This window comes from Nicotiana tomentosiformis, chromosome 12 (genome assembly GCF_000390325.3).
Source record: "Nicotiana tomentosiformis chromosome 12, ASM39032v3, whole genome shotgun sequence".
Lineage (NCBI taxonomy): Eukaryota > Viridiplantae > Streptophyta > Magnoliopsida > Solanales > Solanaceae > Nicotiana > Nicotiana tomentosiformis.
In genome coordinates, this window is record NC_090823.1 from 130,074,124 (window position 1) to 130,146,212 (window position 72,089).

Sequence of the window (72,089 nt, forward strand, 5' to 3'; positions counted from 1 at the left end):
ACCCGGTGTCACAAGTGCATGAACATTTACTAGGGAATTAAAATAGAATACAACATCTGTCCAGAATATAAATTAGACACGAAAATATAATAACTCTGAAGGAGACTCTGTTAGCTGCGGATCATAATATAGAATGCAACTCACATATGTCTCACACAATTATTAACCACACCTCTACGCCCATAAGACCGCTATATATATATGTACCTGCACAATAAAATGTGCAGCAAGTGCAGTATGAGTACGAAAATAACGTGTACCCAGTAAGTATCAAGCCTAATCTCGAAGTGGTAGAGACGAGATAGCCAACTTTGACACTCACTATGGGTCAATAATAATAATTGAAATAAAACTAAAATATCTAAATCAGCATGATTTACAGAATTTACAATAATTTATTTAATCAGCAGAAATAATAAAATTCCTTCAAATGCAACAATTCACAATATATTAATTAAATTCCTTCAATTCAAATAATTTTTAATTTATCAATTAATCTCATTTACAGGAATAACAATTAATTCCTTAACAAGCAGGAATAATAATCCATTAAATTCCAAGGATTCTCTAATTCATCAATTAGTTTCGCAAGCTGAAATAAACTATTAAGGTATCGTGTAATTATTACTATTAAGCACGATTTCTGCCGAGGACGTATGGCCCGATCCAGAGTGTCGTGTACGCTGTCGAGGGACGTGCAGCACGATCCATAGATGCATCTATCCTGCCGAGGCGTTCGGCCCGCACTACAAGAAAGGAGGACATTTTTCTTATGTACCTCCGGGAATGAGAGTATGTTTATTATAAGATAAATTCGAGAGGATGAAATTATTTTTTAACAATTTATTTAATCTAAACAAAAATTAAGCATATGAAAATTTCATCTTTTACTGCCTTTCATAACAATTCACAATATACACATCAAATAATTTAATTAATAAAGAATACAATTTACACAAGTAATTCATGCTTTGAATCCTAAACTACCCGGACTTTAGCATTAATAGTAGCTACGCACGGACTCTAGTCACCTCGTGTGTACGTAGCCCCCGCAATTAGCAATAATTATTTAATTTAATCCCTATAGGGTAATTTCCTCCTCACAAGATTAGACAAGAGACTTACCTCGTCTTGCTCCAATTTAATTCACTAGAAGGCCCTTTCCACGATTATCCAACTCTGTTTGGCTCGAATCTAGCAAACATCATTCGATACAATTACTAAAAATTATAGGAATCAGTTATATAAGAAATTACTACATTTTAAATAAAAAATCTGAAATTAATTAAAAATTCGTCAGTGGGACCCACATCTCAGAAACCGGCGAAAGTTACGAAATATGAACCCTCACTCAACCACGAGTCTACCCATACCAAAATCACTAAATTTCTTTAACAATTCGGTCATCAAATCTATCCAAGAGGGTTTTCAAACTTTTCCAACTCATTTCACCAATTAAATGATAAAAACAGTGATAGATTCGGGTAATATAACCAATATTGAGTTAAGAACACTTACCCCGTTATTTTCTCTGAAAATCTCCCAAAAATGGCCTAAATCCGAGCTCCAAATCGTTAAAAATGAGAACTTAAATTCTCTGCCCAGTTATTCCTTCTACGCGATCGCGAACTTCCTCACGCGATCGGGTAGCACAAATTTTTCTGCCCAAACATTAATCCTACGCGATCACGGAAAATCCCACGCGATCGCGAAGCACAGTCTCCGCAAGCCTACGCGATCGCGAAGCATTAAGCGCGTGGTCAGCTTCTGCTTCGTTTCCTCTTCGCGAACGCGGCCTTAGCCACGCGTTCGCATAGCACAACTGAATCCAACCTACGCGATCGCGGACTTACCCACGCGATCGTATAGAACAAATTCTCAGCTGCCAACTTAAGCCTGCGCGATCGCAACTCAATCCACGCGATCGCGTATAAGGAAATCAGAAGAAAATTTCCAGCAGCTATCACCAATGTTCTAAAAACCAAAAAATGATCCGTTAGCCGTCCGAAACTCACCCGAGCCCCTCGGGACCTCAACCAATTATACCAACAAGTCCTAAAATATCATACGAACTTAGTCGAAACCTCAAATCATATCAAACAACGCTAAAACCACGAATCATCATCCAATTCAAACTTAATGAAACTTAAAATTTCCAACTTCTTCATTCGGTACCGAAACCTATCAAATCAAGTCCGATTGACCTCAAATTTTTGCACACAAGTCATAAATGACATAACGAAGCTATGTAAATTTTCGGAACTGGATTCCGACCCCGATATCAAAAAGTCAACTCCCCGGTCAACAACAACAACAACAACCCAGTATAATCCCACTAGTGGGGTCTGGGGATGGTAGTGTGTACGCAGACCTTACCCCTACCATGAGGTAGAGAGGCTGTTTCCAATAGACCCTCGGCATCCTTCCCTCCAAGAACTCCCACCTTGTTCTTGGGGTGACTCGAACTCACAACCTCTTGGTTGGAAGTGGAGGTTGCTTACCATCAGAGCAACCCCTTCCAAAATTAAATTCTTGTTTTAGCCATTTCAGACCTAATTTGACTACGGACTTTCAAATAAAATTTCGATCACACTCCTAAGTCCAAAATTACCATACGGAGCTGTTGAAATCATCAAAATTCTATTTCGGGGTCGTTTGCACATAATTCGATATCCGGTCACTATTTGAACTTAAACTTTTTAATTGTTTCATCAAAATTCCATATCTCGGGCAAGGGACCTCGGAATTTGATTCCGGGCATACGTCCAAGTCTCAAATCACGATACGGACCTACCGAAACTGTCAAAACACTAATCCGAGTCCGTTTGCTCAAAATATTGACCAAAGTCAAACTTGGCATTTTAAAGCCAACTTAAGGAACCAAGTGTTCCGATTTCAACCCAAACACTTCCAAATCCCGAACCAACCATCCCCATAAGTCATAAATCATTAAAGTACATACGAAAAATTTTATTTAGGAGAACGTGGTTCTAAAAGTCAAAACGACCGGTTGGGTCATTACACATTAGAAGAAAACATACACAAAAAAACATCATCTACAAAGAAGTATTTGGTAAGATACCATCACATCAAATACTTTTAAATTATAACACATAATTATCTAACATGACTAAATTTATCATTTGTGTAAGTTGTGATGATGTCCTTTCATTTTAAATTCACGTATTACGCTAATGTAATAATATTTTTCGGCTTTTAGATGATTTAAATGTTTAAACCATCGCGTGCTAGTATTAACGTGTTGATAGATACTAGTTAATAAAAACATGCTTACATGGCAAAAAAATCTCCATCTCGTGATTCGATCCCGAGACCGTGTAACCCTTTGCTCAATTAGTACTTACAAATAATTTACAATTTCGGAAAACAAATCGGCGTTTCTACTTTCTCCCAATCCAAAACAAATTTACCAAACCCAATTCAACCTCACATAAAAACCAAAAAATAGAAGAAACCTTTCCTCACCTAACAAGCAAAACGAAAGAAAGAAAAGAAAACCCCATTGCAGTCGAATCAGAAAAAATCAAATTAAGATATAAAGATCTCGTTTTTATCTAATTCCAATTCAGCTCAATTCAATTCAATTCAATTATCTGTGGCAATGTCAGGTGTATCACTGAAGTGTGGTGATTGTGGAACTCTCTTCAAATCTGTAGAAGAAGCACAGGAACACGCCGAAGTTTCTTCCCATGCTAACTTCAATGAGTCCATTGAAGCCGTCCTTAATCTCGTCTGCACCGCTTGTGGCAAGCCTTGTCGCTCCAAAACGGTAATAATTTTGCCCTTTTATTCCTCTTTATTGATTATTTTAAGCTATGAACAGGGTTTTAATGATTTATTTAGCTAATTGATGGATCCTATCTAGTTTGAGATTGAGGAATAGCTGTTGTATGTGCGAAGTATGACCAGAGGCAGACCCAATATTTAAACTTTATGTGTTTGGAATGCAGCTGAACTCATTGATGATTTGAGTTACTGGGTTTGAAATTTAACATCTGTACACATATATAGGGTCAGAACATGTGCTGGTCGGAGGTAGCAGGTAGCCAGTGGAATAATTGAGATACGCGAGCCTGAACACCATCGTCCTTAAAAAAAAGATATATGGTCTGCACTAAAGCTATTAGGTTGGGCCGAACCCATACTTTACTTTGCGCATCCGCTCCTGGAAGTACCACTCCGCCCATTAGTCCTTTGTGACATGGTTACAAGGTTAATATGAATATATATATATATATACACACACACACTTGACAAATTCAATTAGTTGTACACTAAAGCTATTAGGTTGGGCCAAACCCATACTTTACTTTGCGCATCCGCTCCTTGAAGTACCACTCTGCCCATTAGTCCTTTGTGACATGGTTACAAGGTTAATATGAATATATATATATATATACACACACACACTTGACAAATTCAATTAGTTGTACATGGTTTTAGTCAAAAGGGTAGTGAGTGTCAGCTGCGCTAAGATCGGATACGCCCATGGCTCAAAGGGATTTGATTCAACGGTAAAGGTAGTACCGGAGTTAGATTCGGGATTTGAATATTATGGGTTCGAGTTCTGAATTTAACCACTACTCATTTGATTTATTGGGTTCAAAATCTATTATTTGTATTTATTTAGTGAATTTATTTAACACATATAGAGGGTCTGAGCCAAAGATACTGGGTTCAGATAACCACCTAACTAAAGCACTACATCCTCCTCTGAGTGGTACAACATCGGTGAACCAAAACTGATAGTTAAGTGGAGAAGGATAGAGGAGAAAAATCATTTTCCACCAAGTTTTGAAGCTGAAAACGGTGGAATACTTGGTTATAAAAAGAAAAAACTAAAAGGTTGGATCCACCCGTGCTCTTAGTGGTATATTATATTGCTAGTCGTGTGAATTTGTGTGGAGATAATTTGCCGGAAATCGAAATACTCAGCCGAATACTCAGACTAATACACTTAAAACTTCTGATCGGAATATGAACAGTTTATTTCTGCTGTAGTGATGATTTAGCTGTTGTTGTAGCTTGACAATGTAGTTTTTTGTGAATTTTGGGGTTTTTGATTTATGAAGGAGAGTGATCTTCACACCAAAAGAACTGGGCACACTGAGTTTACGGACAAGACAGCAGAGGCAGTGAAGCCAATCAGCTTGGAGGCGCCAAAGGCAAAGGCTGATGATGATGAAGACATGGAAGAGGGTGGTCATGACAGTGGTACTGGTAAGCATGAAGATAGTAATTCATTGTGGTTGAGTTTTTTGGTCTTTTAGTTACAATCTTGTTGTTAGATAACTTTGTTTATTGCTTATGAGAATTGCTAATTGGGTGAGGCTTATGAGCAAAGTAAAAGCGTTTCTTTTCCTCTTTTATTTGTTTATGGGTAAAGCTATTTGTAGTAGAACTTAAATGATGTATGTACTTTAAGTAGTTCATGGAGGATTTAGGAGAGGGTTAATTCTTTTTCGTGAAATACATATGACGGAATTAAGATTATTTACTGAAATTACCACTTCCCTTTGGGATGGGGGGGTGTTCTCACTTGTTTAACGCTTTTATTCATCAAGCAAGCTCTTTATGTAGATCTAGAATTTGCAACTTGAAGGTGCTTAAAATCCAAATCTTTTTTTTTTTTTTTGTTTTTTAATAAGGGTGCTTATCATCTAACTCTAATTGAGAAGACTATGAACCACAAAGATTGCAGCTAAATGTTTGTTCAAATGAGGCACAAGCATCTGAGCAGTTCTTTATTTTTATTGTTTATACATGGGTACTAATATACTCCTTTTTCCTAGAAATGGTTGTTCCTGAAGTAGACCAAAATTTGCTATCAGAACTCGAGACAATGGGATTTCCCAAAGCTAGGGCTATCCGTGCACTCCACTTTTCTGGTGAGTACTTTTTAGAATCTTCATCATTATGATTGTTTCTACATCTATTCAAAGATGAGAAAAGGTCACATTTCCAAAAAAACAAATCATGCATGAATTCATGTGGGTAACTCTAGCAGAAAGAAAGAATGTATATTATGAACATGAATGTACCAGGCCTGCTCTTCCTCTCCCTCGCCTCCCTCCTTAAGATCTGAGGATAGGTCTTTCTCACTTGTTGTAAAAGTGTTTTTAATTTGTGGCATCATCTCTTGAAGTTTTATCCTTTTAGTTTGCTCCTTTTGTTTTCCTTCCACCGGTATTTGGCAGTCTGACAAAATTAAACCTTGGAATGCAAGTGATTAATTCAGCATTTCAGGGTGTGATAGAGAAGTTCTCTTGCATTTCTTGACTGGCCAGTACGTGAACCATAAAGCTTCAGTACTGAATTAAATACCAACTGCACAACTGGCATAAGATTAGTTTGCAGTCCTTATTGAAAGATTAATGTGTGGTCCATGGAGTGTCTTCCTTGAATGGAATATATATTTTCATACAGTTCTTCAATTCCTGTATCCTCTATCAATACTTCTTTAAAGATTACTTTTTCAACATTTCCTTGTTTACTTTAACCAATCTTGTATGATGTCAATCTCCCAATTCGGTGTGTATGCTGTTGACCACTTTGTTTTCTGTGCATGTTTCCTCTCTGTTTCATTTATATAAATCAAGGCATCTCTAATTGTGCATGCCTGTAAATTTCGGATACTTTTCCCAGGCAATGCCAGCTTGGAGGCTGCTGTAAATTGGGTTGTAGAGCATGAAAGTGACCCAGACATAGATGAAACACCACTGGTATGGAAATTTTGGATTCCTGCATTTATTTGCTTAATTCATGAACTAATTCTATGTTGTGATTTCTGTTTCCTTGTGAGATCCATAAAGATGTATTTATGTGGCATTTATGATCTATTAACAGGAAGTTGTACTCAGTTATGTGAATTCTGTGGCTGAGAGCATGTGGAACATGTTAAAAGAGACCTTAGTTCATAGCATTATAAGAGTATGAGGCCAGCTAGGACATTATATCTAGGAGGATGATTGGAGATGGTCCAATCCATGCTTAACCAGGCCTAGGAAAATTAAAAGAGTAGTTTGCACTTTGCTGATTATTAGGTAACACCCAGAGAAGTTTTTACACCAAAAGAGAACACTTTAGACTCTGAATCTCTTTTTTTCCCCTTTTTCTCTAGTAAGTAAGTTTCCGAGCTTTTTAAATAGTGAGTAGGATCTTTTTTGTAAATTAAGTGTCCCTTATTATGAGAAGGTCAATGCTTTTCTTGGTGTTCCAGTGAAACAAATATTTGTTGTGTCTTTGCTGCAACCTATAAGCATTTCTATAGAAGAATCTCTTAAGAATCTATTTGTATAGAAGATTGTGTGTCATTTGTGGAAAACCATGTTCTGTTGTGAGATTTTCTATTGTTTTTGGGTATACTCCTTGTGTACGAGCACGCTTTTTGCCCCTTTTAAATGAAATTTCTTACTTTATCAAGAAAAAGTCTGTCAATGAAGTCATTAGGGTTTGTTTTATTTTTTATTCTATCTTCAAACTTATCCTGCTTCGATAATGCAATGATTATTAAAATTTACCTAGGTACCTGCCAGTGCCAAGAAAGCTGAGGCTCCAAAGCCTTCTCTTACTCCAGAGGAAATAAAGAAGAAACAAGAAGAGTTGAGGTAAATTCTTGCTGGTAAATTGTTCTCTGCAATTTTTGAGTAGCTGGACATAGTTTTGGGACTAGTATGTGGTTTTATTTATGAGATATGTCTAGTTTAGTCTCGTAAATTATTTCATTTGTTTTGTTCATTCTCGGAGTAGTTTTTAATAATGCTTCTTTTATCTTACAGTATGCATGCTCATAATTTTCTAATCTTTCAATGACTTCTAGGGAGCGTGCTCGTAAAAAGAAAGAAGAGGAAGAGAGACAAAGGGAAAGAGAGAGAGAAAAGGTAACTCTTGATTTAGATTTTGACATTAATTTGCATGAGTGAAGGTCAATTGAATATTATTGCTGAATTACGTGCTGAAAGCAGTGATGCTTAGGTGGTTCCATTCTTAGTTACCTGCATTTTCTGTCTTGACTTGTAATCAATCTAGTTAAATAGGTCAGTAAGATCGTTTTGTCTTCTGCTTCAGGAAAGAATTAGAATTGGTAAGGAACTCTTGGAAGCAAAACGGATGGAAGAAGAGAATGAAAGAAAACGGTAAGCATTGAACTTTGGTACTCTTTCTGTTTTTACTCCCAGTGATGCCTGCTCATATAATTGGAATTTTTTGCTTTGATGTATTATAGTATAATAGCATTGCGCAAGGCCGAAAAAGCGGAAGAACAACGAGCTAGGGAGAAAATTCGTCAGAAACTGGAAGAAGATAAGGTCGAAACTCCAACCTGTCATGAAACTTTTTGTTCATCCCTTCAGCATCTAGCTTGCTTGATGGAACTTGTCAATTTATTAATGTATAAAACATGTCTCTGTCAATATATTTGATTACACTTAAAAACAGTATTTTTAATACCTATCTTGCCACCTACTCTTTGCTTGGCAGGTTAGAACGTTAAGTTTGAATAATTGCAGTCATATGGTTTGACAAAAATTCTTAGTGTCGGTGGTTCTAGGGGAATGGGCTTGTCTGTTCTCCTGTTGATATTTCTATATAAACATTCTTTAGTGTAGAGAGCTTTTTCTGCCAACTACTTAGTATCCCATTGATATTCTACTGGCATTCAGGGAGGTCAAGTTGTAGCTTATGTTGATAATTTGCTGTCAGCTTCTTATTGGTGTACTCTGGATGAGATGTGCATCATTTTGCATCTTTAAACACTGCTGCGACCTGTGATTGTGGTTTGACCAGGTTAAGGGCTGTTAAAATATAATGTGAAATCATAAGGTCCTGGCTATTTCTACTTCAGCCAAAACACGTCTAAGCAAATTGACAACTTTGTGCAATCCTCACAACATAATTACCTGCTCCAAATTATACCTGACCATCTGTATCACTTAAGTGCAACTCTAACTTACTTACCTGCTGCCATTTTTGTCGTGTTGAAACAATTGTGTTTACTTTCACAGGCCGAAAGAAGAAGGAAACTCGGTTTGCCAGCAGAAGATCCTGCTCCCCCCAAACCTTCTACACCTGTTGTGGAGGAAAAAAAGGTGTTTATTTATGCAATAGCAACTCTGTCTATGGTTTTGTCCCATATGGACATAACTTGTCCCACTCAAAAACTTCATTGGATGTATTTTTTGGTAGATCACATTGCCTGTCAGACCAGCTACAAAGGCAGAGCGGATGAGGGAGTGCCTGAGAACACTTAAACAGACCCACAAGGTAATCATTCAGTTGTTTTCGGGGCCCTTAGAGTACTTTCTTGCAGATTTGAGCTTTGGAATTGAGAGTGGTTAAATGTGGACCAGCCTACTTTATTTAAAGAACAAAGTGAACTTACGTGCCCTTCCACCCTCTGTTTCAAACTCAAAAGAGTAGAAAGCAAAGGACATCAGAGTCATAATTAGCCATTCAGGTTAATTTTGTTCTTTTCATCAAGACATAAGTTAAATGAATTTAAAAAACAAGGATATAATGGATGCTTCTGGTTTCTTTCCTTCTTTAGTGCATTACATTAGGAAGCTTTTTCTTTTGAAAGGTAATCAACAAACATTCCCTAGGAACGGAGTAGCCTATGATTGACATTCTACATTCCTTTGGTGTGTTTTAGATATGAATGAGATGTCATTCTAACTTCATTGTTGGTGAACTGATTCTTTGTTCATTTTCCTCTTATGGTCCAGGATGATGAGGCCAAAGTCAAGACCGCTTTCAACACACTGCTAACTTATGCAAAGAATGTCGCAACAAATCCCAATGAGGAGAAATATCGCAAAATTAGGCTTAGCAATGCTGCTTTTCAGGTGAAGTGTCATTAAGGAAATAGTTATGCCTTCATTTTTGTTCTTTAGTTACCTCTGAATTGACTCCTTTACAAGAGAAAGCTCCTTTAGTCCTTGTTTATATAGCCTTCTTAGAGGGTTTGACTTCATTCAATTCCTGAAAATAGGGGGTGGGGTGAGGTTAATGTACTTGATTATTTTTGCTTGCCAGAATGCAGGATAGTTTAGGACCCTCACCTCCAATTATTCGTCCCAAAGAGTATCAATCCCAATTACTTAACCCCATTTCTTTTTCTCCCCTACTTATCAAAAAAGATATAGAAACTATTTCTCCCTATTTTTGTCATTTTTTAATTTCTGGGTGGCAGGGGGTGTTAAGGTTGTATACCTTTTGCCACCTAGCTATTAGTCCCATGCCGAAGAAGGTTGTCTAGAGCTAATAAAACTGATGATTGTTATAGCAATATTCAGATAATGATAGTTAGATACTTAGATACAATATATTATCTCTTCCAAGTTGATTCAAACAAAACTTAAGATTCTTGTAACAATATTTAGAATTTTTTAACCTGATACGTTCGATCATCTCAGCCAAGTAGATTCATAGACAAATAGAACTAACACACACACATCTTTTGACTAACAGGATAGAATTGGCAAGCTGCAAGGAGGCATTGAGTTTCTTGAGCACTGTGGATTTGAGAAAATTGAAGGGGGTGAATTCTTGTACCTGCCAAGAGAAAAGGTGGACATGGCAGTGCTTAATACTGCTGGAACTGAGTTGAACAATGCAATTAAAAATCCCTTCTTTGGAGTCCTTTAATCTTATAATACATTAGTTTCAGGCAAATACTGAAGGATGCTTTGTCCAACTCTTCCTCCCTTAGTTTATTCAAGGTACCTTAGTTATATAAACGGAAAACTGTAAAAGCTACTATGAGGTTGATAGATGGATGTTCCTTTTTGAAGGGAAGCCTTAGTGTAACTGGTAAAGTTGCTTCCATGTGACCAGGAGATCACGGGTTCGAGCCGTAGAAACAGCCTCTTGCAGAAATGTAGGGTAAGACTGCGTACGACAGACACTTGTGGTCCGGTCCTTTCCCGGACCCCGCGCATACCGGGAGCTTAGTACACCGGGCTGCCCTTTTTTCTTAACCTATAAGTTGAAGGATTATGTTCATTTTGAAACTTGACGTCCTTTTTGCATGACTAAGATAACAATGGAATATATGTATGATAAATGTCAGGTTAATGGTTGGATGTATTTCGTTTGTTTTTGAATTCAAAACTCTCTAAAGGGGAAAGAGATAGTGGGGGTATGCGGAAAGCAGGATGAGAAGTTGAGAACTGATTGAATATTTGAATTCAATTCTTTATGTTGAATAAATTCATAAAAATGCAGCATTGAAGTAATTTATTCCAAAATTAAATCGAATTCTTTGGTCAATGGACGGTTTTTTTTATTAATTGAACGTTTATAAAGGAAAAAGCAAACATCCTTGTGATTTAATTTGAAGATTTGGTGACAAACTATACTACTACTTTGAAAATATTTTTTAAGACTTTAATTTCCTATGTCTACATTTTTCTTAAATCAACTTGCCATTTAACTAATTAAATTTATAAAAATTATACTTTTTAATTCATAATCTCTTTGATTCAAAATTTGTAAAATCAATAAGCACATTGATAGTCTTATTTTACTCAACATCAGTGTTTTAAAAGGTGTGGGCGTAAGGCGATACGTTTTACATATGCCTTAGCGAGGCGTAAGACCCAATAGGTATTTAATTTTTAATATTTTATAAAATAATATAATGAGAGTAAATATTTATAAACAAGTAAAATTGCATAAAAATTGAATGAAAACCTTTCGATGAAACATATATATATATATATATATATATATATATATATATATATATATATATATATATATATATATGTGTGTGTGTGTGTGTGTGTGTGCGCGCGCGCGCGCTCCATCCCCACAAAAAAACTAGTCAAAATAATTTATTATACGCTACTTACAACCACAAGTAACTTGAATCTAAAAGAATAAAGTTTTCTATACGGAGGAACAAAAGGGATGATTAACCTGCAATTTGAACTTTGAACTTGCTGCTATGAAGGAAAATGAAGTTCTCTTTGTATTTGTAAAAAAAATTAAATATTCGTTGCTTTTGGGAGATATTAGCAGACTAGCGGGCAAGATAAAGAATTGAAAAATACCATGAATTATGGCTTCAATCAATAAAAAATATCTTGACTTTTAAATTTAAATCCTTTGAGTTCCTTTTTATACCTTTTGAGTAATTACCAAACTAACTTTTTTGAGATTTTGGGTATTATATGAATGACTTATTCAACAAATTTTGTTTTAATTTGAAAATATCTCTAGGGCTTACTACTCACTAAAAAAACGCGTCTCAAACTCCCGGGCGTACGCCCCAAATTGCTGGGCGTACGAGACTTTCGCCCCACACCATCGCCCCAGAGCATTTTTGGTACGCCTCGCCCGGGGCTTACCCCGAAAACGCCTTTTAAAACACCGCTCAACATATCAGTAAATAGATGGCATCGATTACATATATTTGATCTCTACCTTTTTTTTGGGCCATATTTGATCTCTATATTCTCACACGACTTTGTCTTAGTAACAAATAATGCTAAAGTTTGATCATAATAAAATACAAGTACATCTCAGCTAGAATGTCGTTTTTTCTCTTGCCTCTCTTAACTTAACAAGGATAAGACGACTTAGGTAATCAATTACTTGTTATTTTCTCTACTTATTCTTCTATACCAATAATGGTCCAATTGTACCTTAACTACCTTCCAAAGTTAAACATATCTCAATAAACGCATCCATTAGTTTTAATTTATTTAACCTCCTAATCACCTTTCAAATACTTGAAGTATTAGAAAATGTGATACCACTGAGCAAACCGACCTTAGCTCAGTTGGTAGAGCGGAGGACTGTAGTCGGGTAATGAAAGCCCACAGCTAATCCTTAGGTCACTGGTTCGAATCCGGTAGGTCGGATCACTTCTTGTTTTTAAAATTTCATTTTCAACGATTATTTTTGGTTTCACTTTACTTCCTCCACGCCGGCGCATTTTAGTAGTCCTTAACTTAACATGCACACAAAGCTCAATAAAATTGGCAGTAGCATAGACTTAGCAAAACTCAGCTAAAACATCGATCGATCGGCTTATACTATATTCAATTCAAAGCGAAAATCAAGCGAAACAGTTTTTAATGGTAAGTACTTTCATTTCGAGAAAAAAGGGGGTAAAATTCGAAATATACTGTGTATTTTAGGGATTTGATCATATTAACATTCTTCAATTCAATTCTACTTTCTGGAGTAAATGTGTGTGTATTTGTAGAGAATTGAGCTGCGTTTGAATTATTTCATCTTATTTACTAGCTCAATCGATTTAGATCCAGGATTTTTCTGTGTGTGTGGTTATATTGGGCAAAATGCAGAGTGGTTATCGTTTTTTGATTTAATTTGCAGGCAAATTCGTTACGATTGTATTTAACATGCATAAGAAACACGCTCGAAGCAGCTATGTGTCTTCAGGTAATGTTGCATTTTTAACTATCATAAGAATTTTTTGCAGTTTTATAATAGAATTCTTTTTGAAAAAAAGTTTTATGTTAGAATACTAAACTCTTAGTTGAGTCTTTTTAGTTGTTGTGTTTGACTTGCATTGTTGTTGGCCTGAGATGTAATGTTTGAGGTTTTTGCACTGAGATATGAACGGAAGTGTTAGGTTGAGACGATTACAAGCATTATGCTGTGATAGTTTGGGTGATTGGGAGGCAAGTTGAATGTTTCTGCACTGCTAGGACGTTTTATTTACACTTATAAGTTTTAATTTCTCGGTGTTCATTATATATGCTTGTATTAGAGAGTTCACATGCCATGCCACTAGCAGTCCTTCCACTCCCACCCCCATCCCCGAAGAAAAATTATTCTGAACTCTGCATTCCCGTTGTATTGTTATATGTTCCGCCAACTAGCTTGGGATTGAGGGTAGTTGTAGTATGTTATTTCAGCCACATGTGTTATTTGTTCAGCCAATCAATTTGTTGAATTTGGCATATTTTGACACTTCTCAAAAAGTTTTTGATTTGCGTCATGGTTTAACATAAAAGTGCAAAGCTGTTAGTAGTTTTAAGCCCCTTAGACAATTTTCTCCGCAAATATGATGTTTTAGTTACTCTATATCTGTCTTAGATAATCTCTTTTCGACATGATGGTTGCAGAATTTCCCATGCCAAGAAGTAGAGAGGCATAACAAACCAGAGGTTGAACTAAAGTATGGCTTCATGCTACAGTTACTCAAAGTTAATGATGCTGGTTAAATTCAATATATGTCTCTTGGGTGGTTCATCAAATGGATTTGCAGTAGGAGGATTCCTATAATCCAGAATAACCCCATATATATTCTTTTCACCTATAATATGGCTAGAATCTTAAACAAAAATTTTGAATTACACGAACATTTTTGCAGCAGAATTTTGATATTCTACCAAAAAGCAGAATTTTGATATTCTACTGAACTGCTGTTTCGTTATGTAGACAATGTGATGTTTCATCTCTCTTCCAAATGTTATTCATTGCCCTGCCAACATGTGTACTAAAATAATAATGCTTTCTTATTTTGTATGTTCTCCAGGACAAGCCCAGAACTTCTTCTTAATCCTGTAAGAACTGTTTGATATTCTTAACTTTTATACGATTTTTGAAGATCTCTGATGGGTACAATAGATTTTCGTGTTCTCGTGGTTTGCGCATCTGTTCTGAGTACAATCATTGCAAGCGTAGACTATATGTCTTTATGGCTCGGTAGTAACTGCAGTTAAGGTTTTTGAAAGTATGATGGCGTTATTCAAAATTTTGAAGTGCTTAGAGAGTTATCGCTTTAAATTTTTTTATAAATTTCTCTCTCATTGTTAGCTAGTTGTTCAAAGCTTGTTCCCAAGTTGTCTTTCTTAGATGCCAACACATTGTCGATGAGTCGCTTTATAGATGTAACAAGTTGTACAATTTGGTTGGGAACTCTAGCTAGTCATAGATTTAGGGTCATCTAGTAGCACTGATGCAAGTTGCAATGCTCATATTTTGCTGCTAAGTGCCTCTCCAATGGCAAAAATGGATTGACCAACCCACCTCTTAAATATCCTGCATCGAAAAAGGTATTATTTTTTACGGAGAGTATTAATTCATTATATTTGCCATTAGAGAAAAGTTACGTTCCTTTCTGTCTTGATGGTAAACATGTTCTCCATGACAAGGTAGGAAGAAATAATCAATATTTCATGTGCAATGTTTTTTTAAATGTAACAGAACCCTTCATAATTGCATACTGATTCATCTGCTGCTATGATACTGCTAAATCTATTAAAAAACCTCTAACGTGGTCCTTTGTCTATACTTGATATTCCATGTGCCAATGAGTATTTAATAGCTGCATGTCTTATATCAATCTATTTAATTTTTCCCATGTACCAATCACAGGTTTTGATTTGTCGAAATGAGGCTGAAAGGTGCTTGATTGAAACATCTATTAATTCCTTGCGCATAAGTCTAAAGGTAGGTTTGCTTTGCTATTCATATGTATTGATTCTTATATTCCTATATAAGGAGCTACAAATGAAGGTGCACGCTGTCTAAAGCTGTGCATATGCCATATTTATGCTTTGGTTCTTATAGAGTAGAGTACATTAATGGTACCTTGAACCATATTTCTCTAGTTATACATCTGCTTGTTTATGCTAAACGCCATTTGCCAAGTATTCATTAGCAGTCCAGACCTTTCTTTCTAGTTCGATATGCTACAGACTGGAATACGTGTCTAATCATTAGTGTGTTGTATTTCAACAAGATGGTAAATCAAAATTTGAGATTTGCCTATCAATTTGTTGCAAGACCATGTTCCTCCAAGAGCTTCATATAGCCTGACATCTGCATGCAGCTTGCAATGCCTTTTTAAATGAATCCACCTAACATTTTGGAATTCTTAGCTAAACTACTGATTGTGCTGGACTGGGTAGAAACTGTATTAGTTCCGAAATTAAGTAGACTTCACAAGGAATTATAGGATTCTGGATTTTGGAAATCACTTGAAAAAAGGTTTAAGCTCCTCATGTGTGATTAATGCTGCAGGTGAAACAGTCAGATGAACTTGAAAATATACTAACAAAGAAGTTCCTTAGGTTTTTGTCTATGAGAGCAGAAGCGTTTCAGGTGTTAAGGAGAAAGCCGGTTCAGGTTTGTATCTCTCCTCCTCTCATGAAAATGGTAACAGTATCTTATATCCTCTTATATCGTGGATTAGGTTTTCTTTTAACTCCTTGTAACCGATTCCGTGCTTTGGCATGTTCTGTAATTCTGTATCCTAAATTTTGTAGTTATATTTGACGGAACTTGAACGTCTAATCTATTTCCCGTCCTTTTTTTCCGTTTGCTCTCTACTGCATTTACTCACCATTTGCTCATAGTTTGAATATATCTAGTTATTGGTACAAATTTTCCTTGTAATGTTATTATCAACCTATTCCACCTATGGTAACATGGTAGTAGCAACTTGGGGATGGATCTATTACTAAATATGGAAGGTGGTTGTGAAGTCTGAAATCATAGTTAACTTTCTGGGGTCTGGACTTGCTTCTAGTGCAATGCTTTGGGACGGATTACTTTTAGTTCTCATTTTCAGCAAGTTGACAAAGGCCTTTCTTATTTACTTTCCTTAACTTGTGTTGGGGGAGGGTTGTGAAAGCAAATGTCTAATACCCCTATTTATCCATTTTCTTATGTGGGCTGGGGTTAAACTTTACAAACTCACTTAGAAAATGTCTATTGCTCAACTGCAAAAGGATGGGAAGATATTGATTCAGTACAATACTAAGAGAAATTGGCACATTAGCTGCTTTATGGGACGCTTTCTTATTTGTTTACAATATTTATGTGATTGCTTCTCAGGCTTGGTAGAGACTAAAAATTTGTTTAGGTTTGATGTGTATTCATGTATTAGCCCTAGATGGAGAGTAGCAATCTTGAAAGAAGCATCTTTGGAGTATTCTCAAGTTTTTCTTGAATAAAATAAAGTATCTACCTAGCCTAAAAGACTCTGAGTAATTTAGCTGACAGTGAATCACATGTACCTGTTGGACATAGGTTGAGAATATTTGACATGCTTCACAAATGGTTGAAGATGAACTTTATTAGGTGTTATAAAAATGACTTGTTTTTAATCAGTAAAGGTAAATAACTTGTTTCTTGACCAAGTTTTAGTCATCTGAATTCTGTTGGGCGCATTATGTTTCAGGGCTACGACATTAGTTTTCTCATTACAAATTATCATTGTGAAGAGATGCAGAAGCAAAAGCTTATTGATTTCATAGTGCAATTCATGGAGGTAGACTTATTAATTCCCACCCTTCCAAGGATAAAGTAGCAGTACAACCTCTACATCAATCAATTACGTAACTTATTGATATTTATTCAAAGAGTTTTATGAATCTCTGCTTCTTTTATGAAATTGCAGGACATCGATAAGGAGATCAGTGAACTGAAACTATCAGTGAACACCCGAGGGAGGCTTGTTGCTACTGAGTTTCTAAAGCAATTCATTTGATATTTCTTTTTTCTTCTTATGGCAACTAGAATATGTATTCATTTTTTTTTTCTCCTCTACTTGAAGCTACATATTACAGAAATTCTCTATTGTATTGCATCAATGAGTTCCCTTTTCCTTCACTTATGTCAGGAGATGGCAGAGTGAATACTCAGTTAATATTTGCAACGAGTTGTATTAGTCATTGTAGTGCTAAGTTGCTTTGCTTGTGTTGGTTAATCAAAAGGGCTCGTTTAGTATGAAAGATAAGGGATAATTAATCTCAGGATTAAATATGAGATGCGTTTATACCATGTTTGGTTGGGATAAAATTGTGGTATATAATTTTGGGATTAGTTATTCAGGGATTGTAGAGTTTTTTTATCCCTTTGGGAGTGTGGGATAACTAATCCGGCATGGGATAACTTTTTTACCAACTAAACGATGCCCAGTTATACATCTGAATTTCTAATTACTTGTATGTCACCAAAGTTACTAACACTCTGATATTTATTTAACATTAGATTCTGACAGATGGATGTAAAAGCAAAGATTTTTCTAAGTTTCCTAAAGAAACTAGCTGCTGTTTACTGGCATTAAATAAATGATTATAAAATGTTAGATTGACTGATCCTACCTTTCTGACATTCTATAAACTACCAAGTGAAAAAAAAAGTTTTTTTTTCTATCAGCTTCTACGAGGTATTTAGATATTTCGGTTCGATATTTTCGGTATTCGGTTTTTTAAAATGCTATACCAAGATATTTCGGTTCGATATTTTCGGTATTCGATTTTTTAAAATGCTATACCAATACCGTACCTAATTAAATTCGGTATGATTCGGTTTTTCTCCTTTCGGTTTCGATTTATTCGGTTCGGTAACTTCGGTTTATTCGGTTTGAATACTAACTAGTGCATAAAGTCATAAACAATAATATTCTTAATTAAAGTACAAAACTAAAAACGTTTGTTGACAAAAATTTTATCCAAAACCAGCAAATACCAATCCAGAGAGAAAAATGTACATAAAAGAATAAATTTGATCATTAAAAATGTCTTGTTGCTTGCTTAGAGTTAATTGATGAACTTAAAAAATAAAGGAAAGTAAAATTTAGATTTCTTATATTTATGTTATTAACTAATATGTGTATTGTGTAATATAATATATATTTCGGTACGGTATCGATGTTTCGGTATTTTATTTTAAAATATCAAATACCATACCTAATGTCAATTTTTTTTAAAACTTAAACCAAATACCATATCGAACACCAAAATTTTCGGTTTCAGTACGATTTATCAAATTACACACAACCCTAGCTATATTCTTCTGGTTCTAGATTCTATTTTCTAGTCTTATGGCACTTTTGAAACGTCTCACAATAAAATAGCTTGAAATATTTAGGAATGACTTAAAACGTAATATAGAACGTTATATAAATTGAAACATAGAAAATAACAACTTTTAGATATCTAGTCTAAGAAATAATCAGTTGAATGTGATATAATATAACTCTAAAACTAGTCAAATTAACACCCATAAAGTAAAAGTGTCAAGAGATATGAAACGGGTCATTATTTTCTTCTAGAGAAAACATTAGGAAAAATGATAACCCATAATTTATTAGTCCTTCAACATATATTAGTATTACTATAAATATAAATATAAATTAAAGGAGGACAGATGAGGATGTGACGGTTGTGCATTGTAGCATGTTGGTTACACTGTCCAGTGCCGACAAATTCACGACTGGCTACACCATGTGCTTGAAAATATGTGTCATTTTTTTTTTCCATTAAATTAAATAGTGAGTTAAACATTCGTAGTGTAACACAATGTCAAAAGTATTATATAATTTTTTTTTTGTATATTAGCAATATATATATATATGTTAATTTTTTTAAAATTGCTTTATATATAACATAATGTCATGAAATGATTTGTGTATGTCGCGACTATTAATTAATGATTTTAAGTTTCATGTACCGGTAGCAATAGTCATTTTAGATATGACAAGACAGCTCTGCTATGACATATGTTTCAAAAAAATATGTAATATATTCTTATTTAGAAATAATTTAATTTTAATAAGATGATTTATAGCCACACGAATGATTAAATCATATAATCATTTATTTTTAAAACTCATCATCGAGTCAAACTCCGCCCATATTAATTGGGACGGAGGGAGTAATTGATAATCAGATTAAAAAAAAAATATTCGTTTTATGTGAACCTATTTCTATTTTGATCCGTTTCAAAAAGAATGATCCATTTCTAAATTTAAAAATAATTTAGCTTAAACTTACAATTCTACCCTTAATGAGAAATTTTTATAACCGCACAAATACTCTGAGCTCATTTTTAACTTATTTAGGACCATAAATTCGATTTTTTTTTTTTTTCTTAAAGCCCGTGATCGTCAAATCAAACAGGATTACATAAATAGTAACGGAGCGACTAATACTTTTCCATTTCTAATTAGAAAATATCCTTTTGATCTGACAAGAGTATGTGGGATGTCAAACGTCATTGGTGGCGCCAGTCACCTAGTCATCCAACCCCTCAGCTGAAAGAAGAAAGAAAAATAAAATCTTGGAAACAACAGTGAAAGCTTTCATCTTAACATCTCAGCTGAATTTTTCTAAGCTGCTGCTGTTTAACTGTACTTACCCTTTATAATGGCTGTGAGTTCTTGATCTATTTCTCTCTTGTATTTTGATAAATGTTAAGCTGAAATGATTGTGTATTCTGTGGAATGTTTGTTATGCTAAAAATGGTTTCCTTGGAAGTTCTGAGAGTTGAAAAAGACAATATTGATTTAATAGCTTAATGGGTTTCTGTTTATGGGACTGAGCCATAGTTGATTGATTGAACTTTTTTGATTCTTGGTGTTGAAATTAACTTGATTTTGTGAATGAGTGGATAAACTTAGGTGCTTATGTGTATTTTGTGGGGTTTTAGTGAATCCACATAAAAAATACAGGTTTTGCTGGAAGTGTTAAGCTGCAAAGGCGGATCCACTATTTAGATTCTATGAATTCAAACTTTTAAGGTTTTAGCATTGAACCCATTTTATTTTCAAAGTTATGGGTTCAGACCTGCTATTTGTTGCAATTTTAATGAATTTTTACACATAAATTTATGTTTTGCGTCGAAAGTGCTGGTTCAAATGAACCCGGCAACCAAACTCTACATCCGCCCCTGTTAAGCTGGATCCATATATTATTACAAGCTGCAATTAAGAAACATATAATTACGGATCTTCCCTAAAAAAATGTGATTGTAGAAGGGCATTTCAGTTTTGAATTTTCGCGGAATAGTACTTTTGAAGCTAGAGAGTTGAGCACTTGAGCTAGTTTTTTGGGACTAGGTAAAGATCTGTTAATCTTGTAAAGAGACCAAAGTTAATGATAATGGATAGAGAAATGTGAAAGAGTGCAAACCCGTCTTTTAGCTTTTTCACTGTGCTGCAATTATTGGAATTTCATAAGATGTAGAACTAAGTGCAATTTATGCACTTTCTTCGAGTCTGAGAAGTAATGCTGTTTTTAAGCAGATTGTCACTTGGTAATACCACGAAGCTATTGTTAAACATTGTAGAATCGATTAGAGTGTAGTATGCATCTTAGAAACACAATGCGGTGACTCTTATCCACTCAACTGATTTCTGTCAGCTGGAGCGTGGAGTCTATATAGGCTAGGTTGACCCATAAACATTAGCCTTCCTTATTTTGCTTCGATTCTCTGGCAAATGGAAATAGAGTACAGACTGAAGTAAAACCAGATTTATGTGTTGCACGATACTGACCTTTTCTCAAGCTCTTATCCATCTTTTATTAGATGATTGATAGTATTAGTGATACTGAAAGTTGACATGCATTGTGGTGTTAAAACGAGCAGTCTTGCTTATCTCTGAATGCAAACATCTCAACCCTGCCTGTTTTATTTGGTTGTTTCTGCTTTGTCTCTCCAGTTTACCATTCAGTATTAAGATTAGTTAGTAGGCAATAGGCAAAAGGCAGCATACAAATTATAGCTGTTTACTTCTTGTATGTAGAACATTTTGCCGGATATGGACATGATTGTGACACTAACGTTTGCCATGTACTGGTTCTTGAGGCAAATGGGGATTAAGTGTGGCCTTGAACTAAGCAATTCGGTTCTAAGGGTTTTATCACATATTTAGAGTCCTTGGGTATTCTCATGTTTGGTAACACCCGGACCGTCAAAATGATCGTCCCCTATACTTCCAGTTGAGTTTAAGGCATCTAAGCTAGCGAGTTTTTGAGGCTAAAGAGTTAACTTAAGTTCCATAAAAGCCTAATTCTTGAGTGATTCCATGTGGCAGTATATTATAAATGTTAAGCTAAGTATTCCACTACGGCGTAACGTAAGTTATCTGCTTTGCTCTAGGAATGATGGTCCTTTTTACAATTAATTTTCTACTTCTTCTCCGTGTTCTGATATCAATTCGTTTCATATCACATATAGTTTAGTACTTATATCTTTGGATGGGTGCATTTGGGACTTTAGTTGGTTCGACTCTTCTCATCTTCTTTTATTTTTTTCCTTTTGTTTTTACTCCAAAGAATGATGTTTAGATGTTGGAAGATGAGCATTTTCTCTACAATTTTTGTTCCATTGTACCTGCTAAACCAGATTAACCCTGTGTGATCATCTCTAGGTCTTTACTTGTGCTTATTTTACCACAGGAAAAGTAGAGGTGTTCTTTTCTATACAGGAAACTCGCCTTTACTTGAGTTTATTTTACCACGTCATAAAGACTTGTTTTGTGTTACACTTTCTCTATTTTTCTTTATTTTTACTTGCATATCTAATTAAATGGAGGTCGGGCTCTAAGCTACACTTGCCTAGAAGCTCGAATGCAACATGAATGTGGTTTGCATATTCTTGCAGAAGCACTCACAAGTACCAAAATTTGGCAACTGGGAGAACGACGAAGATGTTGCCTATACTGCCTATTTTGAGAATGCTAGTAAGGGTAAGAAAGGCAGTAAAATGAATCCAAATGATTCTCAGGATCCTGAGGCAGAAGTAAAAGGTCAAAATGGAAGAGATGCAGTACGATCAAAAGATGAGCGTTTTTCCAGGAGAGATGATGTAGAACCGCGGAAATCAATTGACTCCCCATTGCACCCAGACACTATGGGTCAAAAAGCTCCAACTTACTCATCTCCACAACGATATGGTGTGAAATCTGTAGGCAACAAGTCAGAATCAGAAACAATGAAGGGTGCGGAAATCCCAACAGCAAGGCATGAACGTCGGCCAAGTAGAGAAGAGTATCTGAGGAGACCTACTGATTCCCCAATGCGCAATGAGAACACGGGGAGAAGAACTCCTATGGAATCACCTCATCATCGCTATGGCGGCTTAAGTGGTGGTGCTACACCTAAGCGGGTCTCTCAGCAAAGTGTGGGACCTGATCGCAGTATTGAGCACTCTCCGCTGCATCCACATTCCCAGGGAAGGGTTGGAAGCAAAGGTGGCGCATTTTCCTCTCCGTCGTGGGAAAGAAAGGTTTCATCTGAAGGTAATCAAGGTCTGGCTCCCTCTACACCTGGAAGATCCCGCTTGAGATCAGTTACGAAAGGTGATGACATGGTATGTCTTTTTGTCATTTTCTTGCTATCTACAACCAGCACAAGTATGATTATTAAGACACTTCTGCAGCGATAAACATAGGTCCCTTGCCAAACTCACAGATGAAATATATTCCTGTTCTCTATAATTGTTGTGAATTAGTCCAAGAAAACTTGTAGTGAGAACAAATAAAAGGTCTTCCATTTCAATGATGGCATCATTTATGATGCAACTCTTTTTCTTTTCGTGACGACTGCTGATTACCTTTCTGATGGGCGAACTTCATTTCCAAACCTTCATGATTGGTTATTTTACACTACTTTCCTATTTTACTTTTCCACCGACTTTGGGAATAATGTGTAAGCTTACTTCCAAATAAAAAAGAAAAGAAATCCAAAGAAAAGGAAAAAGAAAAAGGTAAGGAAATCTACTCCGTAGAAAAGGGGTGTGTCTGGGACGTATAGACTATCCCACAAGCCAATCTATCTATCTTAATGTACTCTTTGATCGTCAACGTATATGGCAACTACAAATAGGCGCATACTGCTTTCAGTAGTCATAGGAAGAGTATAACACAGTGTATTTGCAGTCTGATGACAGCCCTGCTGTTCCTAAATTTGGTGACTGGGATGAGAGTGATCCTGCATCAGCAGAAGGTTACTCACAAATATTTGACAAAGTGCGAGAGGAGAAGCAGACTGGTGCAGCAAAAGTACCTGGCACATCAACTGATACATCTTATTCCAACAGTCAGAAGCGATACGGAAATGACAGTGCAAAGGTATGTACATTTGGTTTTCTGATATGGCAATCCCCCTCCCCTAACCCCCTCTCCAGGGGCCGGCAGTGGCTTTTCCCCATCTTAGTGACTCGAACTCCCAACCTCATTGTATGTAACTCATTCGTGTTGGACCAAGCTTCTTTTAAATATGCTGCAGTCTAATTGTTTGCGAAACTCCAAAACATTGTCATAGTTTTTCCAGAGATTGTTGCAACAAGAAGATAATGAATGACCTCTTACTAATCACTCTAGTAAAGAATTACCCACATTTTTGTTTTACGTTTCTAACCTCTCATAGCCAATCCCAACTTGCGTGGGATCGAGGCATAGTTTTTGTTTTCTGACCTCTCTGTTCTTCGCAGGGATGTTTGTGCTTTCCGTGGGGTCGGAGTTGACAGTTCTGAGGATGGGGGTTAACAAAAAGTACCTGGGGCATGTAGCCTATTTTAAAACATAAAACTTTGGTTATGTATAGGTTTAGGTCTGGTATATATGTTGTTCATTGTGTGCTTTGGATGAGAACTCTTTTTATTTAGAAAACGGCGAAGGGAAAGGAAAAAAACAAACAAATTGAAATGGACAGATAACATTCTTCTTTTTCTGGTATCCACATAGTGCTGGCTTCCTTTTCATAATGCAGAGTTATCATATTATTTTTACTGAGCCGAGGGTCTATTGAAAACAGCATCTCTATCTCTACGAGGTAGGGGTAAGGTCTTCGTACACACTACCCTCCCCAGACCCCACTACGTGGGATTACACTGGGTATGTTGTAGTTATCATAATGTTTTGTTAATCAAGCTTTTGCTCAACTGTTGCTCGGAGTCAGAAGCATATATGCAAGAAATGGAATTGTGTGGTATTTGAATTCTGTCTCTCCCTATCTGCAAACTTGTGGCCTGTGCCCTTATTTGTTACAGGAAAGATTTATCTGCACCGCGGTATTTACACCAAAACAAGGATAACATTACTTGTGTCTTCTACATATAATTTTATCACTTAATCATGGTTAATTAATGCGTAATTCTCACTCCTATTTATGACTCAACCATGGTTAATTAATGTGGTTGTGAAAATGTTTTCTTGGTTTGCTACCCTGGTAATTTTCATCTTAATGACCATGTGAAATTTTTAAATATCTAATTGACTGAATTACACAATGCTTCGCTGAGGTATCCATTAAGCAATTTTTATTGCTATTGCACCTCTTTTTTTATTCAGGCTAATAGAGTTGATTTTCTTTTTCTTTTTTCCCTTTTCTTTTCAACTAAAATGGAGCTGCATTAATGTTTGTATAGGGTAAACTGATAGAAAGAATCCCACACTATGTTTACATAAACAGGAAAAATTCTTTTTCCTAGGAAACATTTTTAGGACAGAGATAAAGCAACAGGATCTAGAGTATTTACATTTCCAGAAATAGCTAAAGCAAAACGAGCTAGAGTGTTTAATAAGAAAAGTTGCTTTTTTTTGGTTTAACCATCCGGTATTCTAGACCTATTGGCCCGACTAATTAGGACGTGTGTACGCCAAGGGAGAGGTAAAGCGCTTCTTAGAGAAGTTCTTTATTCTCATGTCTCGAACCTAAGACCTCTAGTTAAAGGTAGAGAGGCATATACACAAGTAACTAACGAACTCGTAGAGAATATTCTAACATTACAATGTGCATTATGTTTACAATCCATATGTTCCAAGAGCTTAAATCAAAAAAAAAAAAATTAAAAAAAATAACAACTTCTAGACAAATTAACCAATAAAATTTCAATACAGATTGTACTCATGTACTATATACACAATGAAATAGTTACCAGGAAGATCTCAAATCCAGCTGTCTTCTCACAATATCAGTGTACATTCAAAGAAGCATGTCAAATGTGATCCAAACTTAGAATAATTAGTGAAGTCAAAATAACACAAAGGAGTAAGCATTGCCTCTCTTTGCCAGCTTCAAATAGATGCCTCTCATCTTCAGAATTCTAAGTTTCCCTAGTAATGTTTTCTCCAATAAGAAATGCTTCTATCTTCCATGATGCAAGAAGAGATCACAACCCGAGGCAGACATAACGTTGTTCAACTGAACCCAGTAGTTTTACACGGCATAAATATATATATATATATATATATGTGTGTGTGTGTGTAGTATCACCAAAATTTCTACAAATACGAAGTTTTGAGCCCATAATTGCAAAAAATGGATTCAGTGGTTTAAATCATGCTTCCGCCTATGATCACAACCCTTGTGAAATTGTTTCATACCTCAACCGTAAGTTTCGGGGTTTCGCCTGTTGGCTTACTTTCTGTGTCCTTGGTTGTTTTTGGAAGGAGAATAATGCTTGTTGTTGGACTATTTCCCATGTCTTTGGTCTTGTGAAGGAGAAAAGTACCAGAGAGGATAGTTACAAAGCCACATAATTCTGTTATTATCTGTGTTGCATTCTGATGATCCCAGTCCTGCATCCCATAAAACAATTGTCAAGTTTGAAATATTTTTTAGATGTAACATTCAGATGAAATAAACAATCAAGAAAAAACAGAACATATTTACACTTTGGCTAGTTGATAGGCTGGTAATTATGCCACAGGTGGAACAAAATATGCCAATTACATTAAACTTCTTATTTTGCATAAGTTTATCTTCCAAACATATCCATTGTACACAATTAGAGAATTTTTTTCTTCTAAAACATCATTTACTGCCCTTAAAATCAGTGTTTTAAAAGGTGTTTTTGGGGAGAGCCCTGGGGCGAGGCACACCAAAAACGTCCCGAGGCAATGGTGTGGGGCGAAAGTCTCAAGAGGCGTACGCCCAGCAATTCGGGGCGTACGCTCAGGCGTTTGAGACACGTTTTTGTAGTGAGGCGTAAGCCCCAGAGACTTTCAAATTAAAACAAAATTTGTTGAATAAGTCCTTCATATCCCAAATTCTCAAAAGTCAGCTTGTAATTACTCAAAAGTTTTAAAAAAGAACTGAAATGTATGAAATTTAAAATCAAGAACTTTTTATTAATTAAAGCCCTAATTTATGGCCTTTCCCAATTCTTTATCCTGTTCGCTAGTCTGCTAATATCTCCCAAAACAATGAATATTTAATTTTTTTACAAATACAAAGAGAACTCCATTCTCCTTCATAGTAGCAAGTTCAAATTTTATATTGCAGGTTAGTCATCCTATTTGTTCCTGCATGTAGAAAATTTTATTCTTTTCGACTCAAGTTACTTGTGCTTGTAAGTAGCATATAATAATAATAATTATTTTGACAAGTTTTTTGCGGGGATGTAGCACATTTATAGTTTTCTTTAATATATATATATATATATATATATATATATATATATATATATATATATATATATATATATATATATATTTTTCACATATTTATAGTTTTCTTTAATTTTTATGCAATTTTACCCGTTTATAAATATTTACTGTAATTATATTATTTTATAAAATATTAAAAATTAAATACCCATGAGGCTTACACCCCGTGCCTCGGGGCTTACGCTTCGCTGAGACATATGTAAAACGCCTCGGCTTACGCCCACACCTTTTAAAACACTGCTTAAAATTACTCGATTTCATTATCTTTGCAACTATAATGAAGGAGATGGCGTCCAAATTATTATAAGAGTTTAACTTCTATACGCAGACAATGTAAAAGAACTCTTACAATATCAAGTCATCTAAAGATCTGGCAGTTTACCTGGTACAACAGGTTAAGATATACGGATAGTATAACACTTCTTTACACGGCCGGAGTGTACAAGTTAAATCCTTACAGAAAATGGACATGATTGTAAGATAGAATGATTTTCATTATCTTTGCAACTACAAAGAAGGAGAGGGCATGCAATATTACAGAAAATGGACATGATAGTAATAAAAAATGATTCATGGTCCGGCATTACAAACCATTTTTGCACATCTTTAAGAAGTGGAAGTTGATAAAACTAAAGAATGCAGAAAAGAGAATCCCAAATCTGAATACTGAATTACCTTAAACATTATCATGCTGGCAAGAATGGTTAGTGTTGTAAACATGACATAATATACAGGAGAAACCACTGCTGTATTGAATGTGTCAAGTGCCTACAAAACACAATAGCAGAGTCATAGTTAACATTATGAAGATAACAAGTGTATCCATAAGATATAAAAGGGCAGCCCGGTTGTTCCCGCTATGCGTGGGGTCCGGGGAAAGGCCGGACCACAAGGGTCTATTGTACGCAGCCTTACCTGCATTTCTGCAAGAGGCTGTTTCAACGACTCGAACTTGTGACTTCTTGGTCACACGTATGCATAATATATGAAAACATAAAATACACACTTGAAACTACAAATTGGTGACTCCTTTTCCCTGTCAATTTTTAGTTCAAATCAATCATCTAAGCGGTAAAACTAAAAGTTTTCTATATATATATATATATATATATATATATATATATATATGTTAAAACGTAAAATGAGGGAAGATCAGTATATAATGGTCGAAGATACAAATCAGTATCCTGGTTTGCACATAAAGGGAATCCAACAAATACCTTGTTCAAATAGTTCAGCTGTAAAAGGCAAAAGATTGTAACAAACACAGTAAATAACCATGTTTGGAAATACTTGAACTGATTCTTTCCTTCAAATGAAAGCTTAAGCGCGATTCCAACTGCTTTCACACCCATAACCTGAATAACAACAAGAGAAAAGTCAAGTTATAAGCATACGAAATGTACATAAGGAACCATGAACTGCAGGTGAAAACGCGTAAAAATAGAACATATATACTGACCGTGAGAGACCCCGTGAGAGAACAGATTCCGATGTAAATGACCATATACTTCTGCCCATAACGAGGCACAAACCGGAAAATAAGGACGAGTACCAGCACCACGACTACGCATGTGTATATAATGAATCCTGCTCTTCTCAAAAACCATTTGGTTAGTTCAAACAAATAAACACATGTAAATATTAACTAAACAAAGCCAGTGTTTCTATGCTGTTATTGTAAACTATTTCAATCAAAAAGAGAGTGTATTGTTATATATAGTACTTGACCAATGTTTCAGCTATAAGGATTTCACCATATAGAGAAACGCCAATGCCTGTAAGGCAGCAGTTACCTCCCTATTTCTCTGCAACAACAACAAACGTGCTACTATCCCAAGGCAGTTGAGATCGGCTATATGAATCATGACTAATCATGTCACTCCATATAAGCACATCGCGGACCAATATTATACAAAATAAAATTGAAAAGTACGAGACACTCACTATATTTTCTACTGGCATATAAATCTCTGACTGGAAACTTTTCAGCAGGTGAAAAGCAAGGTTAAGAAAATGAAAGAATGTAGCTGAGATGGCATTTGAGAAATTACCTGGCTCGGTTGCTAGGTACCAAACATCCATGACAGATTCGATTTTCCTTTCGAGTGGAGCATGTAACACAATACTAACAGAGCCAACCAAGCAGAGGACACAACCAACAATACCAAATATGTGCAATCTCTCCTTTAAAATAAAATGAGCTAACACTGCACTGCAAAGGAAAGTTATACATGAGTTTTTGAAACTAAAAAGAGCTTTTTACAAGTAAAATTCTACCCCCAATATCGCTACATTGGTTACATACCTCACGATTATACTTAAAGCCCCTAGAGGAGTTACAAGAATTGCCGGGGCATATGCATAAGCAGCAAAGTTAGCTCCTTCTCCAATTATCACTGCAAGCAAATGAAAGTTTAGGATTAAGATAATACTTTCACTACTACATAGATGAACATATATATCAAAGATTATGCATGTACTTCAGAATTTGAACGGCACATGTTGGCGTGGTGGGTGGCGTATGAACATATATATCAAAGATTATGCATGTACTTCAGAATTTGAACGGCACATGTTGGCGTGGTGGGTGGTACGCCACCCACCACGCCAACATATGCAGTTCAATATCGATAACATACATTTAAGTTTGAGTTATGTCTCTTACTAGTTAACATCCCAGCCCACCACATTGGTTCCAACAGATAAGAGTGGCCTCCTGAACCTGTTCAAAAATTAACCTTACTTAGAAATCAATATAACAGAACAGTTTATCCTAGCCTCAATAGAAACAATAGATAACATTACTAACGATACGCTCAATGCAAAGGCAAAATCTCCATTAATAGTAATTGTGCTGAAATTCCTAATTCACCAAATGTTTTTAGGTGATTACAATCATATAGTAATGTTCATCGTTCAAAAGCTTCCTATGAAAACAGAAACTAAGTTGTTTGTTCCAACTTCAGACATGTGTATGCCACGAACTCTAAATACAAGTGTTTTAGAACATTGCAGAGCAACAACAACAACAACGTCTCAGTCCCAAACAAATTGAGGTCAACTACATGAACTTTATATAGCAACAAAAAAAAAACAATATTAACATGACTTGCATGTTGGCATGTAAGTAAGAAACACAAGAAAAATAACCAATTTCTACAAGGACAAATTACATGTTCCTGAACACATTGGAGGTCGTGGCGGAGACACCCTTCTATAAGGGGTGTCATGTGACACTGTTTCGCCAAAAATTTTCACGCACACAAACACACGCATATATATATATATATACACAATAGACCGACACCGATTGAAAATAAATGCAAAGTAAGCGTCAACTTGAGACAAGAAGTAAAGCATTAGAACCTCTATAGCCCCAAATCAAAACCTACTTACAAGTCGAGTTGTGATAATAGGCCGACAATACTACAACAACAACAACATACCCAGTATGATCTCACATGTGGGGTCCGGGGAGGGTAGTATGTACGCAGATCTTATCCCTGCCTTGCGTAAGATAGAGGGACTATTTCTAATAGACCCTCGACTAATAAAAACAACATACCCTCGACAGTGCTTGCACAAAATCCATCCTAGGTACAACATTGTCTAAACCATAGGTGCACATACATAAAACTACCCAATTTGGTACCAATGTAAGACAATGAAGTTAATATTTATATATCCAACAATACCATAAAGAATGCAAAAGATTTAAAAAGAATTATGCAAATGAGGAGATCAAGAAAGTGTACCTGCCCTTGTTCCTGTTGCACTAGCCTTTTTAAGGCCTTTCTTCTTAATAATAAAACTTGATCCAATAAAAATACTTGATGATATAGCTAATATAACTCCATGAACATTATCAGATATTCCTCTCATTTTTCAAAAAAAAAAAATGGAGAGGATTAACAATTTAAGTTTCAGAAATTCAAAAACCAATTTCTGTCTGCATTAATGAAAACCCTGCAATCAAAAAAAAAAAAAAAAAAACACATTGTCACAACAAAATTACGTGCACAACGTACAAATTCAATTAAATATAATATTTTCCATAAAACAATCGAACCTTTTGGGTTTGTTTTGCATGTGATAAAGTGGCTAAAGATATAAAACATCGCCCTTTTTCCCAATATAGATGAATTTAAGATAAAGGGTCGATGAAAAAAGTTTATGTTACTACAAAATATTGTTTAATTTTCAATATATTTCAACTTTTTCTTTAGCCAGCTTCTATGTCTCTCATTTTTATCTGGCAGAATATACTTTCTTTTTTTTCTTTCTTTCTGTATTTCTTTTTCTCTCTCTTCTGAGATAGAAGAAAGGTCATACTACGAGAAATACGTTACACTTGAGATTCAGAAACAAAACTATACACACAAATGTAAAGCCACTTTTTTATGGTTTGTTTTCAGAATGCCACGTTATTAATAATCTTGTATTGGCTTTGTTTGTTTGGACTTTGGTCCCTCAACTTTTCTTCTACCCTTTTGCTACCTTTCTACGTTATGATATTCTTCTTCTGCTTTTTTCGGTTTAACCGTGGGGTTTTGGGACACCCTAGTTAAATCCCACGTCGACAAAACACGAGAGATGCCGAGTATATAATTAAACAGTCGCTTCACGTGCAATCTTGAACGGTGTTAAGGCAAACCTCAACGAGGATGTTGAATCCCTAAGGGGGTGTATGTGATACCCTACGCAAATACTATATCGACAAAACACGGGAAAAATACTGATTATATAACTAAACATGCATTAGACCCAAATGACACGTTTTAGCAGACATATCACTAGTGGGCTGGGGTGCTACAAATTTTAAGTTTATTAGCTTGACTAATTTGTATTCGCACTTATTAAATTTGCTTAAGAGTAAAGTGTACCTTACTAAAGATTCCATGTCTTACGACTCAAATTCAAAAACTCTAATTAAGGCATAGCACAATCAAAGTAAACATACACATGTGCTAGTCAGTCAATTTGCTCATAAGTTGCATTGGACCTATAAAAAAAATCGTATTTTCCTTTTTATGATAACAAATTGGAACTCTAATTCCTTCTTTTTTACTCTCTTTTTTTCTTTCCACATGTAGAAAGTAATACACATTTGAAAGATTAAGTTTTTAGATCTATTGGAATTTATTTGTTGGAAAGAAAAGAAAAGTAAAATGAACATGAAAAGGATAATTAGAAGAGGAAGAAGACATACCTTAGGTTAATTTTGCCTGTCCAAAATGAGATTAAAAACACAAAAAAAGTTTTGAGGGTTTGAGAGGGTTAAGGTTGCAAGAGTGGTAAATGAAATAAAAACAATAAAGGTTTTTGCCCTTTTTCTCTTATTTAGATGATTTTGGGGTGTAACAAAATCTGAGAGGAAAAACTATTTAAAATATATGAGTCCATTATGTGTGGAAAAAAAAGGTGGATATTTTGGTAATACAGGTCAGTGAAGATATGGAGGATGTATATTTACTTGGTTTATAGGGTAATCACATGGATTGCATGAATACGATAATAAATTTTGGGTATAGCAATTAAAGAAAAAGTGTTATTAATAAGTTATGGAGAAGACAAGGTACGAATCTTGATTAAGCAGAAGAAAATTAAATAGATATTTAGAAAAACTAATTTTCAACCAAATGTCATTACAGAAATTATTTTAGATTTTTAGAAAAAACTGAAAAACTACTCCACAAGTGTTTAGAAAACTTTATGAAAACAGACGCCACAAAACTTTTTTGATAGTACAACATGCCCCCCCCCACCCCAAACACCCCCAAACACCCCCAAACACCCCTCCTTTTCCATATTGACCTTCTTTTTTTAAAAAAAAAACTAGGGAACTTATAATTGTTACCCTTCGAGTGCACTCAAAGTAAATCGCGCTCTTATGCAATAGCTCCCAAATTACACTGGAAAGAAAAATCGCACTAGACAAGCCTCATTCAACGAGCTCAATCGAAAAGGCATGGAGGGAATTTCGAGCTTACGACCTTATTTAAAACAACAATTTTAGTGGACTCTCTTGAAGCTAAATATAAGCAAATCATGATAAAACAAGAGGAATATCCAACCGCCAATTACAACTAGCCATACGTGGAATGAGTAAGCAATGCGTTTTCACCAAATTATATTCAGAATGTTCCTTATGATAAACGTGGTTAAGTCCTTGTATTTTTTTATTTTTTATTTTTAATTTAAACGGTATTCATAAGACCTAACCCTTCTTAGCAGTTGAAAAGTTGTATTCAAGCTCTATGGATATTTGTCAAAGAAGCTCTACTAGATTCCTACTACAGTTACTAGCTACTAACATACATCATGGTGGCTCAAAGTGAATTTTCGATGCTTTCATCTGCCAAATTCTAAATGAAGCCACTTCCAACTTATCCAGTTAAAGTAACTCTCTTATTTCCCTTGGTAATCCAGCAAAGTCATAGAAAATTATTTGTTGCTTGTGAATGTGGCTGAGTGTTGCTAACTTGTCTGCAACTTTGTTAGCTTCTCTGTAGTAATGTCTAGCTTTTACCCCTCATTCTTTCAATATTTGTTTAATTTTCTCAGCCGTTTGAAGTAGCCTCCATGGCGAATTTGATTCTTCATTGACGGCTGACACTAATACTTTCGATTCTGTTTCAACCTCAACATTATCAATTCCTTTTTGCTGTGCACAGTTGTAATCTAATGAGCATGGCCTGTCCTTCTGCCCAGTTACTAGTGCCTTTACCCATATAAAAGGAGTATGCCACTATAAAGTTTACGCAATGATCTCTAATCACCCCTCCTGCACCACAAGACCCTTCCATACAACTTCTATCACTGTATAATTTATAAAATATCATGAGGGGTTTAGACCATCTTACTATCTTGACTATTCTAAAGTTAATTGGTTGATCAATGATATCTTGCAACTTTTTCCATGTTGACTCCATTTGCACCTGTCCAAACCTTTGCTTTACTATGCCTGAAAGATTGGAGCCAATCAACACTACAGATCTTTGGATAGAAAGGAGCTCTTCTCCATATTTGTTAGCACATCTGGACCTCCATAATTCCCATAGTATGATTTGTGGCAGCACCTTGGTAATGAATGATGATACTGTATTAATAGTTTTCAGGTTCCACCACGAATATAGTAGCTGTATCAGTTGAGTGTTCCTGCAATTAATGCCAAAAGATGCGCAAACAAATACCAGATTGTTAATGCAAATGTGCCTGAGCAAAATAAATGCTCTATGCAGTCGCACTTAGGAATTAACACAATCACAATCATCGAGACTCTTATCCGTAGGTAATCGATTATGTAATGCTCGCCAAGTGAGAAAGGCCATCTTGAAAGGAACTGACTTATGCCATATCCTTGTATCTGTTGCAGATATGCTTCTTCTCTATCTAAATATTTCCCAGACTGATGATACTGAGAATTGTCCTCTACTATCCGGTGTCCATATTGGTCTGTCGGGCTTTTCAGTGTCCAACTCAACTACAATATTTTGCAGTGAATTTCTGAGTGAGTTTGGCCATAGAATCCCGGTGGTTCCTTTATGCCAGCCACCATTAATGAGTACTTCCTTCAACTTGATGTCTTTAGGTATCACTCCTTCATTTATATGACTACATAGTGGTCCCTCTACTGTCCAATTATCATACCAAAATGAAATCTCACCTTTCCCAACTAACCATACTAGGTGCTCTTCTACTTTGTCTTTTATTTTGCATAATTGCTTCCAGCTATGTGATGCCCCTTTACCTGCTTTCTTTATCACTAGGTGGTGTCTTCTGCAGTATTTGGCCAACATAAATTCCTTCCATGTTGAATCTCTAGTTCTTAGTTTCTACCATGTTTTGGCAGAAAAAGCTTTGCACGTATCATGTAGCCTTCTGAAGTTGGTCCCCCTTCTTCGTACAGATAACATAACTTAGACCAGGCAACCCAATAGTGTCTATCTGACCCATCTGCGGAGCTCCAAAAGAAGTTTGCTAACAACTTCTCAATTTGAACTAGAACACCTTTTGGAGGTTGCAATGTTGAAATCAAATGCACGGGAAGAGCAAGAAGAATATGCCTAATCAATATGGCCTTCCCCTGGAGAGAGTAGTTTGGAGTGCCAACCTCTAATCCTGCTAGTTGCCTTAATAATCATTTCTGAGTAATACGCGATTTTTTGCCTACCCACAAATAGCAGACAATCAAGGTATTTAATTGGAAACTTTTGCTGCTTCATTCCAGTCCATCTGGCCAATCTAATGCCCTTCCTTCCTAAAGCATCTGGAGTTAGTAAGAAATAACTCTTAGTCTTGTTTAACAGTTGACCAAAGATATCTTTATAGACTGCCAAAGTATTCATCACCAACTTGATAGTTCTCTTTCTACCACTAGAAAAGAGAATGGCGTTATCTGCAAAAGCTAAGTGGTTAATTTGAGGTCCCCTTTTATTCATCGAGAAGCCAGTGAACTTTCTATTTTCATGTGGCTTATTCAACAATATCGACTGAAGTTCAACACTTATAACAAATAGCGAGGGGGATATTGGATCTCCTTCTCTTAATCCATTCCATGACTTGAAAAAACCATGTCTTTGACCATTCACGATAATTGAGTACCAATTACATGAAATGTGTCTGTGAATCAATTCAACCCATTGCTCTGAGAATTCCAACTTCCTCATCATCTGGTACAAAAATGGCCAAGCAACTCTATCATATGCCTTGGTCATATTAAGCTTTATGACTACATTGCCCTATTTTTGAGTCCTGAATGCCATTTTTGATTTCTTGAGTCAGCATAATATTCTTTGATATCTGTCTTCCTCTAATAAAGCTCGACTGGTTTGTAGATATTATCTCTGGCAGCACTTGAACGAGTCTAACATTCAAAATCTTTGATATTATTTTACTTGTCACATTACATGAGCTGATTGGTCTAAGGTCGAACAGATTCCATGGAAAATCAACCTTGGGTAGCATGACTCAGCAAGTATGTGAAAAGAATCTGGGGATGTTTGCACCATTGAAGAAAGCCAACACAACATTGTGTACGTCCTCCGCAATTATTGGCCAACAATTCTGAAAAATTGGACATTTAGTCCATCGGGTCCTGGTGCACTAGTGGGATCTATGGAAAAGACACTCTCTTTGGTTTCCTCTATTGTGGGCATGGCCATGAGCACCTCATTATCTTCTTCTGTTAGTTTGAAGTAAATCATTCTAGTGCAGAGAAGTCATTTGAAGCCTCACCATGATTAAAAATCTTCTGAAAGTGACTTATGGCTGCTTCTTCAATTTCATTATCACCTTTCCTTCACTGTCCATCTTCATTTTGTATCTTTTGTATGCATAATCTTTTCGTTCTTCCTTTTATGACACTATGAAAATATGATGTATTTCTGTCCCCTTCTTCGAGCCATTGTGCCTTTGCTTTCTGTCACAATACTTATTCCTGAATCTTTAGATATAGGATATACTTAGCGTTTGCTTCATTCAATTCTACTATGTGAGAAGGTGTGGCATCATCTACGTGCATTGCTTCCAATTCATTTATCTGTTTCTCCAGCCTCTTTGATCCTTCATAGATGTCACCAAACGCCTGTCTCGACCAAGCACTCAACTGTTTAGTAATCTTCTTCAATTTTTGGTATAGTATCCATAGAGCATTACCTTGTATTGGTTCCTACCATTCCTCTTGCACCACTGCTAGAAACTCATCATGTTTAGTCCAGAAGTCGAGAAGTTTAAAGTATTTGGGTCTGGGAACTGAGCTTTTCTTCAAATTGATCAATAGAGGTACATGGTCTGAACAAACTCTAGATAGATGCTCCACAGTAGTTTTTGAGAATTAATCCGACCATTCCATATTAATTAGAAGCTTATCAAGCCTCCTCCATATAGTGTTAGGGGCTCCTCTATTATCACTCCATGTGTACATTGCTCCATAATACCCTGCGTCTTGTAAACCACAATTATCAATGCAATCTAAGAAGTCAATACTTTTTTCTACTTTGTAAGGCCTACCACCTTTCTTCTCTATTGAGACAGTGATCACGTTGAAGTCACCAACCACTCCCCATGATCCCTGTATTTTGTCCGCTACTGCTCTCAATTCTATTCAGAGTTGTTGTCTCAAGTAGGCCTTGCATTTTGCATACACGACTGTCAAGTATAATGGTGTAGAACCCATATGATGGCTGATTGAAACTGTCACTTGTTATTCCGTATCTTTCAATATGTTAACCACATGATCGTCTGTCCAAAGGAGCCATATCTTGTTGTTGCAATTAAAGTAACTATTCTATACCCCAACTGATTCTGGAATCTCCTTATCTTAGTAGCTTTTATCATTGGTTCTTGTAATGCAATAAGAGTGAGATTGTGTTGTAATTTGAGAGTTTTTAACCTTTTCGATACCTTTTGGGCCTTCATGCCCCTAATATTCCATGATATTGTACTAATCATGAGAAATATCAGGGGCAAGGTTCTTTGTTGTCTTTTTGTTTGTCTTTGGTGCCTTTGCTCGGAGCCATGAAGCATTAGCACCTCTAGCACCTTGTACTCATCTGGGAGATAAATGGTTAAACTTTGCTATCTTGTCTTGTATACTCTGTGAAGAATCCGCTTTATTAAAATCTAGTGCTCTATGAGGTCTTCGAGCGAACTCATCATCTGATCTGACCTCAACTTCTACGTCTTGTAACTGTAGCATCTCTTCGTCTATGTTCCCTGAATACTCCATTGTGCATGATTGATGCATTATGCTTTGTCCCCTCTCACTTCCGCTCTCTACAGTTCCCATCTTAGTGTACATTCCCAGAGTCCCCTATTGAACCGCAATCTCTATTTCTGTGTTCAACTTAGATTTCTGGTTCCCATCCGGAGAGCCTTCTTTCTCTAGAGTCAATTTTGAAAAATTTAAGCTCCCATCAATTGGCTCTGGCAGATCAGTTTCAGCGAGCCCTTGCAACGTGGCCTAAGACTTGAACTTTTGTCTCTTTTTGGAGGCTAACTTTTTGAACTGCTCCTCATAGCTAGTTCATAACCTGTGGTGCACATTTGTTCTTCAAGTTGTTCAGGTAATTCAACTCTCTTATTCTTTTTTCCCTTCTTCGATTTCTTTAGTGTACCTATCTTCGATTTCTTGATTTTATTGTTCTTGGTTTTCTTATGGCTTTTCTGTGACAACTTCACAGTGTTAGAACTTTTCGACAGTGGCAATGGTTTGTATTTAGTTAGTATTGGCCCGCCTGGTTGTTCCTTTCCCACTGACATTACTAACACCTCTGTTTCCTTATTGCCCTGCATATGTGAATCTTCTTTGTCTACTAATTGCTCAGCTTCAATAACCTCCATTGGACTAAAACCATTAGTGAGCTTCAAAGGTGTATTAACTGTATGCCTTTCCCCTTGTTTCCCCTGATCAATTCTTCTATTGGTTGCAGAAGAATTCTTTTTGGAGTTTGTAACCTCCACCCATTCCTCTTTCTGTTAACTCTTCTCTTGGACATTCTCTTTCATTTTTCCTTCTCTCACTGGTCTTTTTGGCAAGTCCTTATTTTGTTGCATTCGACATTCTGTATCTGAATGACCTTGCATTTTGTAAAAAAAGTAGAAATTTGGTGCTTGTTCGTATTCCACCACTTGTGTGAAAGTGTGTATCTCGCCCGAACTATCAATCAACGCGACCTCTACTTCGTTGAGTCTTGGACGTGTCAGATCAATTTCAATTCTCGCCTTAGCTGTTGTAGGTCTTGTGCGAGCGATTGTAGCCTTGTTCAGTGCAATCAACGTGCCAATAGGATCTAGTATCCTCTCCAGTGCTGGCCAATTTTGATCTCCTGCCGCAAATTGGCATTGATCTCCTTCCATAGAGTCTTTTAAAGTCTTCCTTATCAGTGAAATCAATAAACACGTGTCTCCAGTCCTTGACACCAATTTTGAAAGATCTTTTTAGCGGCACAAGCTGCTTGAACTCATTTCTGAGTTTATGAATTTGGGGGCGAGTTCGTGAAAATCTTTCAACTACCATGAGATGGCACTTTTCTGCAAGCAATTCGGCTTCTTCCTTGGTGAACACCACCCTAGCCTTACCATCCACAAATTCATAAGGCCTGGGTTCCAGTCAAATCAATTTTTTTGTTCCACCAATTGTGTGCCCGCTGATTGTTGTGGCATAACTGGTTGTTGTTAGAATTTGTTCTGTAGGATTAATAAAGAGAGCGAGGCGACCCCCGGTGTGGCCACCAGCGGTCAATGGAGGGAAGGGGTGCGGCGGATTGGAGTTTTGGGGGAAGGAAGAGAGAGGAGGCATGATTGTTTTAATTTTTCCTTTTATCTAATTAAGTCCTTGTATTAGAAAATTAAATCTAGACCACAAAAACAACAATAACATATTCACTGTGATACCACAAGTGGAGTCTGCAAAAGGGTAAAGCGTACACAAACCTTCTTCCTACCTTGTATGAGGTAGAGAGATTATTTTTTTTATAGAAACTAAATCTAGACCATTAATATAAAAATGAGATATATATCATCCATGCAAGTAATTAAGAACTAGGATAAGTGGAGACAATAGGAAATGGAGAGAAGCCGAATCTAAGAAAAAGAGTCGCAAGCTATTATAGCACGTTAGAGCATCAAATAAGGAGACTCAACATACATTAGAGTCTATATACGAAGAAGTAAACATATGAAGAAGATATAGAAATTCAACATATGATATACATAAATTAAAAATAAATTACCTATTTATATAATATAATATTCCAATAAACGGATGTTAATTGATTCCCCTTAGCAAAGAGCGGCAACACCACAGTTCTTGCCTCTCAAATACTCATACACTGAAGTAGCAATTTCATTTCAATTCCCAACAATTACCATTTTTCGGATTGTTGATAAATGGGAAGTTTTTGCACATATTTTCAGCCGTCTAGAAACAAGAAAATTTACAAGGCAAATAAATAATTAATAAAAAGTTATAGAAATAGAAATATGCATATTTGAAAACTTTTATGTCGAAGAGTAATAAATCTTTTAAAATAAGATTGTGAGATCAAATTATAAGTTTTTAAAATTTTACACGGTCATTAAATATTTGCTTTATTATACCAAAGTCACCAATTATTTTTAATCTGTAATGAAAAAGGCATTCGATTTTACTTAAATATCATAGAATCACGTGCTAAAGTTATATTTTTTCCTTTTGCAACTAAAAAGACATGCAACTGTGCTTAAGCATCATCATCATCAACAACAACAACAACAACAACCAGCAACACAATATAATCTCACTAATGGGGTCTGGAGATGATAGTTTGTACGCAGACCTTAACCCTACCCTGGGGTGGAGAGGCTGTTTCCGATAGACCATCGACTCCCTCCCTCCAAGAACTCTCCATCTTGATCTTGGGGTGACTCGAACTCACAACCTCTTGGTTGGAAGTTGTCACGACCCAATCTCACATGTAGATCGTGATGGCGCCCAACACTACAGCTAGGCAAGCCAACTAATAAATTAAGCAAACATTGAAAAAAGTTAAAACCAAGACATCCCAAACTCTACCAATGTGTGTGCCAAGACCTGGTGTCACAAGTGCATGAGCATCTAGTAGATGATACAAAATCCCATAATACTGTCTGAAATGAAATAGACAGAATGTAAATATAAGAAAAGACACTGGTAGCTGCAGAACGGCTCGGAAAGGCAGCTCACCACTATGCCTCAGGATGATGTGGATATGTGATGATAGGTCCTTCACTAGTACCTGTCTCAAATCCTGCACAAAAAATACAGAAAGTGTAGTATGAGTACGTAAACAACGTGTACTCAATAAGTATCAAGCCTAATCTCAAAGTGGTAGAGACGAGATGGCCGACTTTGACACTCACTATGGGTCAATAACAATAACTGAAATAAAACTAGAATATTTAAATCATCATGATTTACAGAATTTACAATAATTTATTTAATCAGCAGAGATAATCAAATTTTTCCTTCAAATATAAAAATTCTCAATATATTAATTAAATTCCTTCAATTCAACAAAAAAATTTTAATTTATCAATTTAAATCTCATTTACAGGAGTAACAATTTGATTCCATAAATAAGCAAGAATAATATTTCATTAAATTTCAAGGATTCTCCAATTTATTAATTAGCTTCTCAAGCTGAAATAAATTATTAAAGTATCGTGTAATTATTATTATTAAGCACGATTTCTGCCGAGGACGTACGGCCCGATCCAGAGTATCGTGTACACTGTCGAGGGACGTGCAGCGCGATCCATAGATGCATCTATCCTGCCGAGGCGTTCGGCTCGCTCCACAAGAAATGAGGACATTTTCTTATGTACCTCCGGAAGGAGAGGATATTTATTATAAGATAAATTCGGGAGGATGAACAATTTCTTTAAACAGTTAATTAATTTAAACAGAAAATTAAGCATATGAAAATTTCATCTTTATTATATTTCCTAACAATTCACAATTTATATATCAAATAATTCAATTAAATAAAGAATACAATTTACACAAGTAATTCATGCTTTGTGTCCTAAACTACCCGGACTTTAGCATTAATAGTAGCTACGCACAGACTCTCGTCACCTTATGCGTACGTAGCCCCCACAATTAGCAACCATTATTAATTTAATCACCTATGGGGTGATTTTTCCCTCACAAGATTAGACAAGAGACTTACCTCGTCTTGCTCCAATTTAATCCACAATTTTGCCTTTTTCACGATTATCCAACTCTGTCTAGCTCGAATCTAGCCAAAACAATTTGATATAATCACTAAAAATTATAGGAAATCAACTCAATAAGAGAATACTACAAATTTTAATACAAATCCCGAAATTAATAAAATATTCGCCCGCGAGGCCCACATCTCGAAATCCGGCGAAAGTTATGAAATCCGACAACCCATTCAATTACGAGTCCAACCATACCAATTTCACTCAAATCCGACTCCGAATCGATACCGAAATCTCAAAATTTCTTTTCTATGAGATTTCTAAATTTTTTTTTCCAAATTTCAATCTCAAAACACTAATTTATGGTGAAAACAATGATATACTTGTATATGTAGACCAAATCCAAGTTAGAATCACTTACCCAAATATTTTTCCCTTGAAAATCTGCCAAAAGTCGTCTCTTCTCAAGCTCAAGTTCGTCAAAAATGACAAATGGGACGAATGTCCTCTTTTTATAACACTGCCCAGCACTTCGGAACTGGGCCTCGAACAGAGCCTCGATCAGGCTTCGATCATGGCCCTCGATCAGGCCTCGATCGTGGCTTCGATCACAGGATCGAGCCGGGACCTCGGATCATGGCCTCGATTATGGCATCGAGTCCGGTCCTTCGATCATAGCCTCGATCATGGCATCGAGCTTGAGCCTAAGATTGTGACACTCGATCTTGGGTCTCGATCCTATCCCTCGAGCCTTGCCTTCGATCATGGCCCTCGAGATGGGCCTTCGATCATGGCTTCGATACACAAGCTCGAGCCTGAGCCTCGTCAACTCTGGATCGATGCCTGGGTTCGATGCCTGGGTTCGATGTCTGGGCTCGATGCCTGGGTTCGATGACAGTCCAGAATGCCCAACAGAAGAGGAAAAATTGTAGCAGCTTTTTAAGTCCAAATTCTGATCCGTTAACCATCTGCAACTCACCCGAGGCCCTTGGGACCTCAACCAAATATACCAACAAGTCCTAAAATATCATACGAACTTAGTCGAACCTCTAAATCACATCAAACAATGCTAAAACCATGAATCATACCCCAATTCAAGCTTAATGAAACTAAGAGTTTTCAAATTCTACATTCGATATCGGAACCTAACAAATCAACTCCGATTGAATTCAAATTTTACACACAAGTCATAAATTATATAATGGAGCTATGAAAATTTTCGGAACTGGATTCCGACTCCGGTATCAAAAAGTCAATTCCCCGGTCAAACTTTCAAACTTTAAATTCCTATTTTAGCCATTTCAAGCCTAATTTCACTACGGACTTCCAAATAAAATTCCGATCACGCTCCTAAGTCCAAAATCACCATACGGAGCTGTTGGAATCATCAAAATTCTATTCCGGGGTCGTTTTCTCAAAATGTTGACCGAAGTCAAACTTAGCACTTTAAGGCCAACTTAAGGAACCAAGTGTTCCGGTTTTACCTCAAACACTTCCAAATCCCGAACCAACCATCCCCGCAAGTCATAAATCATTACAAGCACCTACGAAAAGTTTTATTTTAGGGAACGAGGTTCTAAAAGTTAAAATGACCGGTTGGGTCATAACATTCTCCACCTCTTAAACAAACGTTCGTCCTCGAACGGGTTTAGAATTGTACCTGGAGTGCTGAATAAATTTGGATATCTGCTCCACATGTTTTCCTCGGTCTCCCAAGTTGCTTCCTCGATTGATTGGCCCCTCCACTGGACTTTTACTGCAGAAATCCTCTTGGATCTCAACTGGCAAACTTGTTTATCAACAATGGCAATTGGCTCCTCTTCATAACCCAAGCTATTATCTAGCTGAACTGTGCTGAAGTCTAGCACATGTGATAGGTCGGCATGATACTTCCGGAGCATAGATACGTGAAAAACCGGATGAACTCCCGATAGGGTGGGAGGCAAGGCAAGCTCATAAGCAACCTCCCCAACTCGTTTCAACACCTCAAATGGGCCTATAAACCTTGGGCTCAACTTGCCCTTCTTCCCGAATCTCAAAATTCCCTTCATCAGTGAAACTTTCAAGAGAACTTTTTCACCTACCATAAATGATATATCACGTGCCTTTTGATCCGCGTAACTCTTTTGTCTGGACTGTGCTGTACGAAGTCGCTCCTGAATCAACTTTACCTTTTCCAAGGCATCCCTTACCAAATCAGTACCATATAACTTAGCCTCACCTGGCTCAAACCATCCGATGGGTGAACGACATCACCGACCATATAAAGCCTCAAATGGAGCCATCTCGATGCTGGATTGGTAACTGTTATTATAAGCAAACTCGGCCAAAGGCAGGAAACGATCCCACTGACCTCCAAAGTCAATCACACATGCTCTGAACATATCCTCTAAAATTTGAATTGTCCTCTCTGACTGTCCATCGGTCTGCGGATGAAAGGCTGTGCTGAGCTCTACACGGGTCCCCAACTCACTCTGTACTGCTCTCCAGAAATGTGAAGTAAACTGAGGGCCTCTATCTGATATGATGGAAATTGGCACACCGTGCAATCGAACTATCTCCTGAATATAAATCTGGGCCAACCTCTCTGAAGTATACGTAGTCACAACAGGAATAAAATGTGCCGACTTAGTCAACCTGTCAACAATCACCCAAACTACATCAAACTTCCTCAAGGTCCGCGGCAACCCAACTACAAAATCCATAGTAATTTGTTCCCATTTCCACTCTGGTATGGTCATCTGCTGGAGTAGGCCACCTGGCCTCTGGTGCTCATATTTAACTTGCTGGCAATTTAGACACCGAGCTACATACTCAACTATGTCCTTTTTCATTCGTCGCCACCAATAATGTTGCCTCAAGTCACGATATATCTTAGTAGCACCTGGGTGAATAGAATATCGAGAACTGTGTGCCTCTTCCAGGATCTTTTTCCTCAGCCCATCCACATTAGGAACACATAGACGATCCTGGAGTCGCAGAACACCATCCGCTCTAATAGTAACTTCCTTGGTATCACCTCGTAGTACCGTTTCACGAAGAACCACTACGTGTGGGTCATCATACTGGCGAGCCTTGATCTGCTCAAATAGTGAAGATTGGGCCTCAACACATGCAAGAACTCGGCTGGGCTCTGAAATGTCTAGCCTTACAAGTCTGTTAGCCAAGGACTGAATATCTGAGGCTAATGGCCTTTCCTCTGCTGAAATAAAAGCCAAACTACCCATACTCTCCGCCTTTCTGCTCAAGGCATCTGCAACCACATTTGCTTTGCCCGGATGATACAAGATAGTAATATCATAATCTTTTAGTAACTCCAGCCATCTGCGTTGTCTCAAATTTAGGTCCCTCTGTTTGAACAAATGCTGCAAACTGCGATGATCAGTGTAAACTTCACAAGACACCCCATAAAGATAATGCCTCCAAATATTAGGAGCGTGAACAATCGCAGCTAACTCCAAATCATGTACTGGATAATTCTTTTCGTGGGGCTTCAGCTGACGTGAAGCATATGCAATAACTTGCCCTTCCTACATCAATACACAACCCAAGCCAACGCACGAAGCTTTGCAATACACTGTATACTTCCCCGAACCGGAAGGCAACACTAACACTGGTGCTGTAGTCAATGATGTCTTGAGCTTCTGAAAGCTCACCTCACAATTATCGGACCATCGGAATGGAGCACCCTTCTGGGTTAATTTGGTCAAAGGTGCTGCAATAGATGAAAAACCTTCCACGAACCGACGATAATAACCTGCCAAACCCAGAAAACTCCTGATCTCCGTCGCCGAAGTGGGACGATACCAATTCTGAACTGCCTTAATCTTTTTGGGATCAACTTTAATACCTTCGCCTGATACGATATGTCCCAAAAATGCTACAGACTCTAGCCAAAACTCACATTTAGAGAACTTAGCATATAGCTTTTGTTCCCGCAATGTCTGAAGCACTACTCTCATATGATGCTCATGCTCCTCCTTACTACGTGAGTATATCAAAATATCATCAATGAAGACAATGACAAATGAGTCAATATACGGCCTGAATACCCTGTTCATCAGATCCCTAAATGCTGCCGGTGCATTAGTTAAACCAAAAGACATTACCAGAAACTCATAATGACCATATCTAGTACGGAAAGCAGTCTTCGAAACATCCGAATCCCGAATCTTCAACTGATGGTACCCCGACCTCAAGTCGATCTTAGAGAATACCCTAGCACCTGCAACTGGTCAAATAGATCATCAATATGCGGCAACGGGTACTTGTTCTTAATAGTGACTTTGTTCAATTGGAGATAATCAATACACATTCGCATTATTCCATACTTCTTTTTCACAAATAATACCGGTGCACCCCAAGGCGATACACTCAGTCTGACAAACCCTTTGGCTAGTAACTCTTCAAGTTGTTCTTTCAATTCTTTTAATTCTTTCGGAGCCATGCGATACGGTGGGATAGATATAGGCTGGGTATTTGAAGCCAAGTCAATACAGAAATCAATATCACGATCAGGTGGCATACCTGGAAGATCTGACGGAAATATATCGGGGAACTCCCGAACTACAGGCACTGAATCAATAGCCGGAGTCTCTGCAGTAGTATCCCGAACATAGGCTAGATAAGCCAAACAACCCTTCTCAACCATGTGTTGAGCCTTTATAAAAGAAATAACTCGATTAAATGAACTAACAGGCGAACCCTTCCACTCCAGCTTAGGCAATGCTGGAATAGCCAAGGTAACAGTCTTGGCATGACAATCTAGAATAACATGATATGGAGATAACCAGTCCATACCTAGAATAATTTCAAAATCGGTCATCTCAAGCAATAGGAGATCTGCTCTAGTTTCATAACCACAGAATGTAATAATACAGGACCGGTAGATCCGGTTCACAACAGCAGAATCGCCCACAGGAGTGGACACATAAACAGGAGTACTCAAGGACTCACGAGAAACACCCAGGAATGGAGCAAATAGAGATGACACATATGAATAAGTAGATACTGGATCAAATAATACTGAGGCATCTTTTCCACAAACAAAAATAATACCTGTAATCACAGCATCTGAGGCCTCTGCATATGGTCTAGCCGGAAAAGCATAGAACCGAGCTGGAGCGCCAACTGTCTGGCCTCCACCTGGCTGACCTCCACCTCTAGGACGGCCCCTACCCACCTGTCCTCCACCTCTGGGTGGTCGGACTACTGGTGGAGCAACCAGTCCGGTAAGCATAGGCTACTGACCCTGCTGTACTGGTCTACCTCAAAGCCTGGGGCAAAACCTCCGCATATGACTGGGATCCCCGCACTCGTAACAACTCTTCGGTGCGATGGGATGCTGACTAAGTGTCTGGCCCTGGGGACCTGAATACCCACTGGGAGGACCCTGAATAGCTGGTGGGCGGTAAGAACTCTCTAGGATAGAACTGAGATAAGGTCGCACTGGAGCACCTCGAGGAGGTGGTGGTGCTGGATATGGGGGTCTGCTGGACTGTCCCCTCACGAACTGACCCCTGCCCCCGTACGGAGCACCTCTGAACTCTCCAGAGTACCTGAACCACTTATCTCTCATAATCTGCTCTCGGCTCCGCTGACGTACACTCTCAATCCTCCGGGCTATCTCCACAACTTGCTCATAAGAAGTACCCATCTCAACCTCTCGAGCCATAGTGGCCTGAATACCAGTATGTAAACCGGCTACAAACCTTCGCACTCTCTCTGCCTCAGTAGGGAGTATCATTAGTGCATGGCGAGATAATTCAAAAAACCTCGCCTCATAATCAGTCACTGACATCTGACCCTGCTGGAGCTGCTCAAACTGAAACCGCAACTCTTCCTTCTGGGAGGGTGGAATATACCTGTCCAAGAAGATACGGGTGAACCTGTCCCAAGTCATGGGAGGAGAATCTGCTGGTCTGCCAAGAGCATAATACTTCCACCATCTACGGGCTCTACCCTCTAGCTGAAAAGTAGCGAAATCAACCCCATGGGATTCCAATATCCTCATGTTGTATAGTCTATCCTTGCAACGATCAATGAAATCCTGTGGATCCTCATGTCGCTCACCCCCGAAGACAGGAGGATGTAGCCTAGTCCATCTGTCCAATAGTTTCTGAGGATCGGCGGTTACAGCTGGCCTGGGCTCAGGTGTAGCTGCTGCCACTGGCTGGACTCCACCCACAAGTAGTGCACCCTGGGTCTGATATACAATAACTGCTTGTCCATGAGCCTACGCGGTAGGGGTCTGTGCTCCCCCGCCAGCCTGAGATGTGGCTGGGTCTGCCGGAAATAAACCGGCCTGAGTCATATTATCCATGAATCGCAGCATACGACCCATGACATCCTGAAATCCCGGTGCAGATGTGAAGTCCATCGGAGCTGGCTCTGCCACAGGCACCTCACCCTGCTCCTCAATAATGGGATTCTCTGCTAGATCCACTGGTGGCATAACCGGAATAGTCCTGGGACGTCCCCGTCCTCTACCACGGGCTGGAGCCCTCCCTCGGCCTCTGCCTCGGCCTCTAGCAATTGGGGGAGTAGCTCTTCCCTGGTCTAGAATCTCATTAGAGCGTGTTCTCACCATCTGTGAGAGAATAAGAGAAGGATATTTAGTACTACATCAATTGCACGATAGAATATGAAGAAAGGTGGTTTCCTAACACCATATAGCCTCTCGAAGATAAGTACAGACGTCTCCGTACCGATCCGCAAGACTCTATTAGGTCTGCTCATAACTTGTGAGACCTACGTGAACCTAGTGCTCTGATACCATATTATCACGACCCAATATCACCTGTAGATCGTGATGACGCCCAACACTACAGCTAGGCAAGCCAACTAATAAATTAAGCAAACATTGATAAAAGTTAAAACCAAGACATCCCAAACTCTACCAATGTGTGTGCCAAGACCTGGTGTCACAAGTGCATGAGCATCTAGTAGATGACACAAAATCCCATAATACTGTCTGAAATGAAATAGACAGAATGTAAATATAAGAAAAGACACTGGTAGCTGCAGAACGGCTCGGAAAGGCAGCTCACCACTATGCCTCAGGATGATGTGGATATGTGATGATAGGTCCTTCACTAGTACCTGTCTCAAATCCTGCACAAAAAATACAGAAAGTGTAGTATGAGTACGTAAACAACGTGTACTCAGTAAGTATCAAGCCTAATCTCAAAGTGGTAGAGACGAGATGGCCGACTTTGATACTCACTATGGGTCAATAACAATAACTGAAATAAAACTAGAATATTTAAATCATCATGATTTACAGAATTTACAATAATTTATTTAATCAGCAGAGATAATCAAATTTTTCCTTCAAATGTAAAAATTCTCAATATATTAATTAAATTCCTTCAATTCAACAAAAAAATTCCAATTTATCAATTTAAATCTCATTTACAGGAGTAACAATTTAATTCCATAAACAAGCAAGAATAATATTTCATTAAATTTCAAGGATTCTCCAATTTATTAATTAGCTTCTCAAGCTGAAATAAATTATTAAAGTATCGTGTAATTATTATTATTAAGCACGATTTCTGTCGAGGACGTACGGCCCAATCCAGAGTGTCGTGTATACTGCCGAGGGACGTGCGGCGCGATCCATAGATGCATCTATCCTGCCGAGGCGTTCGGCCCGCTCCACAAGAAAGGAGGACATTTTCTTATGTACCTCCGGAAGGAGAGTATATTCATTATAAGATAAATTCGGGAGGATGAATAATTTTTTTAAATAGTTAATTAATTTAAACAAAAAATTAAGCATATGAAAATTTCATCTTTATTATATTTCCTAACAATTCACAATTTATATATCAAATAATTCAATTAAATAAAGAATACAATTTACACAAGTAATTCATGTTTTGTGTCCTAAACTACCCGGACTTTAGCATTAATAGTAGCTACATACGGACTCTCGTCACCTCGTGCGTACGTAGCCCCCACAATTAGCAATCATTATTAATTTAATTACCTATTGGGTGATTACCCCCTCACAAGATTAGACAAGAGACTTATCTCGTCTTGCTCCAATTTAATCCATAATTTTGTATTTTCCATGATTATCCAACTCTGTCTGGCTCGAATCTAGCCAAAACAATTCGATATAATCACTAAAAATTATAGGAAATCAACTCTATAAGAAAATACTACAAATTTTAATACAAATCTCGAAATTAATAAAATATTCGCCCGCGGGGCCCACATCTCGAAATCCGACGAAAGTTATGAAATCCGATAACCCATTCAATTACGCGTCCAACCATACCAATTTCACTCAAATCCGACTCCGAATCGATACCGAAATCTCAAAATTTCGTTTCTATGAGATTTCTAAATTTTATTTTTCCAAATTTCAATCTCAAAACACTAATTTATGGTGAAAATAATGATATACTTGTATATGTAGACCGAATCCAAGTTAGAATCACTTACCCAAATATTTTTCCCTTGAAAATCTGTCAAAAGTCGTCTCTGCTCAAGCTCAAGTTCGTCAAAAATGACAAATGGGACGAATGTCCTCTTTTTATAACACTGCCCAGCACTTCGGAACTGGGCCTCGAACAGAGCCTCGATCAGGCTTCGATCATGGCCCTTGATCAGGCCTCGATCGTGGCTTCGATCACAGGATCGAACCGGGACCTCGGATCATGGCCTCGATTATGGCATCGAGTCCGGTCCTTCGATCATAGCCTCGATCATGGCATCGAGCTTGAGCCTAAGATTGTGACACTCGATCTTGGGTCTCGATCCTATCCCTCGAGCCTTGCCTTCGATCATGGCCCTTAAGATGGGCCTTCGATCATGGCTTCGATACACAAGCTCGAGCCTGAGCCTCGTCAACTCTGGCTCGATGCCTGGGTTCGATGCCTGGGTTCGATGTCTGGGCTCGATGCCTGGGTTCGATGACAGTCCAAAATGCCCAACAGAAGAGGAAAAATTGCAGCAGCTTTTTAAGTCCAAATTCTGATCCGTTAACCATCTGAAACTCACTCGAGGCCCTCGGGACCTCAACCAAATATACCAACAAGTCCTAAAACATCATACGAACTTAGTCGAACCTCTAAATCACATCAAACAACGCTAAAACCATGAATCATACCCCAATTCAAGCTTAATAAAACTAAGAGTTTTCAAATTTTACATTCGATGTCGGAACCCATCAAATCAACTCCGATTGACTTTAAATTTTACACACAAGTCATAAATTACATAATGGAGCTATAAAAATTTTCGGAACTAGATTCCGACTCCGGTATCAAAAAGTCAACTCCCCGGTTAAACTTTCAAACTTTAAATTCCTATTTTAGCCATTTCAAACCTAATTTCACTACGGACTTCCAAATAAAATTCCGATCACGCTCCTAAGTCCAAAATTATCATACAGAGCTGTTGAAATCATCAAAATTCTATTTCGGGGTTGTTTTCTCAAAATATTGACCGAAGTCAAACTTAGCACTTTAAGGCCAACTTAAGGAACCAAGTGTTCCGGTTTCACCTCAAACACTTCCAAATCCCGAACCAACCATCCCTGCAAGTCATAAATCATTACAAGTACCTACAAAAAATTTTATTTTAGAAAACGGGGTTCTAAAAGTTAAAATGACCGGTTGGGTCATTACAGAAGTAGAGGGTGCTCACCATTAGAACATCATATAAATAAAATAGGTAATACTTTGAACAGTTCAAGAACAAGACAATCTTGAACCTAAGTCGGTCAGTTCCTCGTATATAAAACTTTTAATTTAATATAGGGAACGAGATTAAATTTTATGGGTGGTCATTCAACTTTGTGTTTATTACGTAAAGTTATTTTTCTTCTTTTTGTTACGTAAAAACCATTCAACTTTGTGTTCATTACCCAAAAGTCATTTTTCTTTTTTTTGTTACACATAAATTATTTTACTTTGCTCTATTTATCACAAAAGTCACATTGGCCAGATTTTATAATACTTTTACTTGAAAAATCTATTATGTCTTTGACATTAATCCTCTCATTTATGTAATACCTTATATATTATATACTATATAACATATTTTTACCTAGGTATTTTACTTTAATTAAAATAATTTTAAATTGTTTTTTTATAATATATCCATATATTTAATTTTTTCATGGCACTCAATTTGTTTAATCATATTCAAATGTAAGCATATTTTAAATATAAAAATGATAAAAAATAGTTATTTTTTAATATTTATTTAAAATAATAAAAACAGATTTGTTTAACAAATGATAGTTTTTTATAGTCAATAAATTTTTTTAAAAAGTTTCAAAGATATTTGTATTTAGTGTTAAGTTTTTTTAAAGTTTTATCTGTTAATATTAATTATTTAAAAATATTAATCTGATATATCATTTTGCTAAATATGGGTATTTTACTTATTAAATTAATGGGTATGGCTTGGATGATAAATCAATGAGCTTTAATTTTTTAATTTTCATTAAATATATTTTATTAAGCATGATTAATAACGTGGACATGAGATTTGGTCACGATAATTTTACTGACAAATTTAATAATGCTACTTATATATCTTGAAAATTAATATATAAGAAAAAATTAAATGTACAAATATATTATAAAAATAATAAATAAAATATATTAAGTTATTTTAATTATAAGTAAAATACCTGGGTAAAAGTATATTATATAGTATACAATATAGAAGGTATTATATAAATGGAAGGATTTATAATGTCGAGGGCGTTATAGACTTTTCAGGTGAAAGGTTGGTAAAATATGGTCAAAGTGATTATTGTGATAACTAGAGCATAGTAAAATACTTTTTGTGTAACAAAAGAAAGAAAAATGACTTTTGGGTAATGAACACAAAGTTGAATGACCACCTATGAAATATACCCCGGAAACAATAATACTTTGAGAATATTGGCTATACATTACAAGCATAAAAATAGAGACAATTTGTTGTTTCACGGAACTTCGTTGGTACTTTTGTAAAGTTTAATTTTGATACCAACAAAGGTTGCGGTGGAGTAGTAAGTACTCATTCCTCCTTAATCATAATCATGGGTCTCGAATTCGAGCCTTGGTACGGAGTTGCCTTTGTTAGGGACATAGGCGGACCTATGCTATACTGAGAGGGGTCACCGGTACCTGTAAAGTTCTACAAAAATTTCATGTTTATATTTATATGTCTTTAAGAAACAATAATATATTAGTAGTGGACGCCCAATATATATATACAAAGCAGATTTTGGTTGAATCCATAAATGCATCCCTTACGTTCAAATCCTGGGTCCGCCTATGGTTAGAGAGTGCTTTACCCTCCAATGTGGGATTTTTCCGCGTGAATTCAAATTTAATCGGAATCCAATACAGATGTTGGACACTAGGTAGGAAACCAAAAAAAAGAATTAATTTTGATAGATATCATTTTTGTATAACTAGTAAACAAATTGCTTCAATCTGATTTGGTTCTTAAACAAGTATCTAATTTATCTGTATTACAAAATCACAATCTGTTTAGATAACAAACACCAATGAGATTATAAAGTTAATCAATCTTGACTTGCCAGATATTTTCAAAGACTAATTTTCTCAATTCAGTATATATTTCAGGTAATTGACACTTTCATATTCTGCTATTCCATATTTCTTTGATAATTTAACCCTTTGACCGTTTGGAAATTTGAATGGATTCCCTTTTTCTTTTTGTTTACTTAGTACTATTTCAAATTGGATTTTACTCTCTTTTCTCGTACACAGGCTTTTCTTGTATGAAAAATATTTTGTTTCCTAATTTAGAAGATACTGAAATTTTTTGAACTATGAATAAGAAGGCAACTTACCATAATCAAGTATGAAAGTTCCATCAATTACGAATTAATCTTTTGAATTAATTACCCGAAATTATGTGCTTAAACTACCGTTTATGGTACAATAATATACAAACAGAAAGAGTAAGAGTAAGAGTTTGAGGCTCACTCTAAGACCCTTCAATATATGGTTCTCAAGCATATTACCATGGTTGATTCAAGGATAAGGTTACTAAAGCCTCTGCCGTAGGTGCCCAAGAGTTAAAGCCCCCACAATATTGTAATTATTATATAAAATGACGTACTAGTCATTTGTTTCGTCCAAGTTAGTTATTTGTAACATTACATTACCTTGGTTCTTGTTGTCAAAAATCTTATTGACGGATATGAAAATTTCAGTAGTGAAATTCAACAATCTAAAATATTAGACAAAGTTGAAAATTTTAAAAATTAAAATAGTAACTTTAAAACAATATTTACTACATTCCTTATGTTATAATCATACAAGACAATATGTGAAAAGCTCAACTAATGAACACAAGGAAATAATAAAATTTTAAAACTAATTACAACTTTCAATAAGAAAAGAGAGAGATTGTGTTACGACCCAAAATCCACTAAAGGTCGTGAGTGCGCCTAACATCGCCGTCAGGCAAGCCAACGGTGAATGATTAACTTAATTACTCATTTTTAGTATTTGAAATCATAATTTTCACTAATTAAATAGTCTGAAATAAAATTTTCAGGGTAAATGATAATATTTACACGAACTATAATAATGAACAACCCGTAGAAACCCCAAAAATCTGGTGTCACAAGTGCATGAGTATTTTCTAAGGAGTACGACAATAATACAATATCTGGCCAGAATGTAATTAAGACGGGATAAAATAAATAGTACAATGGAGACTCGGTGGACTGCGCTACGTAGCATGAATTGCAGCTCTCATAAAGTCTCCTCAACCGATGTGCCTACGCGCCAAGATGATCACCAAATAACATGTCAGATCCTACACATTTAGTGGAGAAGTACAGCATGAGTACGTAAATTAATGCGTACACAGTAAGTATCTAGCCTAACTCCAGAGAAGTAGTGACGAGGGGTCGACATCGACACTTACTAGAGGTCCAATAAAATAATATAATAAATTATAACAGATATGAAGTGCACAGCCACAGTGGGGTAAATCTGTAAATTTTGTAATCTTTCAATTATTTCTTTTAAAGCATAAATTTCTCGATCTCGCATTCTACCTTAATATCTCAGAAAATTCCAAGTGTCAATATAAATAGGAAATACCATAAAGTGTCGGGCATCAATAGGAAGATTTAACTCGTGAATATTTGGACTACTAGCGATATAACGCACGATTCTGCCGAGGTCGTTCGACCAGATCCAAAATAATGTGTACACTGCCGAGGGACGTACGGCACGATCCATAGATGCATCTATATACTGCCGAGGCGTTCGGCCGCTCCACAAAAAAAGGAAGGAAGTTACCGAATTACGAGACACGTGCTTACACCACAATACATGAGCACAATAAGATTATAATCTTTACCATTTCTCAAATAACTCGCCCACAACTCAAAGTGATAAGTCTCGGTCTATTAAGCCAGCAGAATGAGTTCAAATAATTCAAATATTGCATGATAAGATCCTAAGTCTACCCAGACATAAACATGCTTTAGCTACGTACAGACTCTCGTCACCTCGTGCGTACGTAGCGCCCACAACCAGTTGCACATAACAATAAATATCACCTAGGGATAGTTTCCCCCTCACAAGGTTAGACAAGAGATTTACCTCACCATAAAGTTCCATAACCGGCTCCAACGCCACTCTAACACCCCAAACCGATGCCCGTCGCTCCAAAACTAGTCAATCAACGTACAAATCCATAAATATATACTTTAATACTCATAATAAATTAATTTATAGCAATTTCTAACTCCGCTCAAAAAGTCGATAAAGTCATCCTCTTGCCCACGTGCCCGGATTTTGAAATATTTTGAAGATAATTATTACACATACTACCACGAACTCAAATATATATCTTATTCCAAATTCCATGTGCAATTTCGTGGTCAAAATTCAAAAATACCAAATTTCTAGGTTTTCTATCAAAATCCTAAATTTTTACTAATTTCCATGTTTAAATCCATACACAAACCACGCATTTAACTTGTAATAGGTGGGAATCACTTACCTTGTGTTGCTTGATAGAAATCTCCCCTTGAAGCTCTCCAAAATCGCCCCAACTAAGTTAAAATGAAAGAAAAATGGGCCAAATCCCGTTTTTATAAAAACCTCACTGCCCAGCACCAATTCCGTTTCTACGGTCCAGAAGGTCACTTCTGTGATAGCCGCTTCTGCGGTTCCAGGTCTCGCACTTGCGAAAATTCTCACCCAGGTCGTCGGCCGCTTATGTGTCCCTCATGTGCACTTGCGTCCCTGCTTCTGCGCAGCCCACTCCGTAGGCGCGGTCCCGCTTCTGTGGCAAGATGACCGCATATGCGGTCCCAACACTACCCAATGAAGCTCGCTCCTATGCTTTCCTGGCCGCTTTTTGCGGCATTGCACCTGCGGCCCTTTTTCCGTAGGTGCGATTGCACCAGCAACTAGAAAAATCCCAGCATTCCATTAGTCCAAAATCGATCCGTTAACCATCCGGAATCTACCTGAGGCCCTTGGGATCTTAACCAATTATAGCAACACATCCCAAAACACATAACGAACTTAGTAGAGGCCTTAAATCATGCCAAACAACATCAAAACTATGAATCGACGATCGAAATCATTCTTTAACTTTTCAAACTTTCAAACTTTGACGAGCGCATCCAAATCATATCAAAACATTCCGGAATGACGCCAAACTTTGCGCACAAATCATAAATCACAATACGAACCTTTTGCAAGATTTGAAATCACAAACGGACATCGATAACACCAAGGTCCACCTCAAACGATACTCAGGAAATTCTCAAACCTTCAAAATGCCAACTTTCCATAATAAGCGTTGAAATATTCCCGGGTGATCCAATACTCAGCCCGAACATACACCCAAGTCTGGATTCATCATATGAATCTATTGGAGCCTTCAAATCCCGATTCTGAGGTTGTTTACTCAAAAGTCAAACATTAGTCAATTATTCCAATTTAAAGCTTCTGATATTAGAATTTTCTTCCTAGATCAATTCCGAACTTCCTGAAATTCAATTCCAACTACACACACATGTCATAATACTTGAAGCAAAAATACTCAAGGCCTCAAACCGCTAAACGATGCACTGGAGATTAAAATGATCGGTCAGGTCGTTATAGATTGTCTTTGACAAGGTCCCTAGGGAGGTGCTCTGGAGATGTCTAGAGGCAAAGGGTGTGCCTGTAGCTTACATCAGAGCGATCAAGGACATGTGTGATGGAGTAAGACTAGGGTTAGGACTGTGGGAGGCGACTAAGAGCATTTTTTTGGTTATTATGGGGTTACACCAAGGATCTGCACTTAGCCCATTCTTATTTTCCTTGGTGATGGATGCACTGACACACCATATTCAAGGGGAAGTGCTATTGTGTATATTATTCGCTGATGACATAGTTCTGATTGACCAGACGCAAGATGGTGTTAACTAGAGGTTGGAGGTTTGGAGACAGGTCTCGAGTCTAGTGGTTTCAAGTTGAGCAGGACTAAGACAGAGTACCTGGAGTGCAAGTTCAACGCTGAGTCGAGGGAAGTAGGCATGGACGTGAGGCTTGGATCACAGGTCATCTCCAAAAGATGTAGTTTCAAGTACCTTGGGTTGGTTATACAGGGGATTGAGAGATCGACGAGGACGTCACTCACCGTATAGGGGTGGGGTGGATGAAATAGAGGCTAGAATAAGATGACCCGATAGGTCATTTATAGCTTTAACCCTTAATTCTATGTTTTAAAACCTCAAATAACTTTGTTTAGCTTTCTTTGATTTGCGTGCGCAGTCCGTGTCTTCATCCGTAAGGTTTTTATGTGAAAACATTAATTAAAATATGAATAATCGTGCTTTGAAACTCATTTGAGTTGACTTCGATGAACCTTTTGAGAAAACAGATCAGAATCCATATTTTGACGGTTCCGGTGGGTCAGTATCGTGATTTAGGACTTGCGTGCATACGCGGAACTGAATTCGGAAGCCCCTGGCTTGATTGATCGCAATTTGTTGAAAAATTAAAGTTTAAAGGTTTAAAAATATTTCAAGTTTGACCGAAGTTTAACTTTGTCGCTACCGAGTCCGGATTTTTAGTTCTGGAACTTGGTACAAGTTCATTACTGTATTTATGACTTGTCTGCAAAATTTGGTACAAAACAGAGTTGATTTTACGTGATTCGGACGGCTGGTTGTTAAAAATTAAAGTTCTTAAGTTTCATTGAATATTTCATTCGTTTTGGTGTCTGATTCATTGTTCTAGGTGTTATTTTGGTGTTTTGATCGCGCGGACGAGTTCGTATTATGTTTTTGGACTTGTGTATATGTTTGGTTTGGAACCCCGAGGGCTCAGGTGAGTTTCAGATAGGTTGCTGATTTTTGAACTTAAGGAAATGCTGGTTTAGATTTTGCTGGTTTCTGGTGTTTTCTCCTTAGCGATTGCGAAAAAAGTCCCGTGATCGTGAAGAGTAGTTTGGGACAAGGGAGGAAACTGTTCCTTCGTGAACGCGAAGTATTGTGGGCTTGGGGGAGCTGGGTTGGTGTTGCACGCGAACGCGAACGTGAACTCTGGGTCGTGAACACGATGGTCGGGGGGGAAGAACTATCGTGAACAAGGAGCACTTCTCGCGAATGCGTAGGCCATTTCGGCCGCTGTGCATCATGAACGCGGCAGGTCCTTCGCGAACACGATGAAGACCTGACGCATAGACCTTAAAACATTTTAATTACCGGATTTCACCCATTTTTCACCATCTTTCCATTAGAACTCGGTCTAGTGGCGATTTGGAGGAGAAATTTTACCACCCTTTCATAGGTTAGTGTACTTCAACTTATTTTCTTCCATTTTCATAATCACCTATTAATTTCTAGCCTTAATCTTTATTCTTTCATGGTTGAAAACTAGGGAATTAGGAAGAATTGGGGGTGCGGGGGTAGGGGGTTGAAAATTCGGGATTTATACCTCAAATTGGGGTCGGATTTCGAAACTAATTACATAATTGGGCTCGGGGTGAATCAGTAAATGGGTTTTGGTATAATTATCGGATTTTGACCCAGCGAGCCCGGGCTTGATTTCTTTTTGACTTTTTGGGAAAAATATAAAAATCTTAACTTTATGTATTGTAATTGATTTACCTAGTATTATTTGATGTTAACGAGTCAATTTTGGTTAGATACGATTGGTTTGTAGGTGGATTCTAGAGGAAAGGCTCTGGTAGAGATCTGAGTTGATTGCGGTGTGAGGTAAGTGTTGGGTTTAAAGTTGATTTGAGGGAATTAGGAACCCTTGAGTTATGTGCTATGTGAAATTCATGTGTTGCGGCGTATATGCGAGGTGACGAGTGTATATACACCGCCAAAATACTTGTTTCCTATTTCTCCGCATTTAATTGATTATTTCATTTCATGCCTTAACTATTACATGCTTTAAATGCTTTCCATGCCTTTATTTGCTACTTGTCACTTATTATTCTCGTGTTAAAAATGTTAGATTCCCCCACGCTTCCTTGATTTACTGCTACTTACCTTAAATGAATTACTTGTACCCTTACTTGTCATTTATTTAATCTGTCTTACTGCTTAATATTAATCATAGTGAATTCTTAATTTGAGACGAGATTTCCCTTCTGGTTCTGCTTTATATCCATTAATCGTAGAGGACTCTTGTGATTTAAGTTGTTAAATTAATTACACTTATTTATTTATTTATTTATTTATTTATTTATATTGATATGATGGGATTGGGTTGCGCTAAGCAACAGGTGAAATAAGGATGGATTAATATGGTGAAATAAGGGTAAATTTATATTGATATGGTGGGATCGGGTTGCGCGGCGCATCCCATGAAATAAGAGTGGATTGATATGGTAAAATAAGGGTGAATTATGATTTTGATTCTGATTATATAGTGGGATAGGGTAGCGCGCCGCAACAAATATTTATTATTGTTGATATTATTATGGTGGAATAAGGGAGAATTGTGTTGTACGGTGGGATCGGGTTGCGCGCCGCAACACTTTATGTGTTTCTATTCCTCACTGTGTTGTGTTGGTTTTGGTACTTTCATACGAGACTCTAAGGATTTGTATTTCTGGCATTTACTAATTTTCCTTCGAAGACTGAGTTACTTTCATGTGTTAAACTGTTTTAATTCGTTTCTGTATTCTTTTTCTTTCCTGTCTTTATTTTATACTGCGTATACGCTATTGTAAGTGACTGCCTTAGCCTCGTCACTACTTCGTCGAGTTTAGGCTCGACACTTACAAAGTAAATGGAGTCGGTTGTACTCGTACTACACTCTACAGTTTTTGTGCATATTTTGGTACTAGTCCTAGCTGTATGTGAGGTGCACCAGCTCGGATTATCACATTTGGAGACTTGGTGTAGATCAACTGACATCCGCAGACCTTGAAGTCCCCTTCCTCTTTCCTCTTTTACTGTTCATTTCATTCGAAATTGTTGTATTTATTTCAGATTCTATTTGTAGAACTTCTAGTAGCTCGTACACTTGTAACACCAGATTCGGGATTGTACTTAGATATTTTGGTTGTTATACCTTTCTGCACTTCATTCCAGTTTTATTTCAGTTTAATTGGTTTTAATTACTTGAACTGTTTAAAATGGCATAAGATTTACTATAACGTTGGCTTGCCTAGCAAGTGGAATGTTAGGCGCCATCACGGTCCTAAAGATGGGAATTCCGGGCCGTGACAAGTTGGTATCATAGAACTAGGTTACCTAGGTCTCACGAGTCATGAGCATGCTTAGTAGATTCTGTATGATCGGTACGGAGACGCCTGTACTTATCTTCCAGAGGCTATGGAGTTTAGGAACAATTTAACTTTTATTCTTCTCTGTCGTGCAATTTTATTATATCATTAATGATTGAACTCTTCTATTCTTGTTCTCTCGCAGATGGCGAGAACATGTACTACATCTACAGCTGGACAGCAACCGAAGCCCCCAGTGGCAGCTCCTACTAGGGGTAGAGGTTGAGGCCGAGGCAGAAGCAGAGCTCAGCCTAGAGCTCGAGCAACAGCACCAGCAGTGAAGCCTCAGGTAGATTTTGATGAGGAGGTTCCAGCTCAGACTATACATGTTGGACCAACTCATGTCTCGGAGGGATTCATAGCCACTCCAGTGCTTCAGTACGCTTTAGTCCGTTTGGTGGGCCTTATGGAGATTGTGTCCCAGGCTGGTACATTTTCGGTAGCACCAGCCGTCTCTCAGGCTGGGGGAGGAGAAAACTCTCGCTACTCACACTCCGGAGCAGATGGCTCCCAGTATCAGACTCCAGCAGCCCTGCCAGTTGGGGTAGTTCAGCCTGTTATTGTGGTACAGGCCGATGATTGGCCCGTCATATCTTCTGAGGCTTTATTGAGATTGGAAAAGTTTACTAAGCTTTTTTCAGTTCACTTCAGTGGTGCACCTTCTGAGGACCCACATGATTATCTTGACCGTTGCCATAAGGTGCTGCAGAACATGGATATAGTTGAGACCAATGGGGTCAAATTTGATGTGTTTCAGATGAGGGGTTCTGTGATGACGTCCACGACACACCTCACTAAGAAATATGATACGGTCGTGTGCAATAATAATTATCCAACTAGGAGTGGGTGTCGAATCCACTAGGAGTTATGAGGGGTATTAGGTGTATATATTTGAAATAAGCAAATGGGTTATCTAGATTGCACTTCCACAACACAGTTTTGTTTTCTACTTCTACTATTAATCTAATGATTCCAAGCTAAAGAAAATAGACTAGAGATGAATGTTTTTGAAGTTTTTCCAAATGGGTAAAAGCCAATGGTTGTGACCATAACCTAGGTGTTTGCCTAATGGGTTAAAGACATTAATGCTTATTTCGTTGATTGGGGTGTATTGTAGCTCTCAACTCTACATTACCCACTCAATATCTCTCGGTCAGAGAGTGATTTTGTCTTATTTGACTTTCTCAAGTCCAAATGTGCATCAACCATAATAGTTGATAAGAGCTCAAGTCGGGTTCTTACTATCTCTAGGTTGAACCCTTTAATTAGGTTAATCAATCTCTCAATTAACCCAATTCCTTGTTAGCCAAGTTATCCTAGACTAGGTCCATCTTTATATAGTAGAGACTAAGTCAAATAGGCATGAATCAATATTTGCAACCATTAATTCTAAAATCAAAGCATGAACTAAGCTAAATAATCAACACCTAATCATAAACAAGCGCTAAATTAGATACCCATAAGGTTTACACACTAGGGTTGGGTCACAACCGTAGTAAAACTCTAGCTACTCATAATGGAAATTACAGAAAATAAAGAAGAAAAGCTAATTAAACTCATAATTGAAGATTTAAATGATGAAATCTAATGTTAAAATACCCAAATAAGCTAAAACCACCTACAATAGTAAAAAGAAACGGCTACAACAGCTTTAGATGTTCAAACTTGATCTAATTTTGTGAAACTCATCTATTTATACAGTTCCAAAAACCGCGGACAAAAATTCCCCTCAGGAGGTTCTGCGACCGAACAATTCCATGTGTGGTCCGCAAATTTCTTCAGCTTGGTAGGAAGGTAAGTCCTGCAGTCTCACATTTCTGGACTGCGACCGCAAGGTAATCTTTTGCGGCCGCACTTCACAAGAGCTTTAGGACTTGGCCATTTTTCATATTCTCTAAACTTTGAATATGTCAGTAAAATGCCAGTTCTACAGCCGCACAATTCATGTGCAGACTGCACATTGCTAAAAATCCTATTGGGTTTTGCTTCTTAGTTTGCAGCCGTAGATAGAATTCTGCGGTCCGCAATTTCTTATGCAAACCGCACATCTTTGTTTTAGCGCCCTTTATTGCCTTGTGCTTCGGAAGGCTCCTTTTTTAGGCAAAATTCATCATGGGAGACCAAACTTCCAACATTTATGCAATTTGCATGATTTCGTTAGTTTTGGGAACATAATTCGACACTTTCGGACTATGACAAGAGCAAAAATGTGCTAATAAGCAGTCAAAATCCTTACTTATCAACTCCCCCAAACTTAAGTCTTTGCTTGTCCTCAAGCAAATAAATTAGCTCCCACCTCCAAGAGTTAAGGTTCATTTCAGCGAGTCAAAGGTGAGACATTCACACATCAGTTGGGACCAACAATTACCCACACTACTCATGCATTATTAACAAGGCGACAAGTTAATCATTCTTGCACATATTGTTCTATTGTGACATTTGAGCTTCAAGAATTGACTTTACTCATCAAGGACTCTTGCTCTATCATATAGGTCATGGTGGATTCCAAACTCTTCCTCCTCTACTTTCCATTTGCCAAGCTCACTTAAGAAATTTGGCACTCAATCCAAAGATTTATGAAAAGTTCACTCATCTCTCACAAGAGAATATCACAAGTACGAATTCAAGTAGCATAGTCTTGCCCCTCATGTAGATCGACACTAATGTAAGCTCACTCGGCTTGAAATCAAGTAGGACTTCTTTCGGGATGTAATCAAGGCTTTGGGATTAGGGTCGGATACAGTATGGGAAAGTGGTTATACTTTTCCTTAAGCACACCATCTTTCATTTCTCGGCTCACACTTGCCAATTCTTATAGGCACTTTCTTTTCATTGGGAACTAGAGAGACTTAACATCACTCTTTCTTGATCATTTCATTCTTTATCTCCCCTTTTTGATTTCTCAATGCTTAGGATCATTACCTCTTTTTAAAACCATTCAACCCTTTCACTTATTCACTTTTTTGCATTTTTTTTGTTCTTTTCTTTTCTTGCCTTCTCTTCTCATAGATGTCATATCTTTTATCTTTTTGTGCCTTCGTACCTTTTTCAACTTCCACAACTCTCTCCCCCAAACTTATGTTTCAAGCCATTTGATTCATAAGAGTGTTAAGGAAAGCCCGAGTGCTAAGACAAGGTCACGATAAAATGGGTAAAAGCTTGTAACATGGTTATCAAATGAGAAAGGCTAGAGGCTCGAAGGGGTTTACTAGGGATAATGACACTTGTTGGCAATAGAAAACTCAAAAGGGCCAAGGAAAGCCTACAATCACTTCTCAAACCAAGCAAAACATAGGATTTCTCCTTAGAACACATTCGGGGAAAGTTCTAGACCCTTCGCATGGATACTTGGACTAGCAACAATTCATCTCACCCCTCATGCAACTAGATTATAAATGAGGATAGAGTCGAGGGCCCACAACGACCACATCCAAGTTTAAATATCACTATGGTCCAATTAAACCACTCGATGATTACCAAGAAAACACAAGAGTTACAAAGTCACAAACTAGAGTTGTTTCCTTTTAAAACCTTGTCTCTAACCATAAGCACGTAGTTAAGTGTGTTGGTGCCAAATGAAGCATGTTTGACTCTTTGAGTAAGACTTAATAAGGTCTTTTTATTCATTACTACTACTATTATTACCTAAACACAAAATAGACTTATTCCCTTAAGAAGGTTGTCACACCATCCATCGTGGAACGAGTCACCCGGTTCACACAACAACTACCTTTGGAAAGAACCACGACATTAAGAAAACCAAAGGCTTATTATCTACTAAAACATAAAAAGAAGCTACTAAATCAAACAAAGAAGCTACAAAATCAAACAAGAATTAATAAAGAAGCTAATAAGTAGAAACTACTGAAGATAGGATGAATATACATAATGAGAGAAAGAGAGAGAATATATATACAAATAAGAAAAGAGAAAGAGAATAATATCAAGTTATACAGGCCAATTGTCTCAAAATGTACCAAGTGTAAACAAATAAACTCCACCCCTCACCCCCTGAATAAAAATAAGCATTGTCTCTGATGCTTAACAAAATAAGAGTAAATGAGGGGAAAGAGTGAAGAAAACTCCCTATGGCTCCTTGGGCATCTCTGTGTCCCCAACAATGTCATCGCCCTCCGACTCATCCAACTGGATCTCATCATCCTCAACTCTAGGTGTGGCTGGGTTGGCGAATATCTGACGCACTGCCTCAGCAGTGTCGGCAGCAAGGTCTGGCTCATCAGACTGGCCAGCTGGTGCTACCGGTGCAGATGGGGCTGCGGGATCTGGTGTTGACTGGTGCGGGTCAAGTAACTTGTCAAATGGAGGATCTCTAGCTGTAGCAATTTTGTTCACTTCTCTTTGGAGCTTGTCCACTTACTTCTTGCTAGCCTGGGATTTCTCATCTTCTTTACTTCTTTTCTCAGCTCTTCGATCACTAACCCGTGTTGTGCCAATGTAGCCATAATAGTGTTCTAGTGCTCTAGGAGTTTCTTCAATGTCTCTTCAATAATCGGGGGAATTTGAGGTGCATGAACAGAAAATTATACTGCAATAGTACTGGATAAGTCAGATAGCTTTGCAGTTGCTGTCTGTATCCAGTTGTTGAGGCTCGCCAATGTATGGGAGACTCACAGCGCAGAGAGTAAGCCAGTAGGCATGGGCACCGGCTTCAAAGCCGAGGTGGAAGTTGTGGCAGAAACTGCAATAAGGAGTGTAGATGGTGGTGGAGGCATGGCTGCGGCATTAGAGGAAGGTTCAGCCGAAGTGGATGGAACATCATCTGTCTCAACAACTACCACGGCTGGCTCATCAGACTGGCCTGTGGTGGTAGAAGGCTGAACTTTCCTTTTTGGGTTGTTCGGATCCATAAGTGAGTACCAAGAGAAAGGCTTCTTCGGCCCTTTGTATCAAAATCCCTTGGCTCTACCCTCGCATCCGTAAGACATTCTGTAATGGTGTTGGGATACAGGTAAGATGAGTCATCCTGCCGAGCGATCACTGAGATGTTGGCCGACATTACGGCACCCACATTGATAGGGCACCCGGCCATAATAGAAGCAACCAAGACTTCCCGAGGAATCGAAAGGTGAGTCTCATTTTGACTCGGGTCCAGTTTGCTGCAGACAAAGGATTTCCACACTTTTGCTTGGAAGCTCAGTGTGCTCCGGTGTATAGGAACCCCAGCGGAAATCCATGGTGGTGGTGGTCCTGGTGCTGCTAGAATCTTTTCTAACCAAGGACGGACTGCATCTCCAAGTGCAAACTTCTCCACGTATTCTTTTGGCTTGACATCATCAAAGCCCAAGTATGTGTTGAGTGTGTGCTGATCAAATCTCACTTTGAGGTTACGTACTTTTGTCACCTTTCTCCCCTTTTTGATTTATGCCACATAGGCATAGAATTACCAGACAAAGTACTCATTGGCATCTACTAAACCACATCCACCCTTTGTGTTCTCTGAACTGTCTCAACATGGACGGATTGTACCTCTCTAAATCTGTCAGTAAGAACTGTCACTCAAGGGTCAGCGACCTTGCCGGCCACCATGTGCAGAAGCTAGTGAAAGCTACATGGTTAACAAATCGGTCCTAACAAACCTCTTTCTTCTTTGTTCTTTCAATCCTGACAGCTGTATCATCTCCCCCTCCGCCATCATCGGGGATATCCTCAACGGGTGTATCCTGTGTCATAGGGACTGGTGCAGCCGAAGGCTCAAAAGCTTGACTAGCACTTTCTGGCCCCTCGGAAGTGCTTTGAGATGAGGACGGCTCGTCCCTGAGTTGGAATCTCCCTAGTGGACTTGACTGTACGGTCGGCTATTCCTGAATAGAGGCTGAGTTGCCCTCTGATACTTCCCTAGATGGGCCATATGAGCTCGTCTCGAGAGGTCTGCAACTCTCATTTTCCCGGCTGTTCGTCTTTTTCTAATTTCCTTTTGTTGGGCAAGAGGTAAGGCTCTCTTGACTCGTCTTCGAGAAGGTTCACCCCTACCTTTAGATGTGTCGCCTCTACCCCTAGATAGAATAATTGTCTATATCAAGCAAAGACGATTGTTAGTTGCAATTAAATATTCAAACATACACAGGGGACATGCAAGTAAGATATACTACGGTCCGCACAATTTTCTTGCGGCCGCAGATGGGGAATCGCGGATTGCACAATTTTGTTGTGTGGCCGCAGAAGAAAAGTGTGGTCCGCACAATTTTACTTGTGGCCGCACTTCTAAGACCCTAAAATGCCAACTCTCTGATGACAGAGAATTGGTTTATGTGCGGCCGCGACATGATTTCTATGGTCCGCACAATTAGGCATGTGGCCGCACATTGGAGTCAAAAGTGTAAACTCTCTGACAGTAAAAGTGGTGTTTTGTGACCGTAATGGGATTTTTGTGGTCCGCACATTTTAACTTGCGGCCACAGATCCCTTCTTTCACTATGTTGCCCTAAAATCATAATCTGTAGACCTTACAAATTGAGGTGTGGCCATAGAATTAAAAAATTACGAACAATTCGATTTTTTTTCTATCTAGGTTTTGCAATGTTGTGCACAATTCGACATGGCAACATCATAGAAACATGTAAATATGCTAACCCAGTCCCCATAGAGCATGTAGTAGCTAACCTATTACAGATTTACCCCCACATGGATATACAATTGAATTCTAATGACAAATGGCCTAAAAATCTACAAATTAAACTAAAATAAAGAAAATTAACAAGGAATTGAAGCATACTAGATGAATGAGTGTAGTGAGTGAATGATCATAGATGTTGTGTGTGGGGACAGATAGAATCACCAAGAATTTTCAACAGAGTGTTATTTTTGTGTTTAGAGAGTGAAAACAGTAACCCTTGCCCTTCTATTTATACTTATGATCTACAAAAGGGGAAGAAGGTCGAGTGCGGTCCGCACTCTTTTACCAGGGGCATCATCTTTAGCATCTCATCTGAGGTCCACACAATTTTGTGTGCGGCCGCATATCTCATGTACGGTCGCAGATTTCCCCTGTGGTCGCACATCGACCTCTTCTCTAACAGGCTCAAACTTCGGAGAGTTTGTATTTTCCATCTCTCATTTGTGCGATCCGCAAGATAATTGTATAGCCGCATTGCTCTTTTGCTATAGCACTCCAAATTGTGCGGTCCGCACAAATCAACTGCGGTTCGCACTTCTTTCAACACTTAGCCAGATTTTGTCCACAATTCCTGTAAGTCACACTCAACCCTGTAGCACACTTCAAATCAAGTTAGAACAAAAATAACACCTAACTACAAAAGGAAAAAGGAAAATAAACATGGGTTGCCTCCCAAGAAGCGCCTGATTTAACGTCGCGGCACGACGCAGAATACCATCAATTGAAATGAATGACCGCCACGATGTGACTATTTCCAATCTTTCCCAAGTAGTGTTTCACCCAGTGACCATTGACTCAGAATACTTTATTATTTTTGTTCTTCAAGTCAAATGCACCAAAAGGTGTCACACCCACAATTTCAAAAGGACCACTCCATTTAGACTTTAGCTTTCCGGGAAACATCCTCAACCTTGAATTAAACAACAACACAAGATCACCCACCTTGAACTCTTTGTTCCAAATTTATTTGTCATGAAGATACTTCATCTTTTCTTTGTACAAGGACGAACTTGCATAAGTGTGGTACCAGAACTCATTCAATTCATTCAAATGTGCAACCCTCAAGTTAGCGGCTACAACCTAATCAAGATTCAACTTCTTTAGAGCCCACATGGCCTTGTGCTCAAGTTCCACCGGAAGATGACAAGCTTTTCCGAATACCAAATGGTATGGAGACATTCCGATAGATGTTTTATAAGTCATCCGGCAAGAACATAATGCATCATCAAGCTTCTTGGACCAATCCGTTCGATTAGCATTCACTATTTTGGACAAAATACTCTTTATCTCCCGGTTGGAGACTTCCACTTGACCACTAGCTTGTGGATGATAGGGAGTCGTGACTTTATGATTAACACCATACTTGCTAAATAAAGTGTCGAAAGCCTTGTTGCAAAAATGTGACCTCCCATCGCTTATAATAGCCCGCAGAGTACCAAACCTTGTGAAAATATTCTTCTTCAAGAATGCCACCACACTTCTCGCCTCATTGTTGGGTAGAGCAACGGCCTCAACCCACTTGGACACATGATCCACTGCGAGCAAGATATAAGTGTTTCCATAAGAACTCACAAAAGGACACACGAAGTCAATAACCCACACATCAAAAATATCAATCTCCAAAATAGTGGTGAGAGGCATTTCATTTTTCTTTGAGATTCCACCGGCCCTTTGACATTCATCACATCTTTTCACTAACTCATTTGCATCATTGTAAAGAGTAGGCCAATAGAAACCACGACTAAGCACTTTGGTTGCCGTTCTCGCTCTACCATGATGACCACCATATGGAGAATAATGACAAGCCCCAAGAATTTCACTTTTTTATTCTTCCGGTATACATTTTCTAATCACCCCATCCGTACAAATTCGTAAGAGGTATGGTTCATCCCAATAATAATCTTGACAATCCCATTTGAGCTTCTTCCTTTGGTTTGAAGAGAACTCATTCGGGATGATTCCACACACAAGGAAATTTGCTAGATCCGCGAACCATGGCACATCTTTCATTGAAATATCCAAGAGTCTCTCATCGGGGAAGGAGTCATTGATTTCAAGGTCATCATGCAGTCTCCCCTCCTTCTCCAAATGAGACAAGTGGTCCGCCACTTGGTTTTCACTCCCTTTTATATCTTGGATGTCAATGTCAAACGCTCGCAACAAAAGCACCCATCTGATCAACCGAGCTTTGAAGTCCTTTTTGCTCATAAGATACCGAAGCGCCGCATGATCCGTGTGGACAATGGCTCTTGCACCCATCAAGTACGAGCGTAACTTCTCAATTGCAAACACAATGTCAAGGAGCTCTTTCTCCGTAACGGTATAGTTGACTTGGGCACTATTCATGGCCTTACTAGCATAGTAGATCGGATGAAAAATCTTGTTGATGCATTGCCCCAAAACAGCCCCAACCGCTACGTCACTTGCATCGCACACGAATTCAAAAGGGACACTCCAATTTGGAGCGGTGATGATGGAAGTAGTTGTCAACTTGAACTTTAATAATTCAAAAGCTCTCATGCAATCATCATTGAAGTTAAACTTAGCATCCTTCTCCAGAAGCTTTCACAACGGGTTCACCACCTTAGAGAAATCTTTGATGAAATGCTGGTAAAACCCCGCGTGGCCTAAGAAACTCTGCACGTCCTTCACCGAAGTTGGAGGTGGAAGTTTAGAAATCACCTCAATCTTTGCCTTGTGAACTTCAATTCCATTCTTTGAGATTTTGTGGCCAAAGACAATGCCTTCCTCGGCCATGAAATGACATTTCTCCCAATTGAGCACCAAGTTTGTTTCTTCACATCTTGCCAACACTTTATCCAAATTTGCAAGACAATCATCAAAAGAATCTCCAACCACCGAGAAGTCATCCATGAAAACTTCAAGGTAGTCCTCCACCATGTCCGTGAAAAATAGCCATCATACACCTTTGAAAATTCGTCGGTGCATTGCACAAACCAAATGGCATCCGCTTGAAATCAAAAGTGCCATAGGGACATATAAAGGTTATTTTCTCTTGATCTTCCGGAGCAATAAAAATTTGGTTGTAGCCCGAATACCTATCAAGAAAACAATAGAAAGCACGGCCGGCCAATCGATCAAGCATTTGATCTAAGAAAGGAAGTGGGGAGTGATCCTTCCTTGTGACTTTGTTAAGCTTGTGATAGTACATACACACTCTTCAACCGGTCACCATTCTTGTAGGAATCAACTCATTCTTGTCATTGGTGACCACCTTCATGCCCCCTTCTTTGGGACACATTGAATCAGAGAAGTTCACGAACTATTGGAGATGGGATATACAACCCCGGCATCCAACCACTTGATAATATCCTTTTTGACAACTTCTTGCATAGCCTCATTGAGTTTCCGTTGATGTTCAATAGATGGTTTGGCGCCATCCTCCAAGTTGATCATATGCATGCAAAATGCGAGGCTTATTCCCTGAATATCCGCCAAGGTCCAACCAATAGCCTTCTTTCTCTTTTGTAGCACAGCCAAAGTGGAATCTAACTGCACGTTAGTCAAACAAGATGAAAGAATAACCAATAAAGTAGAACATGGACCAAGAAATTCATACCGAAGATATGGAGGCAATGGCTTCAACTCCAAGGTAGGAGGCTCTTCAATTGAAGGCTTTGTATGAGGAGTTGTACTATTTTTAAGATCCAAGGACAATTTTTGGGGTGCATAGTTGTATAACCCCATTCCTTGCAAAGAGTTCACATATTCCATGAAGCCATCCATCTCATCGTCATCAAAGTTTAGCAAGACGGCCTCCAATATATCACCCACATTGATCATAGCACTTGTTTTATCAATAATAACATCGGTCAGCAAGTCTACAAACGAGCATACCTCATTGCTATTTGGTTGCTGCATGGACTTACACATATGGAAAATTAATTTTTCATCACCAACCCAGAAGGTAAGTTCTATAGCTTCAACATCACAAAGAGCCTTCCCCGTAGCAAGTAAAGGTCTACCAAGAATAATCGGCACCTCATAATCAACTTCACAATCTAAGATGACAAAATCCATCGGAAGAATAAATTTATCAACACGAACCAAAACATCGTCAATCATTCCCAAAGTCTCTCCATAGTACGATCGTCCATTTGCAATCTCATATAGGTTTGTCTTGGTTTCCCAATTCACAAAGTTTTGAAAACCAAATAGGGTATCAAATTGATACTTGTCCCAAGATCACAAAGAGCTTTAGCAAACTCGGCACTTCAAATTGTACAGGGAATCGTGAAAGTACCAGGATCCTCCAACTTAGGAGGCATTGATTTGAGGTCTAGCTACCATCAGTTGAAGATTAGGGCATCTGATGTCCCTAAGACGGCCTTTCAAACTTAGTATGGGCATTATGAGTTCCTAGTGATGTCATGTGGGTTGACAAATACCTAGCAGCATTTATGGATTTGATGAACTGAGTGTTCAAGCCCTATTTGGATTCCTTTGTGATTGTATTTATTGATGATATCTTGATCTACTCCTGCAGTTGAAAGTAGCATAAGCAACATCTTCGGATTGTACTTCATACTCTGAGAGATAGCCAGTTATATGCCAAGTTTTCAAAGTGTGAGTTTTGGTTATACTCAGTCGCCTTTTTGGGGCACATTGTATCGACAGAGGGCATAAAGGTGGATCCTAGAAGATTGAGGCCTAGACCTACTTCAGCTACAGATATCCGGAGTTTCCTAGGTTTGGTGGGTTATTATCGCCGGTTCGTTGAGGGTTTTTTATCTATAGCAGCCTCATTGACCAGATTGACCTAAAAGGGTGCCCAAATCATATGGTCGGATGAGTGTGAGTTGAGCT

At 37.8% G+C, this 72,089-nt stretch overlaps 4 protein-coding genes and 1 non-coding gene across 7 annotated transcripts; 4 read left to right on the forward strand and 1 right to left on the reverse strand.

The window, feature by feature from the left end:
* The first annotated feature begins 3,395 nt into the window (after nucleotides 1–3,395).
* Nucleotides 3,396–11,106, forward strand: LOC104117782 (uncharacterized). Its single transcript, XM_009628888.4, has 12 exons — nucleotides 3,396–3,790; nucleotides 5,094–5,241; nucleotides 5,814–5,909; nucleotides 6,667–6,743; nucleotides 7,546–7,628; nucleotides 7,841–7,901; nucleotides 8,089–8,156; nucleotides 8,246–8,327; nucleotides 9,024–9,107; nucleotides 9,205–9,282; nucleotides 9,744–9,863; nucleotides 10,489–11,106. Exons 1-12 carry the CDS (start codon nucleotides 3,623–3,625, stop codon nucleotides 10,663–10,665), a joined length of 1,242 nt encoding a protein of 413 aa, XP_009627183.1. The 5' UTR covers nucleotides 3,396–3,622; the 3' UTR covers nucleotides 10,666–11,106.
* Nucleotides 11,107–12,790: 1,684 nt separating this feature from the next.
* TRNAY-GUA (transfer RNA tyrosine (anticodon GUA)) lies at nucleotides 12,791–12,887 on the forward strand. The gene is made up of 2 exons: nucleotides 12,791–12,827; nucleotides 12,852–12,887. It is a non-coding gene; the product is annotated as a tRNA-Tyr (tRNA).
* Nucleotides 12,888–12,932: 45 nt separating this feature from the next.
* LOC104117783 (actin-related protein 2/3 complex subunit 4) lies at nucleotides 12,933–17,690 on the forward strand. The gene is made up of 8 exons (XM_033661681.2): nucleotides 12,933–13,106; nucleotides 13,366–13,431; nucleotides 14,121–14,173; nucleotides 14,534–14,561; nucleotides 15,376–15,450; nucleotides 16,024–16,128; nucleotides 17,186–17,275; nucleotides 17,405–17,690. The coding sequence occupies exons 1-8, from the start codon at nucleotides 13,104–13,106 to the stop codon at nucleotides 17,492–17,494; spliced, it is 510 nt and encodes a 169-aa protein (XP_033517572.1). The 5' UTR covers nucleotides 12,933–13,103; the 3' UTR covers nucleotides 17,495–17,690.
* A 2,258-nt stretch (nucleotides 17,691–19,948) lies between these two features.
* On the forward strand, nucleotides 19,949–24,469 carry LOC104117784 (RPM1-interacting protein 4-like). 2 transcript variants are annotated; one of them, XM_009628892.4, is made up of 4 exons: nucleotides 19,949–20,162; nucleotides 22,396–23,103; nucleotides 23,672–23,863; nucleotides 24,226–24,469. In XM_009628892.4, exons 1-4 carry the CDS (start codon nucleotides 20,157–20,159, stop codon nucleotides 24,256–24,258), a joined length of 939 nt encoding a protein of 312 aa, XP_009627187.1. In that variant the 5' UTR covers nucleotides 19,949–20,156; the 3' UTR covers nucleotides 24,259–24,469. The 2 variants fall into 2 exon arrangements, with proteins under 2 accessions (XP_009627187.1, XP_018633631.1); XM_018778115.3 differs by having other exon boundaries at nucleotides 19,987–20,162; nucleotides 22,340–23,103.
* Nucleotides 24,470–25,479: 1,010 nt separating this feature from the next.
* LOC104117785 (probable magnesium transporter NIPA2) lies at nucleotides 25,480–31,489 on the reverse strand. Of its 2 annotated transcripts, none has more exons than XM_070190002.1 (9): nucleotides 31,257–31,489; nucleotides 30,943–31,153; nucleotides 29,823–29,909; nucleotides 29,493–29,583; nucleotides 29,239–29,399; nucleotides 28,647–28,774; nucleotides 28,405–28,542; nucleotides 27,860–27,952; nucleotides 25,480–26,314 (listed from the first exon to the last, which is right to left on the reverse strand). In XM_070190002.1, the coding sequence occupies exons 2-9, from the start codon at nucleotides 31,067–31,069 to the stop codon at nucleotides 26,114–26,116; spliced, it is 1,026 nt and encodes a 341-aa protein (XP_070046103.1). In that variant the 5' UTR covers nucleotides 31,070–31,153; nucleotides 31,257–31,489; the 3' UTR covers nucleotides 25,480–26,113. The 2 variants fall into 2 exon arrangements, with proteins under 2 accessions (XP_070046103.1, XP_009627188.1); XM_009628893.4 differs by having other exon boundaries at nucleotides 29,853–29,909; nucleotides 31,257–31,488.
* Between the last annotated feature and the right edge of the window lie 40,600 nt (nucleotides 31,490–72,089).

Coding starts and splice junctions, on each gene's coding strand:
- LOC104117782 (XM_009628888.4), top strand. CDS start 3,623: ATGTCAGGTGTATCACTGAAGTGTGGTGATTGTGGAACTCTCTTCAAA. Junction 6,744..7,545: donor ACATAGATGAAACACCACTG/GTATGGAAATTT, acceptor AAATTTACCTAG/GTACCTGCCAGTGCCAAGAA. Junction 9,108..9,204: donor CTGTTGTGGAGGAAAAAAAG/GTGTTTATTTAT, acceptor ATTTTTTGGTAG/ATCACATTGCCTGTCAGACC.
- LOC104117783 (XM_033661681.2), top strand. Junction 13,432..14,120: donor AAGCAGCTATGTGTCTTCAG/GTAATGTTGCAT, acceptor TGATGGTTGCAG/AATTTCCCATGCCAAGAAGT. Junction 16,129..17,185: donor TAAGGAGAAAGCCGGTTCAG/GTTTGTATCTCT, acceptor ATTATGTTTCAG/GGCTACGACATTAGTTTTCT.
- LOC104117784 (XM_018778115.3), top strand. CDS start 22,369: ATGAATGTGGTTTGCATATTCTTGCAGAAGCACTCACAAGTACCAAAA. Junction 23,104..23,671: donor TTACGAAAGGTGATGACATG/GTATGTCTTTTT, acceptor GTGTATTTGCAG/TCTGATGACAGCCCTGCTGT. Junction 23,864..24,225: donor ACGGAAATGACAGTGCAAAG/GTATGTACATTT, acceptor TGTTCTTCGCAG/GGATGTTTGTGCTTTCCGTG.
- LOC104117785 (XM_070190002.1), bottom strand. CDS start 31,069: ATGAGAGGAATATCTGATAATGTTCATGGAGTTATATTAGCTATATCA. Junction 28,543..28,646: donor CTCTCACGGGGTCTCTCACG/GTCAGTATATAT, acceptor GTTGTTATTCAG/GTTATGGGTGTGAAAGCAGT. Junction 27,953..28,404: donor AGCTGAACTATTTGAACAAG/GTATTTGTTGGA, acceptor TGTGTTTTGTAG/GCACTTGACACATTCAATAC.